At 39.9% G+C, this 60,948-nt stretch overlaps 1 protein-coding gene across 2 annotated transcripts; it reads left to right on the top strand.

Moving 5' to 3' along the window:
- The first annotated feature begins 10,106 nt into the window (after window positions 1-10,106).
- On the top strand, window positions 10,107-29,096 carry Zc4h2 (zinc finger C4H2-type containing). 2 transcript variants are annotated; one of them, XM_036175188.1, is made up of 5 exons: window positions 10,107-10,356; window positions 23,399-23,570; window positions 25,141-25,313; window positions 26,339-26,501; window positions 27,627-29,096. In XM_036175188.1, exons 1-5 carry the CDS (start codon window positions 10,304-10,306, stop codon window positions 27,738-27,740), a joined length of 675 nt encoding a protein of 224 aa, XP_036031081.1. In that variant the 5' UTR covers window positions 10,107-10,303; the 3' UTR covers window positions 27,741-29,096. The 2 variants fall into 2 exon arrangements, with proteins under 2 accessions (XP_036031081.1, XP_036031079.1); XM_036175186.1 differs by having other exon boundaries at window positions 10,134-10,356; window positions 23,390-23,570.
- The last annotated feature ends 31,852 nt before the right edge of the window (window positions 29,097-60,948 follow it).

The following is a 60,948-nucleotide window of genomic DNA, read 5'->3' as shown; positions in this document are numbered from 1 at the left end:
TTCTGGGCAACCAGGATATCGGAAAAGAAGTTTCCTCCATAGAGTTTTATAAAACAGGACATTATCCCCTCTGCAGAGGAATACTACTACACAAGATGGTGTGGCATCCTTGAAAAGGAAGATAGGCCATCAACTCTGATGATGGCTACCCTAAAAGACTCACACTGCCTTAAGCTCTCTGGGGGAAGCCCCCATATAAGCAACTGCAGATAGCATTGAAGTGACTTGAACTGCTCTCTCTCTCTCTCTCTCTCTCTCTCTCTCTCTCTCTCTCTCTCCCTGTCTGTCTCTGTCTCTGTCTCTGTCTCTGTCTCTGTCTTTTATTAAAAAAGCTATTTTCATACAGTATTTCTTATCACTTTTCCTACCCTAGCTTCTCTCAGCTTCTCCTCACTTTCCTACCCATCTAATTCATATGCTCTCTCTGATAAAAAAAACACTAAAACACATAAAAAATGAAAACCAAAACAAACAAAAAAGACAATAAAACAAAAAATGCCAAAACAAAATGAAATAGAACACAAAGCCAACAAAAACATGGAGTTCATTTTGTTTGGACATAAGACCTGCCCTGGGGTGTGGTTGATATACCTAGTAACACACCATTGGAGAAAACTGATTTTTCATTTGCCAGCGGGTATCAATTACACAGAGAAGTCAAGCTGGTGTCCAACTAGAAGTTTTGACTCTAGTGACTAGCTTTCATCATTGATGGAAGGTTCGCTTCACAGTACAGGAGGAGAAAGGTAATCATCAACATCACAGAGTTACAAACCCTAAGATCTGTCCACAAAATACACTGGTACAACGGTGTCAAAAATGTTATGGGAGTCACCAACTACTTTTTTATTAGGTTTAAGAATCACTCCATGAAATGGAATCCATACCTGATACGCTAAAGTGGTCAAGAACCTGAGATTAGCTAGGTCATGGGCTTAGAGGAAAATATTTCTATTATTCTGCTAAAGGCAATAAAATTACTTGTAATGGCATGTTGCTACACCCATAGATTAGTGCATCACTGAACTCTTGTCAAAAAAAGCGTCTTCTTGCAGTAGATGGGAATTAAGAAAGAGAGCTTCAACTGGACAATGTGTAGAGAATGAGAGACTTTGGAGCACTTAGTCCTAAATAGGACATACCTCTTCTCTCAAGCCTCAGGAATCTGTTGGGAGCACAGAGGTCCTTGTGATCACAGATAATCACTAAGAAACCAGGAATGTTAAACACACCGTGTTGTCCATAAAGGAAGAGGTTTATAACCTATTTTCTGCCCTGAACGTAGCAGGGGTGAATGGAGGTGGCCTCTGTGTTATCTGTATGACCAAGCCACACCTGGCTCCCCTAGGCTGTCATAGCAGTCCCAGAGACAGTAAACAGCCTAGGTGACGTCTGTGCTATCTTTAAGACCAAGACCACACAAGATCCTCCCCTAGGTCCCTAAGATAATTCAAATAACTTATTATAGAACCCATCTTCATGCCAGAAGTGATAGGAACCTAGAAAAGAGTTTCAATGTAATTAGTGCTTATTGTACACACAGGATTGTGTTACACCAGGCATCTTTTCCCAAATTATACTATACTTACCTCTGTAAATATGTGAGTATAATGAAAATATGCCTAAAATAAATGGCCAATTGTCAAGACTCTAGAAATCTGAACCAACACAGGATACTGAGTCATCTTAAACTGGACTTCCTTCTTGCTTCATGCAGATCATTACTTGTGGTGATATTTTATTTGTGTTAAAATGTGGTAATATTTTATTTGTATGTTAATAAATAAAGTTTTCCTGGAGATCAGAGGAAATAGTAAGCCATTTTAAGTAAACACAAAAGTCAGGCAGTGATAGCACATGTCCTTAATCTGATCAGTTGGCAGGCAGGGTCTCTGTGTGTTCAAGGCCATACTAGGGAACAGAGCCAAGCATGGTGACACATGCCTTTAATCCCAGTACCAACCATAGAGACCTGGAGGTCTGTACAGACAGGCAGTGACAAGGAAGTGAGGTACCTGGGCTAAGAGCCAATGGGGGGGGCAGAGTAGCAAGGCAATAAAGGCGTGGGTAGACAGGAAGTAGCTCACTTTGGAAGCTGTGGCGTGGTGAGGTAAGGTTAGCTGGTGGCTAGTCCTATCTCTAAGGTATATATAACATACCTCTATATTTGGCTCTGTGTTTTTTATTTAATAAGACCACTTAAAAATTTGTCTATAATTACTCTGATAGCCATGGCATTTGCAGACACTCCCCACAGGAATCTATGAATAAGAGGAGGCAGAAGAATTGTAAGAGCCTGAAGTGATGGATGGCTCCAAGTAAACAGCATCTTCCAGACACAATAGGACGGATACACATATGAATTCAGAGACCATGACAGTATACACAAGACCTGCACAAGTTCCAACCAGACAAAATCACAGCACTGAGAAGAGTGAGTGGACACATGTAGCCAAGGAACAATTTTCAATTGATACCTACTGATAAAGGGAAAAATAAGTTTGCTCTATTGGAGTGACACTGGCTGTGTCAACCACACTACAGGGCCAGGACCCATGCTCAAGAGTAACTGGGCAAAGAAAATGAACTCCATATTTGTTTGGTGTGTGTGTGCGTGCATGCCTCTGTGTGTGTGTGTATGTGTGTGTGTGTGTGTGTGTGTGTGTGTGTGTGTGTGTGTGTGTTGGTTTTTGTTTTGTTTTGGCATTTTTTGCCTTATTTGTTTTATTTATTTTGATTTTTGTTTTTTGGTGGTATTTTTGATCTAGAAATAGAGAACCTGAACATGATGTGAAATGGGCAGCAAGTAGGGGAGGATCTAGGAGGAGTTAAGGGAAGGTAAAGAATATGATCAAAATATAGAGTATGAAAGAAATATTAAAATAAATACAACAAAATAATTGAAGAAGATTTTTACCCAAAATACACATATACAAATATATGTGTATTCATATCTGGGATGATAATGCTTTCCCTAGAGCCATAGACTGACAAAACCCCAGTGTCAGGTGTGAGAAACCTCCCTTCAGTTGGTTGGTAAGGGGAAGTCTAAGGTATTCCCAAAACAATATAGGCTATTTCTGTTGTCCTTGGTGGCCTCCACAAACTTGAAGGTAAGTTCCTATTGCTGAAGTTACCACACACTTCTGACACAGGACATGAAAGAATCTAGGTGGAGCTGACCTGATAGTCTCCTCCTTGAGCACTAGCTCTAATATCATGGGAAGATGTTATGCAATCTGTCAATGAAGAAAAATGATTAATAATCCTACCCATATGTAAAGCCTATGGGCCACAATAATGATCAGCATAGCAAGATACACTCGAGTGTGCAATAGTGACACATGTTGGAGGTGACCAATGTGGGTGTATAATTGGACTTAGGAAGGAATTTATGATTGCCTCTGGATACTTAACCAACTTCTCATGGCTGATTAAGTCATTGACCCCAGAAAATAACCTGTTAATGCTACTTTCCTAAATCAGTATAATTCCTAACTGCATTCTAAACTCCTATCCTTATATCCACAGATAAGAGTTATTTTCACCCCTCGTCAAAGATGCTTCCTTTTTGGATTTAAAGACCATTTCATAAATCCACAACTGGCTGAAATGGAGAGAAAAACTGACTTTGAGGAGTACCCATTCCCAACTGATGCATCTAAAACTCATCTTCTCCACAAGGCTCAGGGAACACAATGGAAGAAGGCATGGAGAGATCGTAAGAGCCAGAGAACCAGGACATTTGCTGTAGGATGGTGTCTACTATATTAGATAGGGAACTGTTCTCATGAAATCTCAACAATATTGTTACTCAAACAATATGAACAGAATGACACTACCCGTCAAAATTCCATTGTGTGTGAGGGAAATCTCACAAGGCCTTCCCCCTAGATGAAGAGTTACAGGCAATTAATAGCTCCTTAGACAGGGAGGGAATCAATTATTTTCAGGGATGATCTCCCTGATATGTTATCCCATATCAAGTAGTCAGTCTGTAGTACATACCCATATGTACTTATGAGTCACATACATATGAGCAACACAACAACCAGGTTATATTTATATATTCACACATATGTAAAATATACATATGTAACATGTAACAATAACAATTAAAGAAGAAGAGGTTATTATTTAAGAGGGAGTGGGGGAACCATTGGAAGTATTGGAGGGTGGGGACTGTAGGGTAGAAATGATGTAAATCCAGTATGCACATCAAATTCTGGAAAAAAATGTAATACATGGGTGTAATTTTAGTAACAATGTATGTAATGATATATAATGTGAATAATGTACAATAATCAAGTATGATTTATAACATAAAGGTAAGGTTGGCTTATCATTATGAATGCCCATAGATATAATTTTGGATACTAAAAAACTGTAAAATAAAACCTTATAAATCTCTCAGGATTAATATTGTGAAAATGGCCATCCTACCAAAAGCAACCTACAGACTCAATGAAATGTCCATCAAAATTCATACACAATTCATCATAGAAATTGAAAAAAAAACCCTTGACTTTAATATGGAAACCCAAAAAACCAGGATAGCTAAAACAACCCTGAATAATAAAAGAATTGTTGGAGGTATCACCATCCTAGATTTCAACTACAGAGTTATAGTAATAAAAACAGCATGACATTGGCATAAAAACAGATATGTTGGTCAATAGAAAAGAACTGATGACCCAGAAATAATGCTACACACCTATGGACACCTGATATTTTAGCAAGAAGCCAAAAGATACATACTGGAGAAAAGACTGTATCTTCAACAAATGGTGCTCAACAAACTGGATGGACTTATGCAGAAAAATGAAAATAGATTTGAGTTTATAATCCTGAAAAGAACTAAGCTACAAATTGATCAAAAACTTCAACATAAGACTAGATACTCTAAATATGATAAAAGAGGAATTAGGTAATAGGCTTGGACTCATTGGCACCAGAAAGGACTTTCTGTACAACACACTGTAGCACAGTCATTAAGACCAGTAATTAATAAATGGGACCTCACAAAGATAAAAAGAGTTTATACAGCAAAGGACACCATAATTTGAGCAAAGTGGCAGCCTACAGAGTAGGAAAAATCTTTACCAATTATACACTTGACAGAGCATTAGTATTTAGAATATACAAAGAACTGAAATAACTGAACATCAAGAAAACACATACCCAGCTGGGCACTGGTGGTGCATGTCTTTAATCCCAGCACTTGGGAGGCAGAGCCAGGTGGATCTTTGTGAGTTCTAGGCCAGCCTGGTCTACAGAGTGAGATCCAGGAAAGGCGCAAAGCTACACAGAGAAACCCTGTCTCAAAAAACCAAAAACCAAAACAAAACAAAAACAAACAAAAAAAAAGAAAGAAAGAAAGAAAGAAAGAAAGAAAGAAAGAAAGAAAGAAAGAAAGAAAACACATACCCAAATTAAAAGATGGAGTATAGAACTAAACAGAATTCTCAAAAGATGATACACAGATGATTGAGCAATACTTCAAAATGCTCAATACTTAGACTATAGGAAAGTGCAAATTAAAAACAACCTCGATTTTTCACCTTGTTCCAGTTGGAATGACCAAGATTAATAAAATACATCACATGCTGACAAGGATGTGGGGAATGAGAAACAGTTATTCACTCTGGTCTGAGTGCAAACTGGTATATCCACTATGTAAATCAGTGTGGATACTCCTTGAAAATGTGAAAATCAATTTACCTCAAGACCCAGTTATACCAATCTTGGTCATATATTCAAAGGATTGTATATCTTTCAACAGATACTTACTCACCCATGTTTGCTGAAGCTCTATTTATAATTGTCAGCAACTGGTAAGAACCTAGATGTTCATCAACTGATGAATGGATAATGAAGATATGATACATTTATAGAATGGAATATTATTCAGCTGTTAAGAGAAATAAAATTGTGAGACTTGCAGGTAAATGGATGAACTTAGATAATATATTGAGTGAAGTAACCCACACCCAGAAAGAGAACATTATATTTTTTTCTTATATGTGGATGTTATTTTTTAAATTTAAATATGTGTGCTTTACTCTCAGAGTTTAGGTAGCTTGTAAGAGGCTGGACAAGGGGTGTGGCTGGGGAGTAGAAGAACCTTCCAAAGAATGAAAAATAGAATATAGAAAGGGAAATTAGGATAGGAGAATTAAATGGGAGTCGGGTGGGAGGGAAGGAAAAGAAGGAACTATGTGAAGGGACAACTACCACTAAAATTCTTTTGAAAAACCATATGGAAACATACAACTGTGGAAGCTTCCTGAAATATATGGATATATGAAAGGAATTTAAATGCTGTTACCATATAATGCAGAAGACAATGCCCCAACTGGAAATCTTATGCTACCAAGTAAAAACCCCAGTGTGAGGAATGGGTTGCATATTGAGGCATTGGCCAAAGTAGTTCCATAGAGCCACCCCACTAAAATTACAGGCTATTGCCAATATTATTGGTTACCTTCTAAACCTGATGATAAGCTCCTATTGCTGAAGACAGGAGTCTTATAACCTTTGTTTCTTCATAACATGGCTTATTCTTGAAATGTGCTTTTGTGTCCTTCCCAGGTGTAGTGAATAGGAGCGGTTTTGTTTCAGATTACCCATCATTTTACTTTTCTTATTCAAAAATGTTTTCAAGCATGGGTTGTCCTTGTCACTGTATACAGCCTTAACTTATGTGAACCTTGCTCAATACCTTGCTTAACCCTTATAATATCCTCAGAATATCAATTATCTGATGCCCTGAATGAAGTTGGTTAGTTGGTTACTGCATGAGACTTTAGTCTGCCTCATTTTTAGGCCCCAGTCTCCCAGGTTCACACCACCAACTAGAACAGTAACAATCAATATTTTTAAGGATGAATACATTTATTTTAAAACCTTAAAGATTATGTCTGCTATGTAGCTCATTGGTAGAACACTTGTTTATTGTGTAGAAACATAGATTTCCATTCCTACCACAGCAAAATTAATAAACAAATGAGCAAAACCAAAAAAAAGCCCTTCAAAGTCCGTTCCTGAACTGCTTCTACATATGTTCACAAACAACAACCACTTTTCTCCAAACAAAACTCTCTCATATTGAAAAGTACTTTATGTTTGTCTTAGTTAGGTTTCTATTGCTGTGAAGAGACACCATGACCTCAGCAACTCTTACAAAGGAAAACATTTAATTGGGGCTGGCTTATAGATTCAGAGGTTTAGTCCATTATCATTATGGAGGGAAACATGGTGGCATGCAGGCAGACATGGTACTGGAGAAGGAACTGAGAGTTGTACATCTGGATCTGCAGGCAACAGGAAGAGAATGAATGCCACAGTGGGCCTGGCTTTAGCATCTGAGCCCTCAAAGCCCACCCTCAGCGATATATATTTCCTCCAACAAAGCTATACCTACTGTAACAAGGCCACACTTACTAATAGTGCCACTCCTTATGGGCCTATGAGACCATTTTTATTCAAACCACCACAGTGTTCATCCAGGGACCTATTTGATTTTTAAACCTATTTTTATTTTAAACATTTTTTTTATCAAAAGTATTTTTCATACCTCATATTCTGATCATTTTTCACTCCCCCAATTCTTCCCACATCCTTCCCACCTCCCTATCCATGTACATTCACACCCTTTCTTTCTTTTTCTCACTGAAAGAGTCACCCTGGAGTCTAGTTGAATTCCATCACCAACACAGAACGAATTAGCACCTGTTCAAGGATCTTCTCCCTTGACAGCTATAAACTTGCAGTTTCCCCAGAATTCCATTTGTAGTTAGACAACACATACTGAACTCCCTGTGCAAATCACAATGGCTCTTATTACTTTATCAGGTTATAGTTCTATCCAGGGCATCTGAGAAGCCACTTCACTTATCTCAGTTATGGAAAACTGAGAAAACAAAAGATTTCTTAGCAGCCTTTTGTGATGTTATCTGAGAGCCACCCAAATGGTATTTATGGCTGATGCTAAAACAAATAATTGTGACTCTCTTAAGGAGCCCATGAGTATATTAGGGAATATCTCACTTTCTGTAACTTTCCTTTAGAGAATCCCATATCCATGTTTTCAGGTGTGCTCTAGGTCTCTTCTTGAGGACCTTTCCCCTTAATATCTGTCTTAGTCAGTGTTCTATTGCTGTGAAGAGACACCATGGCCACAACAACTCTTCTAAGACACCATGACAATAACAACTCTTATAAAGGAGATCATTTAGTTGGGGCTGGCTTACAGTTAAGAGGTTTAGTCCATTATCGTCATGGTGGGAAGCATGGTAGTGTACAGGCAGACATGGTGCTAGAGATTAACTGAGAGGTCTACATCTTGATCCACAAGCAGCAAACAGAGATAGCAACATTGGGCATGGCTTGAGCATCTGAAACCCCAAAGCCCAATCCTAGTATCACACTTCCTTCAACTACTCTACCAAGGCCATAACTCCTAATCCCCGAATGTTCAAACATTCAAATATTCATGCCTATGGAGGCCATGCCTATTAAAACCACCACAATATCTTTAGTTAAGTCTCCAATTCTGCTTCCTGAAATTCTCTAGGTGGAAGCCATGAATCCCAGTTTTGTATAAGTCTAGGTCCCTCAAAGATTAGGGTACCTCAACAGGCAGCTGAGAGTAACAGTGTGGAGGTGAGTCTGTTAGCTCATCTGTGACAGTCCTTTTTCTGAAGCCTGGTTTCCATGCCTAGCCATCTTCTTTGGATAACTAATGCCCTCTTTCTAGCTCTTATTTTCTTTAATTCTATATTTTACTTTCACTGTTACCTCCAATGTAATCACTCCAGTGCTTTTAAATTATTTTATTTTAGAAGTTATGGGTGTAACTTTGTTGTGGACTGCATACTAAGAATAAGTAAGGCCCTGGGTTAAATTCCCAGCACCAAAAATTCATATAAAATAATTACACATTTTTTTGGCATACAGTGAGCACATAATAAATGCATACTGAATAAATGTGTGCCTATAGGATTCATTCCAAATTCTAGTCTGACACTCCAAGGTATTTCAAAATGTAGCTGCTGGGGATGGAGCTTCAGTTTTCTTCAGAGATGCTGACCCTGGTTGGTTGCCCATTCTCCAGTGGATGGCCCTACACCCATACGTATAATGCTAGTACGAATTGATGGTTTAAGGAAGAATACATGAATTTAGGAGGGAGATGGTTCTGAGAGGGGTGGAAGGATAGCAACTGGGGAGTGTACTTGAATAAAATACATTGTATAACACATATAAAATAGCCAAAGAAAAAAATTAAAAAAAAATATTTTTAAAAAATATGTCTACAACCTACCTTTTCTAAACACATCTTCCACTTCTCTTTTTAATGGACCACTACAAGAACCCTATACTCCCTTTTTCATTTTCTAGGTAAGCTATTTCTTCCTAGAAATCTCACTCTTCTCTGGAAAACACTTAAGTTTTAAAAAATATTTACATCTCATGTGTTCAGGTTTCACCTATGTATCTCTGCATTGTGACATCTCTTGTACACTGTATAATACATTATATTGCAGTCTCTCTTTCTCAAAGGCAAGAACTTGCTTTTATTTTCGTTGACTCTTCTGTGCCTCCCTCGGTACAGCTTTCATTGACTGGTAAACTATAAACTCAGTAATAGTTCAGTGGATGGATGGGGAACCAGGAGGAAAGAAGTCCTCCTCACAAGCCCAGTTTCCTGTGTTTTGAAGTCTCCTTTCTCTTGTCCTCCTCTTTCCCCGCCCCCGTATTTTCAGCTCCACCCTATTTACATTTCAATGTCAATCCCTAAGCTGCTGGAGCACTTGACATTTTGGAAGCTAAATCACCCAGTTTCTCCCCACCCCAAGGCATTCCATAATAAAAGATGCTTTAACCTATTTGGGTGCTTGGCATGAGGCCCGAGGCCAGTGATAAAAGGTATGTTTTTCATCTTCCCAGTTGCTTTCGAGATTTCCCCTATTTTGTTGCACACTGGTAGGACAAGCATCTTCATTCCCTTGCACTCTTCATAATCTTGACATAATTATCTGTGACATATTGATTTAAAGTGCCGCTACAGGAAAGGGAACAGGAATGTTTCGCTTGGCCTTCTGGGAGTTGTAGTTCTAGTGGCACCCGAGCTGCCTGGTCGGCCCTGGAACTGCGGACTACAGCTCCCAGGCCTTCCTAAGCCTCTACCACACAGGCTCAAAGCCACAAACCAGTAGGAGGTGGCTGTATTGTATCTATTGTATCCCTTGGCTGGTGCATTTTTTACAATTCTCTGGACGTGAAATTGAGAGTGAAAAGCATGGCAGATGAACAAGAAATCATGTGCAAATTGGAAAGCATTAAAGAGATCAGGTAAGCCCTTCACTGCTTAATGCAGCATCCCCCTCTCCCCGATCCCCCCTCCCTTCCGGGCATCCCTGGGAGCAAAGAGAACTGTTTTTCTGTGGAAACTATCTATTGTTGGGCTACTTGCAAAACAGGAGCGGGAAAAGGGCCCATTCATCACAGACTTACAGATGAGGTGAAGAATGAGGGGGCAAGGGTAAGTTGAAAGCGAGTCTAGAGGAGGTAGTTGGTGGAAGTGTGTGTGTGTGTGTGTGTGTGTGTGTGTGTGTACCAGGAGGAGGGAAGGAGGGGAGATGTAGCTGAGATAGAATAGAGGGACACACCAGGAGCCAGTCACCCGACAACTGTATTCCTTTTGGTATGGAGACGAGTGCTGGCACTCACAGACACATTAAAAAAAAATAAAACAAACAAACAAACTTGTTTAGTACAAGTCGCTTCTGGCTTCTTGCTATATAAATATAAAAGTTGATGATTTTCCATTTAGCTTCATGACCTAAAGCTTGGGAAAGCCTTTTGAGAGCTAAGTTCATCTGGCCTGGTCATTCAGTTCCCAACTTTGCTGTGGCTATAGCTGGGGATGCAGATGAACCTCGGGAGGGGGCTGCTCTTGTTTTCCTGAAACTCCTTTACCAATTTTTTTCTATTCTGAAGTTGGGAATGTGAGTAAGAACTGGAGGTCTGGCAAACTGGGAATTGTCACTCCTCTAATAGGTTACTCTGCAAGCAAGTTTTGATATTACAATGAGATTCCTACTCATAAAACAGTAGGGCTGACTATGTCGGCCTCCCTGCTCTGCCTAAGTCCCTGCATCTCGAGTGTTTCGGATATAAGGAGAAAAAAAGAAAAAGAGACATAGAGGATATCTTTTGAAGAAATTAGGTCATGAGATTGAACCCTGACAAATTTAACAAGAGATTTGACCTCTAGGGTATCTGTGTGGGATCTCCACATTGTAGTGGTACTGAAGAATCTTGATTTCTTCTTCCTCTTGGAGGGATTGTGTCTTTCCTTTTGCAAAGCAAGGAAAATTGTCATTTATTGAGCTCTCCCCACACCCAACCATTTTTGCAAGTGCCCCGTGACCTTTGTCATAGTGGAAAAATGGAGGCTTGGAGAATCTGAGTGAGTTCTCATATTCACAGCGCTGGACAATGCCGCAGTTTGACAGGAATGGAGTCTGCCTACAAAGGCTCTGTTCTTCTGTTTCCCCTTGAAGGGTTGCTGCTGTCTTTTTCTACAAAAGCATCAGGAGATAGGAAATGAGACTCCCAGGTGCAGGAGACTGCCAAGGGTGCAGCTAATGAAAAGCTTTGGCCTTTGAGTAGAAAGCCTCTAACATCAGTCTTGTACTCTTTGTGAACTTTAAAATAGGCTTGTCTTAGCTGGGCAGTGGCTGCTGGCCGCGGTGGTGCACGCCTTTAATCCCAGAACCTGAGAGGCAGAGGCGAGAGGATTTCTGAATTTGAGGCCAGCCTGGTCTACAGAACGAGTTCCACGACAGCCAGGACTACACAGAGAAACCCTGACTCAACAAAAACAAGTGTGTGTGTGTGTGTGTGTGTGTGTGTGTGTGTGTGTGTGTACTTATCTGCAGAAATGGACTATTTGGGATCAAGGTCATTAATCCCCAGTGCAAAATAGATCCCTTTCAGTGGACATCAAGCCAGGAGCCATGACTTCTATTCCTCAACCATATTAAATAGTAGCAGGAGAGGTTTAGAGAGAAGAATGAAGTTCCACTCCAGTAACATAGGCCTACCACTTGGTTGTCAAGAAAGACCCAGTGTAAACCTGGATTTCTGTTGAGAGTATCAGGAAGCCTACTAAGACAAAAGATTAAAGTAAAATCCAGAATTTTCAACTTTTAGTGAAAAAATATCACCATACCAATAAATCTATTTGAATGAGAGAATGCACAGGTGCCAGTATTGATAAACCACAGGTTTAGAATCATCTAGCAAGAGTCTTAAAATATACATCATGAAAATGCTTCAGTAAGCAATACAACACACCAGGAGCTTATAAACATAAAAAAAAAAAAATCACAATGCAGAGAAATTCCAGACTTTTAAACAGTGTGGAAAATGTTAAAGACTACAGAGACTTTTGGAGGTGGAGTACATGCCAATTTGCATTAGGTTATTGTCGTGAATCTATGAGAGGCAGGAGTTACAATGCGTTGGTTTGAATGTTCCCCGTCAGTGGTGCTGTTTGGAGAGAGAGTTCAACTGTTTTGCTGGGAGTAGCAGGTCAGGTAGCAGGCATTCCCAATTTGCTCTCTTTGCTTCCTGTTTGAAGTTGAAGATGCTTCTTACCTTCTCCTTTTTGCTACCTGCTGCCATATCTCTCCTGCCATTATGAACCTCCCTTCTGGAACCATAAGCCCAAATAAACTCTTCCTTAAGTTAAAAAAATGCAAAAATCAAAGCAAATAGACAAGTATTGACTGCAAGAACTAAAAAAAAAAAAAAAAAAAAAAAAAAAAAAAAAAAAAAAAAAACACAAAGAAGATGCTCAGGGGATCTTTAAAACAACCTAAAAATTCAACAGATAGGTTCAACAATAAGATGGAGCAGACAAAAAAAAAAATGAGTCAGCTTAAACCCAAAGCAAGAGAAATCACTGTGAGATTATTACTAACCTTTAACACAGGAGTGACACAGGACAGAATGAAGAAATGGTTGGAGAAATAAGGACTGATACTGTCCCACACAGAGAAAGAACCACCTCCAGGTTCAAAAAGCTAATCAAATACTACTAATAGATTTAACAAAAAGAAATCTACTCCAAGGTATAGTATAATTAGTCTTCAGAAAAAGAAAAAAGATACATTTTGAAAGGAGGATAGGTGACCAGAACTAATCCCCTAATTATATCTATGAGGCGGAAAATTAGAATGGCAAATTCTTCAACAGAAAAATATCAAGGTCCTAGTGGAAAGAGGTACAACATTTTCTTTTTTATTATTACTAAAAAACTTTATTCATTTTACATACCAACCATAGATCCCCCTCTCATCCCTCCTCCCACTCTCTCCCCCACCTTCCCTGTCTCACCCCTCATTCCCTCCTCCAAAAGGGTAAGTTTTCCCATGGCAGTGGGGGGGGGCAGACGGCGGGATGGGGGACAGCAAAATCTGGTATATTCGTTTGAGGCAGGACCAAGCCCCTCCCTCAGGCATCAAGGGTGACCAATGTGTCCCACCATAAGTAATGGGATCCAAAAAGCCAACTCATGCACCAGAGATAGATCCTGATCATACTGCCAGGGGCCCCAAACAGACCAAGCTACACAACTGTCTCCCATATGCAGAGGGTCTAGTCTAGTCCTATGCAGGTTCCACAGCTGTCGGTTTAAAGTTTGTGAGTTCCTGTGAGCTTGGTTTAGTTGTCTCTATAGATTTCCCCATCATGATCTTGACCCCCTTGGTCATATAATCCCTCTTCCCTCTCTTTTATTGGACTTCTGGAGCTCGGCCTGGTGCTTGCCTGTGGATCTGCTTCCATCTGCTTCCATAGATTATTCACCAATCTGATTGCCAGGGTAGGCCAGTTCAGGCACCCTCTCCACTATTTCTAATAGTCTAATCTGAGGTCATCCTTGTGGAATCCTCCCCTCTATTGCTACTCCTCATCCCCAGTTTAGTCATTGGGATCTCCTCTGTTTCCCCTTCCCAAGGTGATCCATGCATCCCTCTTAGAGTCCTTGTTTCCTAGCTTCTCTGGAGCTGTGGGTTGTAGTCTGATTATCCTTTACAGCTAATATCCACTTATGAGTGAGTACATACCATGTTTTTCTTTATGAGTCTGGGTTACCTCACTCAGGATATTTTCTAATTCCATCCATTTGCCTGCAAATTTCATGATGTCTTTTTTTTTTTTTTTTTTTTTTTTTTTTTTAAGAGCTGAGTAGCTGAGTACATTGTATATATGTACCACATTTTCTTTATCTTCAGTTAAGGAGCATCTAGGTTGTTTCCAGGTTCTGGCTATTACAAATAATGCTGCTATGGACATAGTTGAGCGTGTGCCTTATGGTATGATTGAGCGTCCTTTGGGTATATGCCCAAGAGTGGTATCATTGGGTCTTGAGGTAGATTGACTCCTAATTTTTCTGAGAAGTCGCCAAACTGATTTCCAAAGTGGCTGTACAAGTTTGCAGGTTGAGGTACATTTTCAAGTGCTGAAGGAAAAGAGCTGCCAGTGTAGAATGCTATGTGCAGTAATAATACTATACTTCATAATTAAAGACATTGTCAAATGCTGGAACTATCAGCAGATGTACTGTGAAAGAATGACAAAAATTTTTAAAATAGAGAAAAAAACCTTTGTAACACCAGGAAGAATAAACTTAGCAAAAACATGGCAGAGTTGACTTTAATTTTTATTTTGAGTTTTCTTAATTATGTTGGGTGATTGAAGGAAATATATTTTATTTTATTTTTTATTATCATATATTAATTTATAAAAATTTACAATGACATTTCACATATGTATATAATATGCTTTGATCATATTGACCCTTATTACTCCCTCTTGTCCCCTACCTCCTGGTCCTCTTCCCTATTCCCTATCAGACTTCTTGGAGGAAATTTTCTAACATAATTATAACATAAACTCAGTGTATATACAGGAATATTTGTGATATTTTATGAATAGGAGAATTTAAAGAGAATAAAATAGATAATATATTTCACTAAAGCTGGTAGTGTGATGTTAGAAGATATTGATAAATTCTGTATATATAATGTATTTCTGAAAGCAAACACTAAAACTATGCAAAGAGATGGCTCAAAAATATTAAAAGTAAACAAAAATGAAATTCTAAAACATGTTTAGTTCATCCAAAGAAGGCTGGTTAATAAAGAAAAAAGAATCAAACACACTCCCAAAAGAAAGTAAACAGGATATACAAAGTTTAAAAGGCAGATGCAGTTTTTACATATAAATAATTCTACTGTAGATAATGTGGGGCTGGAGAGATGTCTTAGTGGTTAAGAATGCTAGGTACTCTTGTAGAGGACCTGGGTTCATTTGTGGCTCACAACCACCTATATCTCCAGTTCCAATGCTCTCTTCTGGCCTCAATTGGCATATGCATGCATGCAACACACTAAACTCACACAATACACACATATACGTAACTTAAAATATTTTATTTTATTATTTTGTGTATATGAATGTTTTGCCTACATCTGTGTGTGTGTGAACCACATGCATGCAATGTTCCTGGAAGACAGAAGAGGGCGTCAGATCCCCTGGAACTAGAATTAAAGATGATTATTAGCTGCAGTGTGGGTGCTGAGGATGGAACCCTGGTCCTCTGGAAGAGCATCCAGTGCTCTTAACTGTTGAACCATTGTTTCAGCCCTCACATTAAAAAAAGATAACTCAAAGACAACTGAAGAGAGATTTGTATAATGAATTTCTGAAAAACAATTCAGTTATATACCATCTATAACAAAGTGACTTAGAAATGATACAGGTAGATTGTGGGTTTAAAAAAAAAAGATAACCTGCAAACAATAAAAAGAGGGCTGTCTCAGTGGGACAAGGCACTTACTATGCAAGCCTGGCAACCTGAATTTAATCAATCCCTGAAGCCCACAGGAAGTGTATCCTCTATTCACATGATACATGCATGCATGCATTTGGTGTCATTATCAAGTGTCCTTATAAATGCTGATAATCCAGCTAATGTTCCATTATTTGCTGTTCTTCAACTGTTCTAAATTATGATTACCATTATTTTAATAGTCCTATTAAAAGAACAATCTATTTTGTTAAAACATTAATGTTCTTGGACTGTAGTAGCAACAATGATGGTATTTTCACCCAATGAAGCCAAACTAATATACACATGGACAGAGGACTAGAAGCATGCATATTTATATTGATTATTATACACATCAAAGGCATAATTTGCAATGGGAAAAGGTGCTAGGAATGAATTCTCTCATCACAGTGTATTTCATGATCATATGTCCAGCAGAAACTGTACTGCATTTCAATGCTATATTTCAATAATTAGCTTCCTAATCACATTGGTCTGTTTGTTGTGTTGGTTTCCTGGTCTTATAAGTCAAGGAGAAAAAGGAAGGACTAGAATGAAACAAAAACAAATGTAATAGAAAATAGGAAAAAGGAGGAGAGCTTTAATGAAACAGAAAGTGAATGTCGTAGCCAAACATGAATGAGAGCCTTTCACTACCTCATGTATATGCCAATATATCTGTAACATGTTCTTGTTGCCAATGCATATATATCATGTGTGTGTGGCTGATATATATATATGGAATATTAAATGGTCTTACTCATAATAACAAACCCGGAGCCAGATATTGGGGTTAAAGCTGGAAGATCAGAGAAGCAGAACAAGCCACAGCCACCTCACTTGGCCAACTTCTCAGCTGATCCTGTTTCCTTAGACTGGAAGCATCTGAGTCCTCATCCAAATGTATCTCAGCTGAACTGTTTCTCAAAAACCTGAAAGCTTAACCAGCATAGTTCCTGGTTTTCAAGCATTATATACTTTTCTGCTTTCCGCCCTCACTTCCTGGGATTAAAGGCTCACTTTCTGGGATTAAAGGCATGAGTCACCTTGCCTGGCTGTTTCCAGTGTGGCCTTGAACTCTCAGAGATCCAGACGGATTTCTGCCTCTGGAATGCTAGGATTAAAGGCGTGAGTGCCACCATTTTCTGGTCTCTATATGTAGTGGCTGTTCTGTTCTCTGACCCCAGATAAGTTTATGAGGGTGCACAATATTTTGGGGAACACAATATCACCACACACACACACACACACACACACACACACACACACACACACACACATACACACACATATACATTTATATATTTTTAGACATATAAATACAACTTTCTCAGTATGTATATTTTACTTGTTTGTGTATGATTTCAGGGCTGCTCTTTTGGTATTGGATAACCTGTTGTGGAGCTCTTTCCTGGGGAGGACTATTCCTCCACCTCTCAGCATTCTGTTACTGCCTGTAGTTCTTTGTTTAGGGTTGGGGCCTTGTGAGCTTTCCCCCATCCATGTTGCCATGTCTATTGGTGTCACTCTTGTTCAGGTCATGTTTCAGCGGCCACGTTTGTGAGACTTCATGGTTGTAGCTCCTCTGACATTTCTAGGAGACACAATTTGATAACAAGCTTCCTGTTCCTTTGGCTCTTACTAACCCCCACTCCCTCAGTCATCTGCAATGATCCATGAGCCTTAAGTGCAGGAGATAGGACTAGGCTCCATAGCTTGAATTTTGATCAGCTGTAGTTTTCTGTAAATGGTCTTTGTCTGTTGCAAAGAGAAATTTCCTTGATGAGTGGTGAGAACTATACTTACCTGTGTATATAAGGATAAATATTTAGAGTGCAGTTAGGGATTATGCTGGTCTAAATTAGTGGTTGTAGATTCTCCTCCAATAACCATGGCTTCACTAGCATGGAGTAGTTAGCTAGATTTCCAGTACCATGGGAAACCAGAGGCATGGTTTCTGTCTTGTTGAGTGGGTCTTAATCCAGTTACAGAACTTTTGGTTACCATGAAATTATACATGCCACCATTTGACCCTTAGGGTTATTGTATCATGCTTATTGTTGCTGTGGATCATAAATATCATAGCTGGGTAGGACTGTTGATTGTTCCCTCTTTTGGAACCTTGCATGGCACCTTCAGGGAGAAGGCTTTCAGATCATACGCAATAGCTTGGATCTACTGGGTCCTGTGCCCAGTGTGCATAGTGTCTTTAGCAATAGGGACCTACCTTCTACCTCTAGAGGGCAACCAAGGACAATAGAAATAGCCTATCATGTTTTGGAAGTCTCTTGGAAAACCTTGACTGGTTTCTCATTCTTGGTGTTGGGTTTTTGTTAGCCTATGGTTTTGGGGGGTAGCATTGTCAGCCCAGATGGGAAAATTTTATTTAAAATATATATGTAAATGCTTATACAGATTTATCCTGTATTATAGCTATTTATGTAGATAGTAATATGATTTTTATGACTGTTTTCAGAAATCTTTAATGTTGTTTACTCTCCTTTTTTCCCTCCCTCCCTAATTAAAGCTCCCTGCTAATTTTTCTGATTTCCCCTTTAGATCACTTGTACCCTGCTTTTATACTCTGTACTGATCCCCCCTCCCCTGCAGTATTTCCTCTCTACTTTCTTGATGTGGTGGTTTGAATGAGAGTGGTCCCCATAGGCTCTTTTATTTGAATGTCTAGTCCCTAGTTGGTGGATAGTTTAGTGAAGGATTAGGAAGTGAATCCTTTTTGGCGGAGGTGTGTCACTGGGGGTGGGCTTTGAGATTTCAAAAGCTTACACCAGACCCAGTCCCTCTGGCTCCCTTCCTCTCTCTTTCTCTGCTTGTAGATCAGGATGTGAAGATTCCAGTGCCATGCTTGTCTTCTTGCCATGATGATAAAGGTCTAACCCTCTGAAGCTATAAGCAAGCTTCCAATTAAATGCATTCATTTATAAAAGTTGTCTTGGTCAGTCTAAATGAAATTGTCAATTAACAGGGGAGACAGAGCCCCAAATGGACATCTCCTGCCAACAAATGAAGCATCCAGTACCAGGAATCAGGTACATCTAATTGAGTTGTTGGCCAAAGAAGGCCCAATGGGAACTCCCCCAAAACCCATGCTGTTGCCAAGGCTATATAGAATGATCTCCACAAACTAATAGCAAAAAGCCCTATTGCTGAAGACAACCCTTACACAACTCATTGAACATGGAGAAGTTGAGCTAGTTCCTACATAGAGCCTTCACACTTATGGGCTAATGTTCTTGGTACAGGAAAGTACTCTGCATGCTATTAAAGGAGAAACATAAATACCAGCCCAGCTACAAGCCTATCAATCTACAATGTTGTTCTGCCTGCAAGATACTTTAGTGCAATGGTGGCACAAAGCTTGTGGGAGTAACCAACCAATATCTTATATGTCTTCAGGCCTGCTCTCTGAGATCAAACCCATATTCAATGGTGCTTGGATGGCCAAGAACCAAAGACTAAATAGCCCAGGGACCTACGCTAAAACCAAATACTACTGTCCTACTAAGGGAATGTAATGATAAAATAACTCCTAATGACATCCTGATATACTCATACATCAGTGCTTTGCTCAGCTACCATCAGAAAAATTTTCCTCCTGCAACAAATAATGGGACCCCCAGACAGACATTATGAAAAGAGTGAGAACCCTTGGAACACTCAGCCCTAAATGAGAGTCTCCATCAAATTGCTCCCCTTAGAGCTCATGGAACCCTATGGAATAGGAGGCAGAAAGAGTGTAAAATCCAGAGGGGATGGAGGCCACTATGAAACAAGGCCTTCTAAACACAACAGGACTGATGTATATATGAACTTACAGAGACTGAGGCAGAATGCTGTATTTTTCCAGTGTATTTTTTAGCATCTTTGTTGAATGTTGAGTGACTATTGGTGAAACTATTAAGGCCACTCCACGTAGTTAAAAGGGAGGTTTATTTTGTGGGGTAACTTACAAATGAAGGGATAGGTTGTAGGGTCTGGCAAAGGTATGGTGCAGTCCGGCAGTGTTCTCTGGAGAACTCTACTCAGTCCACCTCCAGTGTCCAGAGTCCCAGAACCAAGAGAGACCTCTCCTCTCAATCCTGGGTCTTCCACTTCCTCTCTCAGCCCTGCCTTGTGGGCGTGACCATTACCGAAGCCTCAATGGGGGTTGGAACTTCCAGGCCAATGCTGGGATGGCTACCCACTACAAGTGACTGTAGTTATGTGTACTTATATTCCAGATCTTCATTTTTTCCCAATGGTATACATATCTGCTTTGTGACACTAGCATGTGGTTTTCATTGTTTTGCCTCTGATACTGATATATTGAGATCTGGAATGGTAACCCCTCCTGCATTGCTCATGATTGTTTTGGTTACCACTCTATTTGTAAAGTTTTCCCTTCAGTTTCCTAGTTGTGTTGTTCCATTTTTTAAATTCCATCTTCATTTTATATTGAGTGCTCTTCAGTCTTTTTATCTCTTTATTGAATTGCATTTTCAAATCCTGCATTATTTTATTCAGCCTTTATGTTTGTCTTTTCTTGAGTAACAGGCCTTTATTCTCTTAAGGTTCGCTGAGCTATTTGTTTCTGTTTTCTTTAAACTCTGAATTCTTTGATGAAGTTTATGATTTTTTTAAAGCTCTGTATCCTGGGATTAACCTACATAATTGTTCTTACATAAAATTTCTATAGGACAGATGGATTGGAGGATGAAGAGCAATGGGCATTGCTCATGCCTTTGAACTTTTATATTATTTTGTAATGAGACCTGGGCACATGGACTTCTTGTTTTGGTTGTGTGTTTGTTGTGGATACAGAAGGCTTGGCTGGTACACAGACTTTGCTACTCAGTACAAGCTGGCAGTTAAAAAAGAGTGAAGATGGGTCTTACCAGGCTGTGCCCAGTCCCTGGTTGTGGGATCTAGATTGGGTCTGGAAATTGAGATGAGTTCAGAAAGGGTAGGATCAGGCGTACTCCCCAGGATGGGCCATACCACAGGATGTGTGGGCCTGTCTGGCTGTGAAGTGTGGGTCAGGACCAAACATCCATAGAATTGGAAGGGTTGTGCCAGCAAGCCTAAGTATGTTATCTATGTTTCTACAGCACCCAGACAGGCTAGAGGGCCCCTGGCAGGGAATGGTTTGGGGAATGGTGAGTTCTAAAAGAAGCAAGAGGGCCAGGAGAAAGTCATGATCCTTGCCAAACAGCTGCAAGGCTACCTGAGTTGGGTGGATAAAGATTAGACTTGCCAGGGAATAAAGATTAAATTACGTGTGTCTTACCTCTATATGGGCTGGATAGAGTGTTCCTTGGAATGAGGATTTCAGTATCTTATGGGTCCAAGGGAGAAAGAAGGGTCAAGAGAAGGTCACAATCCCAGAAAAGCATCCACAATTCAACCAGGGTTGGGAAGGACTGTGCTTGGGTGCACAGGTAGGTTACCTGTATCTCTGCCCTAAGTGGGCTGGCTAGTGAGCCCCTGGCAGTAAGAATTCCACTGTTTCATGAGTCTCAAAGGGAAAAAGAGGATCTGGGAGAAGGTCTTGTTGCTATCTTTATTTAATTGATTATAGACTAGGAAGGCTTTTCTTGGCCGATATTCGTATTATACTTATAAGATAGCATGTGATAATGAAGCCATTCTAATCTGAGTAACCAGTATTATGCCTTATAGCATATATATAGTACTTCTTTAGTTCTTTGTAACAATGTCTGGACCACTGTGGTGAAGGAGATAATCATGGCTGAACTACTGGGCAGAATGGGGCAGTACACCATCATTTGTTGACTGCTCATCATGTGCCACATGCTTGGGAACTTTACATGTGTTAACTCATTTAATCCCTACCACATGCCATGTGAGGTAAGTGGTGTTATTTCCATGTTAGTAAGTCAAAGGGGAGAGAAGTAAGGTAACCAGGTAACACCACTTTCTCAATATTTAAAATTTTAAAATTCCCCTTTTTGGCTGAGGATGAAAGACTTAACTCATCCCAGCATCTCAGCTGTGTGTTGATCTTTTCCAAAATCCCTAGATTCATCTGGGCCCCTCTCCCTCTTTCAGATTCAGCCATGCTTATCTGTCTTTAGTTGTTCCTTTATTGTGTTGTGTCTTTCTGCTCTAGGGCCTTCGTTCATGCCATCCTCACTACCTGGATTGCTTTCCCTTGTTGCTCTGTACTCAATGACAGGAAATATTTGTTGGACATATTTGTGTGGGTATTTGCTACTTAGTGCATACTTATTAAATATAGTTAAATGTAAATTTAATTGTTATTATTATCCAAAGGCAAAAATCTAGTTAAGGACAGAACTACTATGTATAACTAGGTATGAGTTTAAAGTACATGTTCTTTCAAGATATGTCTCTGCCTGTAGAAATGGGTTCTTAACCCAACACTCACTCAACTGGCTACATGAATGAAGATAAAAATACCACTCTGATAATCAGTTTCCCATCTCCATTGTGATAGGAGGTAGAGTTCCAGATGTTCAGTATATAGTCTAGAAGAGGTTGAGAATAGAAGTCTTGACAGGAAGGGGTCTAAATAAGTAATTTTCCAATAAAACCAAATATTGTTCCTCTATAAGACAGGTCAATAGCTCCATCCAGAGTTTTTTTATACCCCTGGTAACTTGACTCAAAGGTATTATAGTAAGTATAGTGTGTAATATGTAGGTATTGGAGTACTTTTGCATCACTATGTCAATGTTCCTGACATGAACAAAACAAGGAGACATTTTATTTATTTGTTTGTTTGTTTTTGTTTTTTGTTTTTGTTTTTTTTTTTGAGACAGGGTTTCTTTGTGTAGCTTTGCGCCTTTCCTGGAACTTGCTTTGTAGACCAGGCTGGCCTCGAACTCACAGAGATCTGCCTGCCTCTGCCTCCTGAGTGCTGGGATTAAAGGTGTGCGCCACCATTGTCCAACAGGGACATTTTTATATCAGCCAGTCATGCTGTATGGTATGAGAGCCATCACCTACAAGTTTAACATTAAATTCAGTAAAATTAAGTATCATTTATAGCTCAGTCCTTTAGTTATAGTAGCCACATTTTATGTGCTCATCAGGCTATATGGGCTATTGCTTTGGAAATCATGCATACAAAACGTTTCAGTCACTGCAGGAAGTTTATTGTACATTGCCTCTCTAAAATTTCTCAGAAGGTCGCTGTTGCTAGTTATCTTTGATAGGAGTGCTTTGTGATGGCAGACTTTTATTTGTAATGAGAGGCTTTTTAGCATCTCTGGCCCATATCCACTAAAGCCCAGTAGTCCTCCTCCTTGACTCAATCCCACAGCTGGAACCTGCACCCTCCTTTGCAAAAGTCCTGAGGCAATAAAATTGACCCCACTTTGCTCTGATTGTCTCTGTCTGTGAGAGCAAGGGTTAGAAAGATGGCTTAGAAGGAGAGGCCTGACTCTGCTTCCCATTTCTGTCTTCCTCCATCCTCCTGCTGGTCTGTTTCCTACTCTTGAGAAATTTCAGGAACAAGACTCTGCAGATGGAAAAGATCAAGGCCCGTTTGAAGGCCGAGTTTGAGGCACTGGAGTCAGAAGAGAGGCACCTGAAAGAATACAAACAGGAGATGGATCTCCTGCTACAGGAGAAAATGGCCCATGTGGAGGAACTCCGGCTGATCCATGCTGACATCAATGTGGTATGTGACTTGTTGCCTGGAGCCTGTCTCTGGGCCTGTTAAGGATGAGGTAATAGAGAATAGTGTTACCTTTCATTTAGATGTGGCTGTGGCCATCTCAGACGAGAAGGCTGTGGAGTAGAAAATTCCAGGAGTTCTGAGGCCAGCTATGCTTATGTCACTGACCAACAGCAATGGACAAGTCCTTTATTTCTGAGCACCATATTTTCTCCCTGAATTATGAAAGAGGCAAACTAACCTTCAAGGTTTCATTCAGTTCTGACATGTTCACATTCTGGAAGCCTGCAGCTTAAGAAGCAGCTAAGGACTAGTGGACTAGATCCTCTTGAAGATAGCCTAAAATACTCAAAAGCTTCCAACAGGACCAAACAAATCCTCTCTATCTGCTTACCAAAGTGGGACTCTCTCGTTTAGACTGCCATTTGGAAACTCTTGGAACATTGGGAATAAATTGCTGTGTTGATGAACTTCCCTTGAATGGAGTTATTTGGGAATAGTCTAGGCATCTCTACTTGTTATTCCTTTATCAGGAAGTGGGAAGAGTTTACCTGTGAAGTTCTTTCTAATCCTTAGAATCTATGACAGTATCTTTTTTTTTAAATCATTTTTTGATGGAGCTAAATTTTTACTCTTGGAAAACTCATTTCTGTGGGATTACTCATTTCCAGAATATTGTCAGGCCTAGAATCCTTAAAAAATATATAAATGAGGCTTGTATAATGGACCCCTGGGGTTTTATGTGTTAGAGAGCACAAGATTATAGGCCTCCTAGAGGGAACTGTAGACTTTGCTACAAGCTGACTGATGGTATAGAATCAATAGAATGAATTATGTGTTCTTCATAGAGTAGTTGAGAATCCAGGTCAGTAGATCTCAGAGTAGAGCATGAGAGTCAACTGGAGAGCCCATTAGAACACAAATTGTTGGACTTTTCTTTGGAGTTCCTAGTTACATCTGGTAGGTAAGGGCTTGAGAATTTAAAAATGCTTTGTTCTTAAATGCTGCTGCAGCTGCTGGTGGGGGATGGGAATAGGTGTGGTGGGGTGGAAGTGTGGCAACCACAGCTTGAAAGCAATCGACCTAGGGAAAATGTAACTGGCCTGGAAGACACAAGTCTTCAATTTTTTGTGTAGGTTTTGTCCATAAGAAGTATTTCTGTGAATAAAACCTTTCTTTTCTAAACTTCAGCTCCCTAACCTCTAAAAGTGGAGATGATGACCTAGATGAGGTGAGCTAGATGACCTCTAAAGGCAGTTCCAGCTATGAAGTGTTGTTAATTTGAGTAATTTAGCCACCATTTTTATGAGCTTTTACTCTGTTAATTCCTATATTAAGTGCTTCACATGAATTTGATCATCGAATCTTTCTTAAGACTGCATGGGGTATCCACTGTTAAACTTTCACTATCATAGTAAAGAAGAAACTGAGGCTTTATCAGTCATATAGAAGATGTACAGAACTTGAACATAGATTGGTCTCCCTCTGGAGACTGTGCTATTATCTGCTCATTTAGAAAACTTCCTGGAGAACTTCGGGATCTTTTCTGTTTCTCCCCTGCTCTATTTTCCAGATGGAAAACACCATTAAACAGTCAGAAAACGACTTAAACAAGTTGCTGGAGTCCACCCGGAGGCTTCATGATGAATATAAGCCACTGAAAGAACACGTGGATGCCCTGCGTATGACATTGGGATTGCAAAGGCTTCCTGACTTGTGTGAAGAGGAAGAGAAGCTCTCCTTGGAGTAAGCTGCCTGCCCTCTGACCCCAAAATAACAAGATGTAGCAGAAGGGAGAGGGTTGGGGTGGGGCGGCGATACAGATGGACATGGATATATACATAGCCTGAAAGCCCGAGTACATAGTCCTGTTCCTAATTAGGCCTGTCAATAGCTAATTCCTTGCATGACCTTCTTCAAGTCTCTATACTGACGTATTACAAGAACAGTGATTAGATGACGTTTAATAGGTGACTTTTTAAAATCCTTTGTGCAACTTTTGACAATGTAAGAATGTTACCTATGGCCTGGTATGATGGCTCAGGGGGTAAAATGGCTTCCCACCAACGCTGGAGACCTGAGTTCCATTCCTGGAACCCATGTGGTGGAAGGAAAGAATGAATCCCTGCAGACTGTCCTGTGACTTCTGTCCTTATGACATGGTAGCATCATGTGCCTGCCTACACATGCACAAATAAATACATTTAATGTGACATTCAAAAATAACTTACCCATGAATTTTTAAAGGTCACTTTCCAAGTTAGGGTCTAGAAGAGTATACAGAAACCTTTGAAAACATGAGAAGATATGCTTCCATTTTCTCCAGGATATATAGCCTGTCTTTTAATCTCAAGACCCAGAGTTTAAAACTAGGCTAATTTTAAAGAGAGACTTCAGCCCAACAAGAGCAAGTATATCCTAAAGGTACAGCTGGTTGCCTGTAGAAGTAGTGAGCTTCCTGTTCCTAGGCCTGAGAATGCTTAATAAGAACATTGCAAGTGACCATCAAATAGAAAATAGGTCTAAATATCTTGCTAGCCCTAAGATTGCTTGATCATCTGCATCTATCAGAGTTAACAAGAAAAATGCCTACCACTGCTACTGATAATGTACCTAGTATGAAGGGCAAAGAGCTGTGTGCTATAGGGAGGGTAGTATTGTTCTAGAGAAGGTCCTAGTACAATTTTTCATTCCTTAGCATAGGGACTTTACGAGGGGCAGGGTTCTTCTTGCTGTCAGAATGATGTAGCCAATGTCTTTCACCCCTAAAGTTACTTTGAGAAGCAGAAAGCAGAATGGCAGACAGAACCTCAAGAACCTCCCATACCTGAGTCCCTTGCTGCTGCAGCTGCTGCTGCCCAACAACTCCAAGTGGCCAGGAAGCAGGACACACGGCAGACGGCCACCTTCAGACAGCAGCCTCCACCTATGAAGGTGAGTAAGCTAGATTGGACCGTGGAGGAAGCCAAGCATCCTGCAATAGGTGGCTGATGATATGGCGTTGGAGGCTGTGGCCTTATTTACTTTAGATCTTACTTAAACAATGTTTGATTGGGACACCAAGGATCGGATGCTATGTTGAATCTATGTTGCTTTTGTTGCTGCACATTCCCAGAGAGATTAGAATACAAGAAGCTTGGCAGGCCCTGCTAAAATATAATTTTCTAAAGGTTAGAAAGATGATCTTTATACAAATACGTAGTGAACTACCTCATTAGTGAGGGATCCAGCAGAATCCCAAGGCAGCTTCTAAGTACATTTGATGAACAGATGTTTACATGGTTAGAAACAGATGCTGAAGTAAGTTTGGAAATTTTTATACAGAAATTATTTATGTCTTCTAGAGACATAAATGTACTACCCTTGTGATTACCTTTTCTTCCCAATAGAATTAATTTGTGTTTCTACTAGGCAAAAACTGTTCGTGGCTTATCAGTGAAGCATCACAGAATCAGGTCAATAGTAAATAGTCCAACACACATTTTACTGGAGTAGTTGCCCAGTAGGCCATAACCTACAGGTAGAGTCTGACTTGTTATATGCTTTCATTGATTTTCAGACACACACACACACACACACACACACACACACACACACACACACACACATGCCAAATGATTTGTGTGTTGTATCTTTTTTAAGTTTGGTTTGAGACAAGGTTTCTCTGTGTTGCTCTGGCTGTCCTGGAACTCACTTTGTAGACCAGGCTGGCCTCAAACTCAGAGATCCCCCTGCCTCTGCCTCCCAAGTGTTGGGATCAAAGGCATGTGCCACCAAATCCAGCTAGTGTCTTGTATCTTAACATTAAATAGAGTTGAATAAATGTAACAGACCACTTAATGTGGAAAGTCTAATATACACATGGCTCAGGATGTAAAAGCACTTACCATGTAAATGTGATGATCTGAGTTTGATCCTTGAATCCCATAGTGGAAGTAAAGAACCAACTCCCAAAAGCAGTTATGATTGTTTTCTGGGCCCCTGAGTATCTGCAGTCTGAAGCATTGCTTAGAAGAGTCTGACTACACTAACTTTAATTATCCTGTCTACCCCCATCAGGCCTGCTTGTCATGTCACCAACAAATTCATCGAAATGCACCTATATGCCCTCTTTGCAAAGCCAAGAGTCGGTCACGGAACCCCAAAAAGCCAAAACGGAAGCAAGATGAATGAAGAGAAGGTGAAAGGCTAGACCTCTGTTGATCATAAACCTTCCCTTTGGCCAGAGTGATAGATGTCCTGATTTTCTAAAAATTACCCCTTCCTTCCCCTCCTGAGTCTTCTATTTAATTTGCCGGGAGAATAACCCCCTCTCTCTTTGCTCTTATTTCTTTCTGCTCTTGGGATATCAGTTTCAAGAACAGCTATGGTTTGGGTGCTAATGACTGGGTCTCATGACTCCTTCTCTCCAGCTCACCTCTCAACTACTGTCCTTGTTTGGAGCTGACTGCGGGGTAAAAGGCCCTTGATTAACCTTTTCTTTTGCCCTGGAGGACTGGAACCTAATGAGCTGCAGGGTGTAAGGACTGGAGGAGGTCCATTTCCTGCTTTAAGAAAAGGCCTCTATGATTTCCTTCTCTTTATTTTTGTCTTAGGTTCTGAAGGGACACAACTTTATTTTTGCTGGACTTCTCAATGGGCTGAATGCATATACCTCCCCAATATCCAGCTTATCACTAAAGCCCAGGAGTAATTTAGACAAGTGTTCTTTCTTATAGTAATTTGTAAGGCTCTGGTGTTATTCTATAATTCCATCCAAGTCTTCCAGTTATCTTCAAGTTCTTACATACCAGGCTGGGCATCTTGAGATCCCAAGATCTGGGGTTCTTTCCCTATACCTTTTTTTGTTCTTTGCAAATCAATAGACATTCCCCACAGTGAAATTAGGGAGTCAGACCTACAATTTCACCTAGTTCACTGCCTAAAATATAAGGTCTGATGGCTATGGTATAGGAATTGCCTTGGGCTGAGGAACCCTGAGCTGACTTTAGCATTGAATTTTGTTTAAAAACCACCACTCTTATATCTGCTCAACTGTATAGCATTGGGAGGAGAGTGGATATAGTGTTACATGAATGCCAATCATTTCATACCTGTAAGTGGGTATGACTTTGGTTTCCCATTCTTTCCTCCCTTTGGATCTGTCTTCCCTAAGATAGCCTCAGTTAAGGAAGTTATTGGTCACTCTTTTTCTGTGGGTTATGTAGGTGACCTTTCTTCCCCACAAAAGGCACTAAGCTCTTCAAGCCCTACAGCTCACTTCTTTATCAAAGCTAAGCTTCCTAGTCATGTTACTCTTACACCTACCGGATGAAATCAGGGCTGACCAATGAAAAAGATTAGGTGCAGGTTTCTACCCCTGGCTGGGGAGAAGAGGGACATATTTATCCTGTTTTTCTTTAACTTTTGGTTTTGAGTCATGATAATATGTGTTCCAAACATCAACCATTCCTCTGCCTTTTGAAAGTAAAAGTGTCATGATATGATTTCATAAATCCTTTTAAATAAATGTTCATTTGTTGGAATAAATGCTAATGGAGTGCATTCTGTGTACTGGACAACACCACCAATAACGATAGAGAGGGGGAAATGAAAAAGACTGAGTGGGCTACAGAGGTGTGACCAGGAGCTGGGAACACTGCGGTTGGAGACAGATGATGGCTAGAGCAATGCTACCTGCCATGGCTAGAGTGGAAATGCAGGACCCCAATGCTGAGACTCACTATTATTTTCTTAGAGTGACTAGTTAAGAATATGGGGAGGGTTGCATCCATGCCACTACCTGAGTGAATAAAAACATAGGAGCATGGTGAAAGCAGACCAAAGCAATTATATTAAGGCAGGAACTATGGCTCTTATATTCTTTCCACTGCCTCTTCCTCAATATTCCCTGAGCCCTAGATGCAGGAGCTGTGATGTAGGTGTTTCTGTTGAGGCTGGGTTCCCTACTAATCCCCTGATTAGTGCATTGCATTCAGTTGTTTTCTGTGATGCCTCCATTTGCTGTAGAGAGGCTTCATTGATGCGGAGTGGTAGCTACACTGATCTGTGGATATAAGGATTAGAATGTAGTAAGGAATTATGCTAGTCTCCTAAAGTAGTGGTGGCAATAGATTCTTTTCTCAAGTCTATGACCTCATTAGCCCCAGGAAGCTGGCTAGGTTTCTAGTGTCAGACATGATTTTCCTCCTGTTGAGTGGACCTGAAGTCCATCCAGTTAGACAGCTGTCAGTTGCCTCTTCTTACACCTTTATGCATATCTTGTCATGTAGCAATGCTTCCTTGTTGGACTATCTTTGGATCATTAGCCCCCAAATATCAACACGGTTATCCCACAGCATTGCCATGCTTTTGATTGTCATGGTTCATAGGTGTTGCAACTGGGTAGTACTTTCGAATTGCTTCCCTCTTGGAAGCTTGCAGAATATTTTCTGGAACCACTGAAACTAGGCAGCAGGGAAGAGGCTTTCAGGTTAGATCCAGTTTGAATCATGTGAGTCCTGTGTTCTATGTGTCTGGTGTCTTCAGTAATAGGGGCTCATTCTAAACTCCTGAGAGGCAAAAAGAACAACATCGATAATCTGTATTGTTTTGGGAGTCCCATGGACTACCTTACCAACCCTTCCAAGGGAGGAGTCTCATGTTGGGTACCAGGGTTTTTGTTATCCTATCCCATGGTTCTTGTAGAGAGCATTGTCACCTCAAGTAGCTTAACTTCCTTTTAATATGCATATACATACATACATACATACATACATACATACATACATACATATATATATACACATACATACATACATATGCTTATATGTGTAGTGTGTAATTTTAGGTAAATACAAAATAATGACTCCCTGAAGCTTTATCAAACAACCTTGGTGTTATTTGTCTCCTGCTCCTCCTTCTTTTTCTGTATTGACCTCCCTACCATCTATCTCCCCGTTTGGAGGTCCTCACTGTTATTCTGTTTCCCATCACTTCATCTCTTCTTCTTTGGCTCTTTTTTCTGTTGGTTTGCTTTGTCCTATTCTGCTTTGTCTGTTTTTATTTTTATTTTTAGATGCTTGTTTGTTTTCTTTTTTTTTCTTTTTCTTTTTTCTTTTTTTGAGCTGAGGATCAAACCCAGGGCCTTATGCTTGTCAGGCAAGCGTTCTACCACTGAGCTAAATCCCCAACCACCTGTTTGTTTTCTAATGAGAGAGAGATAGAAAGGATATAAGTTTGGGTGGGTGGTAATGTGGGAAGAGTTGGGGGAAGGGAAACTGGATCAGAATATAGTGTATGAAAAAAATTATTTTCAATTTAACAAAGAAGGGGAAAAAAGAATAGGAAAGACACAGGTATGCAGTTTCTCCATTCCTATTCAATAGTGTTTGAAGTCTTAGCTAGATCAATAAGACAAGAGAAGGAAGTAAAAGTGATATAAACAGGAAAAGAGGTTTAGGTATCCCCTGGTAGTGTGACCAGGACACATCTCTGGTGCATGAGCTGGCTTTTTGGAGCCCACTTCTATGGTGGGACACCTTGCACAGCATTGATGCAAGTGGAGGGACTTGGACCTGCCTCAACTGAATGTACCAGGCTCTGCTGACTCCCAATGGGAGGCCATACCTTGTTGGAGGAGGGTATAGGAGGTAGACTGGAGGAGGAAGGCTGGAGGGGTGGGAAGAGGGAAGAGAGGGGCATCTGTGGTTGGTATGCAAAATGAATTTTAAAAAACCCTTAATTAATTAATTAACTAATTAATTAAAAACATGTGAAAGTACTGCTTCTGTGGAACCATAGTTGCAGGATCTCCATGACAGGGCAATAGCAAGACACAAGAAGTTTCAGTGAGGCTCCAGTATTGACCAGAAGCCAGAGGCCTTGAACCAGACTAACAACTAATTGCAATGAACATTTGTAAGTAAAGCTGCTTGGCCAACAGGGTATACTGCATGAAATACCACAGCTCCCAAGGCCACTACAATAAATAGAAATGTGATGAAGAAGCAGAAAAGATGGAGAATCTAAGTGGGTTTTTTGTTGTTGTTGTTGTTGTAGTTTTTGTCTTTGTCTTTGTTTTTGTTTTTAAGTCTAAGTGTTCAAATCACTTCCCATTAAGTGTTGAAATACACATTTCCAGGTGGACTTTATGTGATTACTTCTGGATACTTCTTATGAATAAAGTATTTTCCACTTAAAAAAAAGTGATACAAACAGGAAAAGAAGTTCAGGTATTCCCATTTGCAAATTGTAAGAACCTACATATAAGAGACCAGAAAGCCTCTAGAGAAAAAGCTATTAGAGATGATATCTACTTTCAGCAAAGTGACAGGACACAAAATTAACACACAGAAATCACCAGTCTTAGGATATATCAATGAAAAACATACTGAAAAAGACACCAGGGTAACAATCCCATTCATAATAGCCACAACGAGATGCATAAAATTCTCTGGGCGGTGGTAGCACACTCCTTTAATCACAGCACTTGGGAGGCAGAGGCAGGCGGATCTCTATGAGTTCAAGGCCAGCCTGGTTTACAGAGTGAGTTCCGGGAGATCCAGGGCTACACAAATAAACCTTATCTCAAAACAAAACAAATAAATAAAAACAAAAAAAAGAAAAGAAAACAACTAAAATTCTTAGGAATAAACCTATCTGAGGAATAGCAGTCTGTTCTCCATTGAAGTCTATTGAAGTCTATGACTTTCCTGATCACATTTTTTTTTTTGTCTAAGTTCCTAGTATCAGATGTGAATTCCCCCCTATGAAGCATGCCTTAACTCCAGTCAGAAAGTTGGTTCTATTCATACCCACTTTCACCACTATTGTACTAGCTAGCACATCTTTCGAGGAAACTCCATTGTAAAACACGCAGAATTCACAGCTGAGTGCTACTTTTGGCCATAACTCTTCCCAGAAATCTTAGTAGCATCTTCTGGTACAACAGAGGCTAATTTGCAGGGAAGGGATACTTCTGTCCCAGTCCTGACTTTATTTCTCCAAGTCCTGCAACCATAGCATGCAAAGTCTTCAGCAATAGGGACTAACCAATCAGTACTAGAATGCAGCCAACAACCATGGCAATAGTCCTTCATTGTTTTAGGGGCATGAAGACCTCTGTGGCCTACAGTTCTTAGGAGACAGCCTATCCTAGCACTGACGTTCCCAGTTAACTACCCTACAGCTTCTAGGAGCATCTGTTTTTACCTTTTCTGTGTTCTTGATCATTTATAGGCACAACCTATTGCAAACTTTCCCCAATCCTTTGTGGGTGTAATTTGTGTTTTACACAACCATAAAGCTCCCAAGAATTCCACAGAAACATCATTGTGCACTTTGTGAACTAATTTCCTCCCTTGGGCAGACTCAGGTATCTCCTAAATGAATCCCAAACTCTGTAAAACACTCAGTGGTTAGGATTGTGTTATCTATTTACAACCAAAATCTGAATATGGATGATGTGACGAGCAATAGTGCCAAGACCTGGGCAATCATCTCCTAATGAATAGTTGGAATGTGTAGACAACCTTGATGAGTTTGAAAATCCTTTGTCACTTAGTCCTCACAAGTGTCAAGCGATGGCAGAAGTTCAAAACTAACAAGGTACTAATGCAAACCCTCAGCAAGGTCTATTCCAACTGGTCCTGTCAGTCATGTGGCTGCTTCATCCTGGGCTACTCTCATAGGGTCTTGGTCCATTTCTTCATCATACTGAACTCAGCAGATCTAGTTGAAGGTGTAAAACAAGGTGAAATGTGGGGTTGCGTGGCAGTAACACCCTGACTTCAAAGATAATGCCCACCAGCCAACTAAGGTTTTGCCTACCTACCAGTCAAAGTTGTACACAAGACTGAATGTCTCAGAAGTCCTAATTTGGTGCTGGAGTCCAGGATGATTCCTAGCTAGTTGCTTGTCTTTAGTCTGCAAAAGTTCTAATCTCAGTGAAGGAATGCCTCAGCAGCAAGCGAGATGAACTTGCCAGCTTTAATAAAGGTAGATAGGAAAAACTCAAAAGCTTTCTTCTTCCATGTCTTTTGTTTTGTTTTTTGTTTTTTGTTTTTCGAGAGAGGGTTTCTCTGTGTAGCTTTGCACCTTTCCTGGAACTCACTTGGTAGCCCAGGCTGGCCTCGAACTCACAGAGATCCACCTGGCTCTGCCTCCCGAGTGCTGGGATTAAAGGTGTGTGCCACCAACACCTGGCCTTCTTCCATGTCTTTTAATGTGAGCTACCACTAGAAGATGTGGCTCAGATTTAGGATGGATCTTCCCACTTCAAATGATCCAATCAAGAAAATTTCACATACACATGCCCAGTTGCTTGGGTTCTGGTTGATTCCAGATGTAGTCAAGTTGACAACCAAGATTAGCCAGCACAGTACTCAAGACCTGCACAACATTAAGAGAGTTAAAAATCCCAGCATGTTGCATGTGGAGGGGGAGATTCTGTTTGCTGTACTGTATGTTACTCTACACTGAATCATTCCTTCAAATTAATACATTTACTTCAAGAAAGAAGGGAATACTCAAAAGATAAACAAAGTAAAACCAAAGGTTAAAAGTCCAGGAGAACAAAAACTTGAAAGATCCTTGAGGTTCCTTACCAATAGGAAATAAAAGGTGAAACAGTTGCTAGGGATTGAGACTCTGGGCAGCCAAATTGTAGAAAGATATTAGGACTGTCCAGTTACCTGAAACATGTGTAGAGCTTCAGGTTTCAGAGTCTTAGGAGTCATCATCCATGTTGGGATGGACTTTCTGATGATACAGCTGCTTTTGAGTTATCCCTGCTCCTTGTAAGTAACCCCATCACCCAAATTCCTATTAGTAATTCCAATAAAACACTCATTGGTTCACCAAATTGGAGAGTGTTTATTTTGGTCTATTCTGGGCTCCCATTTTGGGGTAAATAGCTGTTTATATGTTGTGTCTCCCCAGGAAAAAGTCTGCGAAACAGCAGAGAATCCTGAGACCTCACACCTAGATGGGACCTATTGGAAATTTTTTAACTAAAAATTTTTTTAAAAATCTAAAAGGAAGAAATATGTCTAGTAAACACTCTAATAGCTATTGGACAGTTTTAACAATCAGAAAATATGTAATAAAACTGATTTAAGACTTTACCTGTCCCCTATAGATGAAAGTTTTCCTGTGTCCCACCTTGTCATGCAGCCTCTTGGTCTCAAGTAAACATACAGAGACTTATATTAATTACAAACTGTATGACGTATGGCCCAGGCTTCTTGTTGGCTAGCTCTTTCATCTTAAATTAATCCCTTTCTATTAATCTATGTGTTGCCATGTAGCCATGGCATTACCAGTCTACTGGCATCTTGTTGCTCCTTGGGTGGCAGGCTGGCGTATCTCTCAACTCCACCCTTCTTTGTCTCCATCTTCAGTTTGAAGGTCTCACCTAACCTTATTCTGCCTCACCATTGGCCAAACAGCCTTATTATCAACCAATGAGAGCTACACATATTCACAGTGTACAAAAAGACATCCCACAGCAGTCCCCACTTACAATGGCCATCATCAAGAAAGTAAATGACAGCAAATGGTGGCAAGAATGTGGGGAAAGGAGAACCATTATACAATGTTGGGGTGAGTATAAGCCCATGCATCCACTAGAAAAATAACTCCAGAGGTTTCTGAAAACAAAAAATATAACTACCAACAACTCAGCTATGCCTCACCAACAATGTCTATATCCTTGTGGTTGTTTGAATGTATTTGGCCCCATAAGCTCATAGGGAGTGGCACTATTAGGAGATGTGGCTTTGTTGGGGTGGGTGTGGTCTTATTAGAGAAAATGTGTCATTGTAGAGGTGAGTTTTGAGGTTTCCTACACTCAGGATACTGTCCAGTGAGTTAGTCGACTTCCTGTTGCCTCTGAGTCAAGATGTAGGACTCTCAGCTCCAGCCTGCATGCTGCCATGCTCCCCACCATGATGGTAGTGGACTGAACCTCTAAAACTATAAGCAAGTCCCTTCATTTATAAGAGTTTCCATGGTCATGGTGTCTCTTCACACCAATAGAAACCTAAGAGTACTTGCTCATCAATATTCATTGCTGTGTTGTTTACATTAGCTAAGAAATGGAATTATTCTAGATGTTTATCAACTGGTTGAAGGGATGATGTAGTATTTGCAAAATGGAATTTTATTCCACTGGAAAGGAAATTAATTTATAGAATTTGCTAAGAAGTTAGAACTGGATTATATTATAATGAATGTGATAACTCTGACTCAGAGGTACAAATTTCATATTTCCTCTTTTATATATGCATCAAAGCTACAATTTTTAGATTTTTGTTTAACATCAGATGGAAGCTAGAAAGAGAAAAGCCTATTCCCTTGGACACCAGATGTGTTTTTCTTAAATCCATTGAATTGAATGACTATCAGTTGACTGGGGAGTTGTATAATTTCCAATAGATGTCGAATGTCTTGTTTATGTTTTTTGGGTGGTGATTTGTTGATGATTACTAGTCCTCACTCTTTCTAGGTGGCAGCATGGGTATGTAAGACTATGAAAGCATACTCCAAAGCAATGTAGATACTAATCTTCATACCTTTTGGAGACTGAATCCTCTCATTAGTTATATTAATTTGGCATTTTGAGCTGAGGTAAAAGGTCATAATAGGGAAGCTTCAACTAATGCTCTCTGGCTGACCACTACATATCTTGCTTTACATGCTTCATTTAGAATATATCTTCCCCAGAAGGAAACTGTATCTCCTCTCGATTTTCCAGAGGCTAGTCACTGAAGTCAGCCCAGCTGGCACAAATGGAGAAGATAAGGTCAGTACACTACACAAGTGTATCAAAGTGAAAGAAGTTTCAGAGGCATAAGTGAGGCAGAATTTATTGTGTTATAAATGTTCATAGTTACTTGTGTGTTTTGTGGGTAGATTGCTTACTCTTTTTTTGTTTTGTTTTGTTTTTTGGTTTTTTGAGACAAGGTTTCTCTGTGTAGCTTTGCACCTTTCCTATATCTCACTCTGTAGCCCAGGCTGGCCTCGAACTCACAAAGATCTGCCTGCCTCTGCCTCCCAAGTGCTGGGATTAAAGGCGTGCGCCACCACCGCCCGGCTGCTTACTCTTTTATTAGTCTACTTTCAGTTAACCATCCATGTTCATCTATTTATAGCATGTCCTATACCTAATGAGTGTCCAAGAGCTTCTAATGATTTCTACAGTCAGCTTAGAAGCTTCTCAGACTAGCATTACCATGCATGTCCGCCACAGCTCTCAGACAAAAAGGCACCCTGATGCTATAGTATAGTTCTTTGAAATATGTGCTACAGGTTCAGTTCTGATCCCTAAGCATTAAATCAACACCACAAAGGCAAGGCCTTGTTTTTCTGTCACAAATTATAAGGAAGAAAATGGAGATTGAGCATGCCCAATTTGGGGGCTTCTGTGAAAGTCTGCTTACCTGATTAAGGGATTGCTCAAGTTGACCATCACAATTAAGGGCCCTTGATAACCCCATGCAGAGGTTTTGACATTAAACTAAACTTGGCAATACAGATTCAACAAATACAACCATCCCTGCAAAAGAACAAAGCTATCTCTTTGTCTTTGATGGAATGAGCAGAGTTAGGGCTCTAACTCAAGATGGGTATAATTGTGCCACAGAGTTAAAATATATTTCAAATTTTACACTTTCTTTTTTCTCCTTTTTTTATTTATTATATTTGTGTTTTAATTTTACACATCAGCCTCTCCCCTCCATTCCCATCTCCTCCAGGGCCAAGACTCCCCTGGGGATTCAATTCAACCTAGTGGATTCAGTACAGGCAGGTCCAGTCCCCTCCTTCCAGGCTGAGCAAAGTGTCCCTGTGTAAGCCCAAGGATCCAAACAGCCAGCTCATGCACTAAGGACAGGTCCTGGTCCCACTGCCTGGGTGCCTCCAAAACAGTTCAAGCTATTCAATTGTCTCACTTATCCAGGGGGCCTGATCCAGTTGGGGGCTCCACAGCTTTTGGTTCATAATTCATGTGTCCCAGCTGGATCAAGAACAGAAAGGGAGAACAAGGAATAACAGTCCATGATGAATGAAGACCACATGAGAACAGGAAGAAGCAAAGTGCTAGAGAGGTCCCCAAAAATCCACAATGATACATCCTCTGTAGACTGCTGGCAATGGTCGAGAGAAAGCCTGATCTGACCTAGTCTGGTGATCAGATGGCCAAACACCTTAACTATCATCCAATAACTGATGGAAGTGGATGCAGAGATCCTCGGCCAGGCCCCAAGTGGAGCTCCAGGAGTCCAATTGTCGAGAAAGAGGAGGGACTGTAAGAGTGTGAATTGTTGAGACCAAGATTGGAAAAGCACAGGGACAAATAGCCAAACTAATGGAAATTTTACACTTTCTTAATGTTCTTTGGGGTATGTTATGGAAGACTTGATAGCCTTAAGAGACTAGGAAGTTTAGGACCCTTATGGTTTTTTGGTCTGAATTTTCTCTTGTGGGAACACATACAAAATACAACCTATGTATCATAGAATGGCTTCTTCTGGCAAAACTGGTTTCTAAAAGTTTCTTATGGGATCTTAGCAAATGTTGAGGGCTGCCTTGAACTCTTAATGTAGTACTGTTCTGTTCCCATTTAAAAGTAAACAAGTATCAAGAATTGGAGTGCAAATTAATAAAAAGGCATTCTTTAAGTGTAATATTATATATCTTTTAATCAATTTAGGGACTTGAGATAGAAGAGAATAAGGATAACTTGCCAGAGAATGCACTGAGATTACAGCTCTGTTGACAAGCTTAAAGTCCTGCACCATGCAGTATTCTCCACTTGGTTGACTACTGGAAGGACTGAGCTATTACATAGGGAGTAGAAAGGAACTTGTACTCCATGATTTAGAAAAAAATTTCAGTGCTATGTTGGTAATTTCTAATTTTGCCTCTTCTTCCCCTGCCTTTTTTGAACCTATGTATCCTTAGCTGACCTGGAACTATGTAGACAAGGTGGCTTTCAAACTCCCACAGATCCATCTGTCCCTGCCTTCCAAGTGCTGTTAGTGAAGGCATGCACCACCAGATACCCTCCTTTTATTATAGTCTTTTCAATTCAGATAACTTACTCCCAGTTTTACATGGCATTTGATTGGGTAAGTAGTTTTTGTTTTTCTAGGAATTCCCCATATCCCAACCAGTTGAGTCCACTTTTTAAAAAATTCTTAGGGGTACTCCAGAGGCTAGGGTTATCACGACTCTATGGTCATTGTGGAATTGCAAGACTTCCTCTAGGAAACTAAATAAATCTCCACCTGACAGGAGAGATGCGCATTGATGAACAAGGAATGCATAGTTAAAAATCTAGTCTTTCAGTTGACAGAGTGCTTGTGGAGTAAAATGCTATCATTAGGGTGTTCCTTCTACCCCTACGATATATAAATCAGGATGAAGGAATTCCAAGAAAAGAGGTAAGGATTGAATAAAAGACCCAGTATCAACAAGCTAGTTAATTTTCTTACCTGCCACATATTGAGTAATCCAGGTTTCTTCAGCAGAGATCAAGCAGGAGCTGCCCCTAGCCTATTCCCCACGTGCACTCAGTCCTGTAAGGTTGTCATTACATTGGGGATTCATTCATACACTAAGAATTCAAGCAATACACCTTCAAATGCTAGGCTTTGAGGTGATACATGTTGGGCATGGCTACAGTGGGGGAGGGGGCAAGTCACCTGCCCAGCGGCCTGATATTTTGCACTTAACACAGGCCTGATCTTAGTCTTTTGATCTGTGAGATCTGGCCAATAGGTCTTCAAGGACTTCAAAATAATGATACACCTTGAGGACACTTAAAACTTAAACTAATACCCTACTATGTATTTAGCCTGTTTGTTTAACCTACCTCTAAGAGAATAATCATCTGCTTTGTTTGAGCATTTTTATCTTACTGGTCTTTTGCTTTTAAATAACAGTTTGTAATTTTGTATTTTTATGGGTTTTGTTTGTGTGTGTTTCTTATGGGTTTTTTTTGCTGTTTTGTTTTAAATTTTGGTTTCTTTGCTTTTCTTATTAACTTGTTTGTTTTCTAAAGAGAGAGAAAGGACATAGAGTTGTATGTGTAGGGATGTGGTGATGAAACAGGGGAGGGACAACTGTGATTAGAATATGTTAATATGAATTTTCAACTAAAAAGAGAGAGAATAATGTATGGAGCAGCAATGAACTTGGCTGAGCAAGTAATAAAAAATGAGAGAACAATGTAACAACCAAACTTGCTTGCCTTGAATTTCTAGTGTAAGTAATGTTTAAAACCTAAGGTAGTGCACTGCTTTTATTTTAGTATGTGTACTCAGGGGTTGGGGATTTAGCTCAGTGGTAGAGCGCTTGCCTAGCAAGCACAAGGCCCTGGGTTCAGACCTCAGCTATGGAAAAAGAAAGAAAGAAAGAAAGAAAGAAAGAAAGAAAGAAAGAAAGAAAGAAAGAAAGAAAGAAAGAAAAGAAACACTTGCATACCTAAAATGTGTACTCTGCTGTGACCTTGACCCGAAGAGCAATATATATGTCTCTGTTTGTCTGCTAGGATAATCATATACTGAAAACATTGACTTGGATAAAAACAAACATTCAGTATAAATGTTGATAGTAACACTGCTTGGAAGTGTTTATCTGTCATCTGGGTCAGTTGGGATCAGTTGGAGTCCCTGGCTTAATCCGTTGTTAAACTGTGTTAAAAATTTCCATAAAGTATCCCTCATTTCTTCCTCATCTGGTGCTTTCTGTGCAAATAATGAGCAAAAGTCTTTTGTGAGGGATGGACACAGGGACAGGGACAGACACAGACAGCATTCTGGTAGACATAGGGACACAGATTGAGACCCATACAAGAGACAGGAAACATATGGAAAACACATGGAGAAAAGTAGAGAATTCAAACTATGGCTCACTCTTGGTTAAAGTACCCCAAGGGTAAGTGCTTTGATTCCTTTCTTTAATGTGATACTGATGCGTACTGGTGACTGATTTTCATTAATGTGTTTAGCAGAAGGAAACAGCTGCTATATTTGTGTTAGAGTCCTATCTGGGTCTCCTGTTTCTATGTTCTAAGAGGTGTCCAGGAAAGTGAAAGGAAGAAAGAGTTGGGAGAAGAGGATTGAGATGTTCCAATTAGTGGGTCATTTACATATTACCTACCCCTCCCAAGTTTATATTATGTAGAATTGTTAGAGACTTTTGTTTGTAGCATTTTTCCTTGGTTGAATAAGCCCAGGTGGGTTTAAGGTCCCAGTTTTGTTCTGGCAATGCCTTTCATTTGTTAATCACTGGCATTTCCTCCACCACACTAATTGCTATTCTCCTGCCTCTGAGTAATATCATACCATAAGTCAATCAGAAATAGATTTACTGATTTCCATGGGCAAGATGTTCATTCATCAGATGTGCATAACAAGCTGGTTTGTGGTGGTTCTGTTAGAAAAGGACAGGCTAAAAAAAAGAAACAGGAATGCATTATTTGTTAGAGACAGGTACAAATAACTGTACAAACAAAGCCAGTGTGCAATACAATAAAAGACTATAAAGTTTAAGATACAAAACGCCTCAATTGCAATTTACATAATAGGAAAAGATTTTCACCAATCCCACATTTGGCAGAGGGCTAATATACAAAATATATAAAGAACTCAAGAAACTGCAAATAAACAAGTCAGGTAATCCAATTGAAAATGGGGGTACAGATCTAAACAGAATTCTGAACAGGAATATTAAATGACTGAGAACCACTTAACAAAATAGTCAACATCGTTAGCCATCAGGGAAATGCAAATCAAAATTACTCTGAGATTCCATCTCACACCCTTCAGAATGGCTAAAATTAATAACACAAGTGGCAGCTTATGCTGGTGAGGATGTAGAGCAAGGGAAACACTCCTCCATTGTTGGTGGGAGTGCAAACTTGTACAGGCACTTTGGAAGTCAGTGTGGTGGTTTCTCAGAAAACGGGGAACCAATCTAACACAAGACCCAACTATACCACTCCTGGGCATTATACACAAAGGATGCTCAATCATAACACAAGGACACATGCTCAACTATGTTCATAGAAGCTTTATTTGTAATAGCCAGAACCTGGAAACAAACTAGATGTCCCTCAAGTGAAAATGGATAAAGAAAATGTGGTATGTTTACACAATGGTGTATTACTCAGCTGTTAAAAAAATATCACATCGATCTGGACCAGAGGTGAGTGCCTGGGTTATAGTCAGAGAGGCAACTGTGCCTGGGTTCCATCGCTGGACACACGCCACCCCAGGAGGACCTGACCAACTTGGCCCCAGTTTCCTGCCAATTGGTGGGCCCTGCGGGAAGGCTCCCCTTTTCCAAGACTGCAGGCAGACACTGCAGTCTCCACACCCTGCCCCCACACCCATTTGCCCCAGCCCCCAGCCACTTCCTGAGACTCAGAGACCAGCCCCCAGCTTCCATCCTGCCCTGGAACTCCCATCTGGACCAGAGACCAGAGGAACTCCCATCTGGACAAGAGGAGCTCCCATCTGGACAAAATAAGGAGATCCCAGGGACTTCCCGAGACTCAGAGTCCAGCCCCCCAGCTCCTATCCGGCCAGCACTCTCATGTGGACCAGAGCTCCCATCTGGCCCAGAGCTTCCATCTGGACCAGAGAGAGGCTCCCTAAATCTGTCAACTCTCTCTGGACCAAGTACACTGATAAGACCAAGAACGAACACAAGAGGAGATGGGCAGACATCAAGGCAGAAGTACATACAACAAAATAAAGACCAATACAGCATCACCAGAACCTAGGCCTTCTCCAACATCTAGACCTGAACATCACAGAATGGAAGAAGAAGAAGAAGAAGAAGAAGAAGAAGAAGAAGAAGAAGAAGAAGAAGAAGAAGAAAACAACCTTATAAGTAACATCATGAAGAGGTTAGAGCCTTATATAGAAGAAATAAAAAATAAAGTAGAGGAATAGACAAACAAAAATGGGAAGAATGCTATTAAAAAAAACTAGAGGAAAGGACAATTAAAGCAGAAGAAAAAAATAAGTCCCTGAAGGAAAATCATGAAAAAGCAAGGGAGACACAATCCAAGACCTGAAGAGGGAAATAGAAAAAATGAAGACGACACTAGCAGAAGGAATGTTGGAAATAGAAAATCTGAGTAAACAAACAGGAACTTCAGAGGCAAGTATAACCAACAGAATGCAAGAGATGGAAGAGAGGATCTCTGGTGTTGAAGATACGGTAGAAGAAATGCATTCATCAGTCAAAGAAAACACTAAAACCAAAAAAGTCATGACCCAAAATGTCCAAGATTTGGGACACCATGAAAAGACCAAACCTACAAATAATAGGGATAGAGGAAGGAGAAGAATACCAACTCAAAGGCACAGAAAATATATTTAACAAGATCATAGAAGAAAACTTTCCCAACTTAAAGAAGGAAATGCCTATGAAGATACAAGAAGCCTATAGAACACCAAACAGACTAGACCCCAAAAAAAGTCCCCTTGCCACATAATAATTAAACAACTAAACATATAGAATAAAGAAAGAGATATTGGTGAAATTATTAAGGCCACTCCATGTAGTTAAAAGGGAGGTTTATTTTGTGGGGTAACTTACAAATGAAGGGGTAGGTTGCAGGGTCTGGCAAAGGTATAGGGCAGTCCGGCGGTGTTCTCTGGAGAACTCTGCTCGGTCTCTTCCTGCGTCCCGCGTCCCTGAACCAAGAGAGCCACCTCCTCCTGCTCCTCGGGCTTCCGCTCCCTCCTCTGCCCCGCCTTGTGGGCGTGATCATTACTGAAGCCTCAATGGAGGTTGGAACTTCCAGGCCAATGCTGGGATGGCTATCCACTACAAAGAATATTAAGAGCAGCAAAGGAAAAAGGCCAAGTGACTTATAAAGGCAAACCCATCAGAATAACACCCGATTTCTCAATGGAGACTTTGAAAGCCAGAAGGACCTGGACAGATATAATGCAGACACAAAGAGACCATGGATGCCAGCCTAGACTAATATACCCATCAAAACTTTCAATCATCATAGATGGAGTGAACAAGACCTTCCAAGACAAAACCAGATTTAAACAATACTTATCCACAAACCCAGCCCTACAGAAAGCACTAGAAGGAAAATTCCAACCTAAGGAAGGCAAATACACCCATGAAAACACAGGCAATAGATAATACCACAGCAGTAAACCCCAAAGAAGAGAAGTACACACACACTACCACCAAAAAATAAAAATAATAACAGGAACAAACAATCGCTGGTCACTAATATCCCTTAATATCAATGGACTTAATTCACCTATAAAAAGACACGGACTAACAGAATGGATACGAAAACAGGACCCATCTTTCTGCTGCATACAAGAAACACACCTCAAATTCAAAGACAGACATCTCCTAAGAATAAAAGGCTGGGAGAAGACTTTCCAATAAAATGGTCATAAGGAGCAAACTGGTGTAGCCATCTTAATATCCAGCAAAATAGACTTCAAACTAAAATCAATCAAAAGAGATGATGAAGGACATTACATACTCATCGCAGGAAAGATCCACCAAGATGAAGTCTCAATTCTGAACATTTATGCCCCAAACATAAGGGCAACCACATATGTAAAAGAAACATTACTAAAGCTTAAATCACATATAAAACCCCACACATTAATAGTGGGAGACTTCAACACCCCACTTTCACCTCTGGACAGATTGGCCAAATTGAAACTTAAAAGAGACATAATGGTCTTATCTGATGTTATGGCTCAAAGGGACTTAATCGAGATCTACAGAACATTCCACCCAAACAAAAAAGAATATACCTTCTTCTCAGCACCCCATGGAACCTTCTCTAAAATCGACCACATACTTGGCCACAAAGCAAATCTCAACAGATACAAAACAATTGGAATAACCTCCTGTGTTCTATCAGACCACCATGTTTTAAAGTTAGATTTCAACAACATAAAAAACTACAGAAATCCTACAATCTCATGGAAACTGAATAATGCTCAACTGAATCACCAATGGGTTAAGGAAGAAATAAAGAAATTAAAGACTTCCTAGAGATCTATGAAAATGAATACACCACATACCCAAACTTATGGGACACTATGAAAGCAGTGCTAAGAGGGAAATTCATAGCACTGAATGCCCACATAAAGAAGCTGGAGAAATCTCACGCTAGTGACTTGACAGCACACCTGAAAGCCCTTGAACAGGAAGAAGCAAAGTCTCCCAGGAGGAACAGATGCCAGGAAATTATCAAATTGAGAGCTGAAATCAATAAAATAGAAATAAAGAAAACAATACAAAGGATTAATGAAACAAAGAGTTGGTTCTTTGAGAAGATCAACAAGATAGACAAGCCCTTATCCAAACTAAACAAAAGACAGAGAGAGAGCATCCAAATTAACAAAATCAGAAATGAAAAGGGGGACATAACAACAGACAATGAGGAAATCCAGAGACTCATCAGGTCATACTTCAAAAACCTCTACTCCACAAAACTGGAAAATCTAAAAGAAATGGATAATTTTCTGGATAGTTACCACATACCTAAGTTAAATCAAGACCAGATAAACCATTTAAATAGTCCAATAACCCCTAAGGAAATAGAATCAGTCATTAAAAATCTCCCAACCAAAAAAAGCCCTGGACCTGATGGTTTCACTGCAGAATTCTACCAGATCTTCATCGAAGACTTAATACCAAGACTCTTTAAATTGTTCCACACAATAGAAGCAGAAGGTATATTACCAAACTCCTTCTATGAGGGTACAATTACCAGCACAATTTTTCACAGATCTGGAAAGAATAATACTCACCTTCATATGGAAAAAACAAAAAACCCAGGATAGCCAAAAGAACCCTGTACAGTAAAACAACCTCTGGAGGCATCACAAGCCCCGACCTCAAGCTCTACTATAGAGCTCCTGTAATAAAAACAGCTTGGTACTGGCATAAAAACCGACATGTGGACCAATGGAATCGAATTGAAGACCCTGACATTAACCCGCACACCTATGAACATATAATTTTTGACAAAGAAGCCAAAAATGTACAATGGAAAAAAGAAAGCATCTTCAACAAATGGTGCTGGCATAACTGGATGTCAACGTGTAGAAGGCTGCAAATAGATCCATATCTGTCACTGTGCACAAAACTTAAATCCAAGTGGATCAAAGACCTCAACAAAAATCCAGCTACTCTGAATCTGATAGTAGAGAAAGTAGAAAGTACTCTTGAACACATTGGCACTAGAGATCACTTTCTAAATATAACACCAGTAACACAGACACTGAGAGAAACAATCAATCAATGGGGCCTGTTGAAACTGAGAAGCTTTTGTAGAGCAAAGGACACAGTCAACAAGACAAAGCGACAGCCTACAGAATGGGAAAAGGTCTTCACCAACCCCACATCTGACAGAGGGCTGATATCCAGAATATATAAATAACTCAAGAAATTAGACATCAAAATGCCCAACAGTCCAATTAAGAAATTGGCTATAGAACTAAACAGAGAATTCTTCACAGAGGAAGTTCAAATGGCTGAAAGACTTTTAAGGAATTGCTCAACATCCTTAAGTATCTGGGAAATGCAAATTAAAACAACTCTGAGATACCACCTTACACCTGTCAGAATGGCTAAGTTCAAAAACACAGAAGACAGCTTATGCTGCAGAGGATGTAGAGTAAGGGGAACTCTCCTCCACTGCTGGTGGGAATGCAAGCTTGTACAGCCACTTTGGAAATCAATATGGCACTTCCTTAGAAAATTGGGAATCCATCTCCCCCAAGACCCAGCTATAGCAATCTTGGGCTTATACCCAAGGGATGCTCAATCATACCACAAGGGCATTTGCTCAGCTATGTTCGTATCAGCTTTGTTTGTAATAGCCAGAACCTGGAAACAACCTAGATGCCCTTCAACTGAAGAATGGATAAAGAAAATATGGTACATATACACAATGGAGTACTACTCAGCAGAGAAAAACAATGACACCATGAGGTTTGCAGTCAAATGGATGGATCTAGAAAATATCATCCTGGATCTAGAAAATATCATCCTGAGTGAGGTAACCCAGACTCAGAAGGACAAACACGGTATGTACTCACTCATAGGAGGATACTAGATGTAAAACAATGATGACTAGACTGCTACACAACTCCAGGTAGACTACCTAGAAAACGGGACCCTAGGAAAGACCCAAGGATCACCCAGTGACAGAGAAATGGATGAGATCTACATGAACAACCTGGACGAGAGTGGGAGTAATGAAGGACAAGATTTGAGGGAAAGAAAGCTTAGGGGAGCAGGAGATCCCAGCTGGATCAAGAACAGAAAGGGAGAATGAGGAATAACAGACCATGATAAATGAAGACCACATGAGAATAGGAATAGGCAGAGTGCTGGAGAGGTCTCCAGAAATCCACAATGTCTGTGGGGGCATTTACTTAGTTAATGATTGATGTGGGAGGTTTCAGCACACTGGGTAGCACCACAAATGAGTGGTCCGGGGTTGCCTAAGAAAGCAATGTGGGCAAGCATGAAAATCAGCATTCTTCCATGATCTCCATTTCAGTTCCTACATCCATGTCACGACTTCAGCTGCTTCCATGACTTCCCTCAGTGATTGATTGTGATGTGGAAGTGTAGGTCAAATAAACCTTTTCCTTCCACAAGTTGTTTTGGCCTGTGTTTTTATCACAACAATGGAAATTGGTATCAGAAAGTGACATATTGCCATGATGGACCTGACCATATTTCTTTGGGGACAATTGTATAAATGTTTGGAACTTTGGGATGGAAAAGCCATTGGGTGTTCAGAGCTAAGTATGCTGCTCTGTAGGGATATATAGAAGATACTGTGGAGAAACATAGATGATGAAGGCCTGGCTTCTGAAACTCCAGGAAATTTAAGCATGTTTCTAAAACTATCAGGTCTGTTCATTTGATATTTTGTGTTAAGAATCGGCAGAAGTAAAACCTGTGCTTTACTGTGACAATATATACTGATTTCCCAGGAATTAAAAAAAAATCAGCTATGACTAATAAGAGATCAGCATCATTGAGGTGAAACCTTCTGAGAATTAGTTCTTTAGGGTCAGCACAAAGAAGCTATCTTCCAGGAAAGCTCCTTCTCAAGTTGGCAGATGAATTTACTAATATATAACAATCTCCTATGTGGTTTTGGTGACATGAAAGCTTGAAGAATTGAGCGGTCCTGGAGTGAGGCTGAATCCTGAAACCATGTGGTAAGGTTGGAGTCCTTACAGAGAGGCCAGAAGGCCATTGGTGAAGGTCCGGCTTCAGTTGAAGTGGAAACCCCAGGATTGAAATGGTCATGGAGAGAAGGTGAGGTTTGGAGCCATGTAGTAGGGCCAAAATTTCTGAAGAGAGACCAGCAGGGCACTGGTGAAGGTAGAGGCTCCAGGTTGGTCAAGGATACATAATAAGACCATTTCTAATTTAAAGAAAAGAAGAATCCGTTTCTAATTCAGCCTTACAAGCCCTCCTCCTCATAGCAGGAAGACAAATTTATGGTTCTCTCCAGTACCTGGATCCTTGTCAGTTAGGATAAGCCAGATTAAATCAGGTGATTCGGAAGTTCCAGCCATACCCCAAAATGTATAAAAATCAGAAAATTCCTTTCTTCAATGAATTCTAAAGGCTTTTGCTTCTAGGATCCCTATCATACCGTACATGGCTGCTATCTCTCCTAATACTCTATTTTAAGTGAACTCTTCTAATAAAACCATTCTTCAGATTCCTAAGAGAAAGATTTTTTTCCCTTTAAGGCCTCCACATGCTGCCTCTGTTATAATAGTTTATCTCTACTAATGCTCTCACAATTCTCTTCAACCTCAAGGCCAGATTGTGCCCCACGATGATTGCAAGGCTTTATCTCTTAATAAAGCTTACTCTAAAGGGTAATTTCATATCAGCTCCTTTACCAACCCTCTTCACCCCACCACAAACCATGGAAAAAGTGTAACTTGAACTTCAAAAAAATTGAGTGATCTCCATGGGCTACAAAAGAATATAAACTATTCACAAATCCAATGGCCAAAGAATTATTGTTAACTGTCTCTAGAAATCATATTAGTAAGGAAATAGTGAGAAGGCATTGAACTTTTAGGACAGATCATGTGATATGAAATATTCTATCCAGAAAGGATGGGGCAAACTTAGATAAATGCAGATTTTGACATAATCCTCGAAACATGGCTCTGTGACAAAGAGAAATATTAAAGAGTCTGGATATTTAGAACTTGTGAGGAAGGTTTGACTGTTAGTCAAATTTGAGGGATAATCTATGGAAAAATCCCTCCTTGAGGTACTTGAATTTGAAGCTAAATATGGTTTTGCCATTCTTTAATTTTTTTCTTCAGGATTGAATATCCTGAATTGCCCCCACCAATTAATGCAGGCTCTGTTACAGTTGCCAGCTGGCTGTTTTGGCTGAAAATCCTCTTCCTCTGCATAGTCCCGAATTCAATACTTCTCTGAATATGATAGTCATAAAATATCCCAAATTTATTACTTAAACTAGCTGATTAATGTATTAGTCTATTATATTTTTCTATATTAATATCTTATAATTTTGTATTCTTTTCTGCAAAATAATTAATTTATATACAGAACCATACAAAGCTTCTTGAACATGTAGATTTCCAATAACGTTTCCTCACAAGTTCTGATTTAGTAGATGATTCTAGTAGTCTATACTCCATACTTGAAAAAAAAAAAAACTTTTTTTTCCTTTCTGGGATATTTCTTCATAAAAGAAGCAACCTGAATTCCTTGTATAGCCTGTCCCAATGAGCACCTTTGACTTTATTCTTTTTATTGTTACTACACTATTTAAAACAAAACTACTCTCTATTTTCTTTTTTCTTTTCGAGACAGGGTTACTCCGTGTAGCTTTGCACCTTTCCTAGAATGCACTTGGTAGCCCAGGCTGGCCTTGAACTCACAGAGATCCCCCGGCCCCTGCCTCCTGAGTGCTGGGATTAAAGGCAGGCGCCACCACCGCCCACCCAAAACTACTTTCTTTTTTTTTCTCCTTTTTTAAAATTTATTATATTTGTGTTTTAATTTTATACATCAGCCATGGCTTCCCCTGTCCTCCCCCCTCCCGCCCCTACCCCCACTTTCCCCCCATCCCCTCCCCTCCATTCCCATCTCCTCCAGGGCCAAGACTCCCCTGGGGATTCATTTAAACCTGGTGGATTCAGTACAGGCAGGTCCAGTACCCTCCTTCCAGGCTGAGCAAAGTGTCCCTGTTTAAGCCCAAGGTTCCAAACAGCCAGCTCATGCACTAAGGACAGGTCTCGGTCCCAGGTGGAACTTCAGGAATCCAATTGCTGAGAGAGAGGAGGGACTGTAAGAGCGTGAATTGTTGAGACCAAGATTGGAAAAGCACAGGGACAAAGAGCCAAACTAATGGAAACACATGAATTATGAACCAAAGGCTATGGAGCCCCCAGCTGGATCAGGCCCTCTGGATAAGTGAGACAATTGAATAGCTTGAACTGTTTGGGAGGCATCCAGGCAAAACTACTTTCTTAACAACAAACTTTTAAATATATACTGCAGTTTATAAACATAAGTACAACATTATACAGCAGTGCTCTAAAATGTATTCTTCATCTTACATAGCTGTAACAAGACAGAGTTGTTTAGGTAGTGAAGAAGTGTTGATCTGGGGAAAATTGAGAAGTGGGAGTGAATATGGTGAAAATATATTGTACAAAACACTCAAAACCACACTTGAAAGAAAGAAGGGATGGAGGTGGATGGTGGAGTGGTGGGGAGAGGATTAGGGAAGGGGAACTGTGATCAGAATATATTGTATGAAAAATTTCTTTTTCACTTAAGGAAAAATAGAATACTGATCATAACTTAAAAAGAACTAATTTTAAGCTGAGAAAGAAAACATAGTTTGTCTTCTTAAGATGAACAATGGATTGTATTAAGTTGTTTCCTTGGTGCAACATTTTTAGAGCTTCAACTGGAAATTGTGTATCTTGTGTAGCCAAGTACTGATTGTGCCACAACAAGCCAAATGTCATCAACATGAAAATAAGATTATTGGCTGCAATAACTGTGGCAGATATCTCTATTCATGGTCCAAAGATCCATTATCACATGTCTATTTTTATTTATATCCTAACAATTTAGTATGAATAATTGAGGAACAGAGGTAGGAGAACCATTACTTTGAGTCCAGCCTAGACAACATAAAAATAAGTAAAAAATAACATAAAGACAAACACATCCAAGTGTAATAGCATGTGCTTGTAATTCCAACACTCCAGAAGCAAAAGCAAGAGGATTTCTATCACTTCAAGACAAATCTGTGATGCTTAGTGAGTTCTAGGCCAGCCTGGGCTGCAGAATGAGTTCCTAGCCAATTAAGGCAATAGAAAAGGTTCCTGTCTAAAAAAACTAAACAAACAAACAAAATCCTCACAACTACTGTGCTATTTGTTGCGAAATTTACATTAAGATGCTGAAATAGAGAGGCATTATAAAAATAAGCAGAATGCAATAGAGGTTTTCTTTCTGTTTACCCAATTACTACATATACATTGAGCTATAGTGGTATACACTTTCAATCCCCTTATTTGGAAACTAGAAGCATGTAGATCTCTGTGAGTACAAGGTCAACCTGGTTTACATAATGAGCTTCAAGCCAGCCAGGCTATATATACAGTGCTACCTATATAAAGATTTCTACAAGAAATGAGAAATAAAAGCTGATCAGTGGCAGTGATAAAAGAAACCATAAAAACTGATATCACTATTAGCATACATAATGATGATAATTTATGAATAAAGCCAGAGCTTTCAAGATGGCAAATTTTATTCAAATCATTCAACATGAGATACATGTATATGACAGAAATAACTACTAACCCAAATCTAATCAGCCCATCTCCCATAATGATAGATATACAAGCAGATTTATAGGCCCAGGATCACTAGATTTCTCATCTACAGATAGACATGTGATGAAATCTTCTCTAATGGATTGAGGGTGGAAATTATATGTCACTTTCAAGCCAGACCCATGGAAACTTCCACATGATCAGCTACACTCTTTCCATGTTTCCCATGGTAGAAATGGCAATGACCAGAACAATTGTGAAATCTACAGTTTGAAAGTAATGGAGTCCATCTGAAAGAGGCTTTGAGTAACTAAGTAAAGGAGAGAGATACCCTCCCTACACAACACACCCAAATGAAACACTAACATTCAAAAGATAAACACACTTCACGGTGTTCATACAAGTTGTTTAGGACTATTTGTTATAGCTATTTAGCCTTCTCTAATTAATACAACCCATAGCAGAAGTGTCAGCTTCAATCAGAAATCTATGAGGGTTATTCTCGTTAGGCCCTATCAGAGGACAAGGTGAGGAAGATGCTCAGGAGACAAGACTTGTAAGTACAAAGGGTGCAGAGCAGGAAATTGAAGACTCAAAGTGTCTCTAGCCCTTCTGGGCTTGGGAGAAATAGAGAAAAGCAGAGGATTGTCACTCTACAACTTCTGTATTAATTACTTCTCTATTGCTGAGATAAAATACCGTGACTAAGGCAACTTAAAGAAAGAAGGGTTTATTTGGGCTATGGTTCCATCTTCATAAGAGTTCATCATCGTCATCACAGTGGGAGAAGAATGGCAGCAGTCAGGCAGTGTGGCTGGAAGTGAATCAGAGAGCTCACACCTCAAAGCCCAACAATGAAGCAGAGAGTGAACTGGAAATGGTGTGAGGCTTTGAAATGTTAGATCCGACCACCAGTGACATACCTTCTCCAGGGAAACCACACCTACTAAATCTACCCTAACTGTGTCATCCTGGAGACTGAGTACTCAAGGGCCACTATGGGGGGGGGGGCGGGTTAGCTCATTCAAACTACAGCTTCAAACTACAAACTTTCTTTAGTCAATTGCCTATTATGAACTTGATACTTGTTTAACAAACTAACAAACAAAGAACCAAAGAGTAACATCCCTTAAAAAATCAGTAAATCAATTCAGAATGAAAGAGCAGGGCACTGAAAAGATAGAAAATTGGTGGAGAATATCTTGAACAAGATGTTTTAAAGGTATATGGAAAGATAGAATGGCATTTTAGGAAAGGCCGGGGAAATTTTGTTAGAAATATTTAAGATACTGTAAAGAAAAAAAGATATTGTAAAGAATTGATTAATCCAGTGTAGCAGGAATCTTAAAATGTCTTATTAATAAAGTCAAACCTAAGGCCAGTTATTGGGGTAAATGCTGGAAGATCAGAGAAGCAGAAGCCACAGCTACCTTACCTTGCCAGTTCCTCAGGTGATCCTCAGACTGGATGTCTCTGAGTCCTCATCCAGAATGGGTCTCAGCTGAACTGTGCTGCTCAAAGCCTAAAAGCTTAACCAGCCAAATGCTTCTAGTTTCTGGTCTTCACGCCTTATATATCTTTCCCTTTCTGCCGTCACTCCCTGGGATTAAAGTTTTGCTTTCTGGAATTAAAGACGTGTATCCTTGAACACACAGAGATCCGCTTAGCTCTGCCTCCCAAGTGCTGGGATTAAAGGCGTGCACCACCACCACCCAGCTTCTGCTATGGCTTGCTCTGACCCATTTTCTATTTTTGGCTCTGTATCTAGTGACTGTTCTCTGACCCCAGATAAATTTATTAGGTGCACAATATTTTGGGGAACACAATACCACCACAATCCAGTTGTAAAAGATACAATTATTCTATGGCTCTAACTTTTACCATATATAGCAATTAGGAGATGCACAACCAGTATCTGTTAAGAGAACTGAAGGGTCTAAAGGCTCCCCTATCAGCCCTCCTTTATTGGGAGGCTCTTTTTGGCAGAAAAGGCTAGGCAGAAGCTGGGCAATTCTCTTCTGAAAGTCACAGAGACAAGGACAGCCTGAAGATGAAAGCACTAAGATTTAGAGGTTTCAAATCCAAAGTGATACTAAGAAGACTGACACATGCTACTTCTTTATGATAAGTTGCAGAGGAAGAAAACAGAAAGGAGAAGGTTTGGACATCCTCCCACTTTCAGGGTCCAACTGCTTTAATTAAGGCTCAGGTAAGGTGAGGTCACTCTCAGAGATCAGAACTCCTTTATCTTCCCCCCAAAGCCTGAACTTGGGTAGATCTGGAAAGCATCTATATAGAATAGGGTTAAGACACTCTCCCCTGATTCCAAAGTCTTTACCCAGGAAGGAAAGGGTAAAAGACAATCCACTTCCCATCAAAGACATATCCAGTTAAACTAAACATGATAGGATGATTGTGTCTGGCCATGTGGTCACATATTGTGCATGTTCACTCCTGGGACTTCTAGGCTGAGTGCACATGCATAGGAAAAAGACAAACTCTGAAAATCTATCAGGGCCCTGAAATGAGCTGTGAAATTTTGCCTCTCATGCCATGAGTTAGGAGGGCCTTCTGTTCCGGACATACTGCACAAATCTTTTAATCTAGTATCAACTCTGATCATCTTGGGCCCCAAAGACAAAAATGTTCCTTTTTCTTTCTCCTTCCCTCTTTAGTACCAAAGCTCCATGTGTCCCTGGAAGGATGTATCTATGGATGAGAAAAGGTCCTGATGCTGTGGACAGATAGTTTCTAGTAGCCCCAAGTCTTACTGGGTTTCTCTATTAATTATTTATAAGTAGTGCCAAGGAAGGAATTCTCCAAAAGGGCAAGGGACCCTTCCACACCATCTCACAAAGTAAAAAGGGACCCTCACACCAGGTCTACACCTCCAGCCTGTAGTGCTTGGCTCATGGTATTCCAGCTTCCATAGCATACTGCTGCTCTAGCATAAGACATTTAGCATAGAAGGGGGTCATCACGCACTATCATGGCCCAGCATGGGAGCTCCACTAGTCAGTACACTCCATGTGGAAGGTGACAAGGCCTCTCCATTTAGCCCTTCCTGCAGCCTGCAGTTCACAGTGTCCATGAATTCACCCAGAATGCCTGAAAACTCATTCTAACACATCAGAATTGGCACAGAGTATGCACAGCTGCATGCGCCAAAAGAACATCTGGACATCTGGAGTCCAGCAAGTAGAGCAGTATATAAGAGAGGCGCCACCAATCAGGTCCCAGTCAGTACCTCCACTAAGGACACTTTTAGGAACAAGGATTTAGGTACAGAATGTCTGATTCAGAACATCTAGGATGAAGAAGAGTTAGAAGAAAGCATGGAAGGAAGGTACTGCTATGCATCTGTGAATTGAAATTTCTGTCAGCAAAGGAATAATGTGGTAAAGAGTTATTTGCAATGCAAAATGTAAAAACTGTCGAAATGAAAAATTGGTGCTTTTTATTTTGTTGGAACTAAATTCTTTAGATTGTGCTGATGCTTTTATCTGGCACAATGCAGCTGAGCATGATGGGGGTAAGGAATAAAATAGATGACTTCTTGGCATTATCTGTAGTGTAGCTTTGGACATTAACTGAAATAATGTGCTGATGCATTTAAGTGGTCTCTGAGGACAATTTTGGAGACATTCCTTGGAGGCTATCAAGAACTGAGCTAACCAGCTAACCACATAATTGGTTTCTGGCCCAGAGCCAATTGCTGATGAGGAAGTAACTTTTCTGATATTCTGGTGTCTCTCACCATGAGGACAAAAATATTTAGAGCCTCGTTAACAACAGGCTCTGATGACATACCATTTTGCTTAGAGAGAGAATGAACTGTAGAGGCCTGGCTGCTACACATGCTAGCATACAGGGAGTGGTCAAAAAATTTCCATCACCACAGTCCACACTGTAGAGGAGTAAGCTAGGAATTGGGGTGTGTGTGTGTGCTTACAATAGGACATTGCTTCTAGTCAATGTGCCTTTCCATAGTTCTCATCTTGTTCTTTCTTTTCACTGTCATATAAACAATGTGCTGAGCTCATTGGGAATATTTTGCCAGATGTGGGATTTCCAGAAGTCTTGACAGTATTTAGAGCACTGCCTTGATGTGTTTGCTTAGTACCTAGGATAGAAAATTTCTTTGGCTAGAATCCCAGGAATCCTGGCATTTGGCACTGGCTGGGTTTCCTAATGTTCCAAGCTTTGGTATCAGAGTATGTGCTGATTTCAGCACTGATTCATCATTTAACTTTAGTAATTTACCGTATAATTTCTTCTTTGCACACCCTCATGATTCACCCCAATTCTGCCTTTGTAAATGTCCAATGCTTTAAGAAGAGCAGGAAAGAGAAGAATAAAAATAAAAAGGAGAAGTGTTATAAATTGTCTGGGAATCTGAACATTTTCAACTAGTGATAAATAGAATTTGGAAGACTCAGTATTCATGGTTTCACAGTTCAGATTGACTTAGGTCCTCATATTTTCTATCCTAGCAAAAGTCACGCAAGTGACTGATGAGTTTCCATGCATCACTACAAATGTCACAGGATCCAGGCCTTATAAAATGTCTAATGTTACCCTAGATCTTATTTGTCACAGCAAATCTAGCCTCTCTCTGTTCTCCTTCTCACAAAGTGGACACTTACTGTCTTGCTTCCTCTCGTTGTCATAGACTTGCTGCCTTATATACTAAATTTCTATGAGGCTCACCCTCTCAAGACCCAGGAAGAAGAGAATAAAGAGAATAGGACCTAATTCCACATTACTGTCTCTGTACTTCTTCTCCTAGTTTCTCTCATGTAGAAAGATGTATCTGATTAAAAAAAGAAGAAGAACATTCTACCTGAGCCTTGTTGAGCAGTACACAATTACCATTCCACACTGAGGGGAAAAATGGTTTCTGAACTTTACTATGAAATCTTGTCTCTAGTTTTCAGGGGTTAAAAACCATCTGCAAAGGGAGACCCTAACACACATGTTTGTACCCACATTATGTTTGTTTGTTTTAAATCTTGAGTGTAAAAGTTAAGTAGTAATCACAAGTGTATCCTTTAAAAAATAATTTCTACAATGGCCATAAGTGCTGATCCATAGATAATAGCTCAAGATGTTTATGGGGAAAAATCTTTTCTCCTAAATGAGAAGTTGATTTTTTTTTAAATGAGAGTCCATGGAAGAAGTTTGTAAATTACATCATTCACTTATCTCTAGGGTTTTCATGTAATAGGCTCAGCCCTCATTCCTTTTGATTATGGAAGAACAAGTTGCCGACTAGGGTAGGGTGTAAATACACATGAATGTGATTTTTTTTTATTATTTTATTTTATGTGCACTGGTGTTTTGCCTGCACGCATATCTGTGTGAGGGTGTCATATTCCCTGGAACTGGAGTTACGGATAGTTGTGAGCTGCTATGTGCATGCTGGGAATTGAACCTGGGTACTCTCTCCAAGGGTAACCAGTGCTGAGCCGTCTCTCTAGTCACCATAAATAGGATTTTAATCTTTTATTTTTCCTCAAGCTCTCTGAGCGAATCTGGGAATTTTCTGTTGGAGCTTCTCTACAGCAAACACCACAACTGCTTGGGCTCCAAATGCCCCTGAAGTTAGCCACTCACCACTGGCCAGCTCTGCCTTCAGGCAACTGGGTGCTTTCACTCCTGCCGCTATCAAGTGCTGCTTTCACATGTTCCCCCATGCTGATGGCTGCCTCTTTGGCTCCCTTTCCCCCATGGATTGTGGACTTTCCCTGGACCCCCTCCCCAGGTTGCTGACACAAGACCAGCTGCAGCTGTCCTCAGCAAGGCTGTGCACAGCCTGTGTTCTCCACTCAGATGTGTTAGGCTTCACATTTCACCATCAGCATTATCAGATTTGAAGAAACAATTGGGATTTTTTTTGGGGGGGTGGTTCCAGACAGGGTTTCTCTGTTGTAGCCCTGGCTGCCCTGGAATTCACTCTGTAGACCAGACTGGCATTGGACTCCACCTGCCTCTGCCTCCCAAGTGCTGGGATTAAAGACATTTACCACCACTGCCCAGTCAATTGGGAAGTCTTAAAGGGGGGAATTATATGAAAAAAACAAAAACAAAAACAAGGAGTTTTTTCCCATGTTAAAAAAATGGGAAACAATGTCATGGTGGAGGGAGTTAGGTGTCTGTATGATTACACATGGTGTGGTTTTAAAATGGAACAATTAAATGAGGGAATAATTAACTTAGTTGTGATTTATATAATGTTAATTATAATCATTACCTGTTTGATAATTCTTGTTTTATTGATAATATACAAGCCTTAGTAATAATTACTAAAGAGAATAATACAAATTTGACTGATAAGATAAAAGCTTTAGAAATATTTACTGATGAAGAGAGCAAAAAGTGACTGATAACATGCAAACTTTAGAAGAACTAACTATTCAATAGTCACAAGTCTTAGAAAAACTTATTAAAACAGATAATAGAGATATTCAGACACAGACAGAGGAATTTAAAGGAGAACCAACATCACCATTACATTATGAAATTAAGAGAGGAACAGCTTAAAGTTATCAAGAAATAACCGTAATTTATCCAGTCCCCATACAGAACCAACTTCCAAATGACAAGTATTCCCAAGGCTATGGAACAGCTCACTGGATTACTATTGATCTGTTAGATTTGAGGAGGTTTAAGGAAGCAATAGTCTCATATGGTATGCATTCACCTTTTGTGAAGCAGATGTTAAATTCATGGTCAACCGGTAACAGAATTGTCCCACAAGACTGGAAAGACTTGGTTATAGCTGTACTGGAACCTCAATTACAGTGGTGGACCTGGTGGAAAGATGAGGCTAGGACCGTTGAACAACTAAGTAGGTCTAGAGGTATTAAAATCTCCCAAGACCAACTTCTTGCACATGACGATTATGATGATATACAAAGACAGTCTATATGATGGGCACACCCTGACTCTATGCTGGGCAGCAGCTTTGAATGCTTGGGACAGAACTGAAGAAGTCAGAGAGAGAACTGAGTCATTTACTAAAGTTATATAGGGCCCCAAAGAAACCCTCACTGATTTTTTTTTTTTTTTACAAAGATTGACTTTAGCTGTAAATACAATGGTACCAAATTCAGAAGCTAGACAAATATTAATTGAATCTTTGGCTTTTGAAAATGCTAACTCATAATGCAAAATGCAAAAAGGCAAGATCAGCACCCATAGATGAATGGATTAGAAAACTAACTTTTAAGGCTCACAAATGCTTTTCATTTGATCAGATATAACTTGCCAAAAGGGAAACTCCCCAAAGTTAGAGTTGTGGCAGGGTTTTTTGTTTGTTTGTTTGTTTGTTTGTTTTTGTTTTGTTTTTTGTTTTTTGTTTTTTTTCTTTCCAGGAGAATGAAAGCATCCAGCTAAGGAATCTGAAGACCACTGGACAAATGAGACATCTGAAGAAAAAGCATGACTCATCCACAGAAAATGTCTCCCCAAAAAGAGTAATTGGCTTATTGGTATAACACATTTCCAACAGGATAAAATTTTGTAATTCTTCCCAAGTATTTGTTTCTGCTGTTCTCTACAGACACATAATGCAAATGGTCTAATTAAAAATTAGAGCTGGGGCTGGAGAGATGATGGATCAGAGGTTAAGAGCACTGACTGCTCTTCCAAAAGTCCTGAGTTCAATTCCCAGCAACCACATGGTGGCTCACAACCATCTGTAATGAGATCTGGTGCCCTCTTCTGGCCTGCAGGGATGCATGCAGGCAGAACACTGCATAAGTAATAAATAAATAAATCTTTGCTGGGCGGTGGTGGCATACGCCTTTAATCCCAGCACTCGGAGGCAGAGCCAGGCAGATCTCTGTGAGTTCGAGGCCAGCCTGGGCTACCAAGAAAGTTCCAGGAAAGGCGCAAAGCTACACAGAGAAACCTTGTCTCGGAAAACAAAAACAAAAACAAAAACAAAAACAAAAACAAAATTAGACCTGGTTTTGGAGTTGGAGTGTGGCTCTCTCATTCTCTAAACCCAAGCATATTTGTTAAAGGAAAATCCAAAATCTCTGTCTCATGTAGGAAGAACGCCTGGGATGGGACAGAAGAAAACAAAAATTAAGGAACTATTCCATTGTCAGCAATCTCATAGTCCTTTGTTTCTATTTTGACTCTTTAACACTTTTCTTAAGTTATAAATATTATATGAAAATTTATGAGATTAATTAATATATATATTAAATGTTTCATGATATTAATGGCCATATAGAGTACAGACTAATTCTAGAAAAAGGCTTCATCTAGCTTCCTGTACATGACCTTGGGTTTGAGTCTTTATCAGGTAATTAGGAATTAATTTTTTGCACTCTTAACAGGTTGAAGACTGTGTTTTGAAGGTAGTTCCATTGATCTTCACCTCTTCCAGGCAGCTGTGGCTAGTGTCTGCTTCTTCCAGACTGTGTGTTCATCTGGTTTCAACAGTCTATATCCATGCATACATAAAGTGGACTTTCTACATAGAGTAGACAATGTCTAGTAACTTAAACTTTAGGAATTCAAGAATATATATTTTCCTGTAGCCCAGAATATCAACTACAAGCTATTGAAAGTATTCAGAACAATCATATGAAGTCTAATGAACTTGGGCAAGTACCAGGTTTTCAGAAGAAAAGCCACCCTCCATATTCACAACATAATGGAAAGTACCATTTAGGGCATACACACCTTAAAATCATGTTGCATAAGACAAAGAAGGGATTTACTTAATGTTTGGGTTCTTGGAAACGGTTTTTAAATGTATTTTTCTTTTTTTACTCCTGAACTGTAACTGCTATGTGATTTCTGAGGTTGAATTTCCTCAGTGTTGGACCAGCAGATATAAGGATAGGAGCAATTCTGAATGACAGCTAAAGTTAGATTGCATTTAGTGTAGCATTGCCCAAGTTCTTGAGTTTTTCTTTGTGATGACCAATGCTGGATCACTAGCAAAGGATATTGACTGTCAGATGAGCTCTGAGTATTGGTTGTGGGTGACATAAGTTTCAAACAGGTCAGTACTAACTGAGCAAAGTACATTCACATCTCAACAGAATTCAGATCCTAGTTATGAAGTTCATGGCCCAGTTGTAATCCTTATTTTCTATATATCTAACTAAGAAGAGAAATAGACAGAAAAATTACTGGCCTAACTCTCTGGGTAACTGTGAAGCAAACTGTCACCTGACTGTTTCTCATTAAAAATTTTTGCATCCAAAGACCAAGATGAACACCATGACCTGATTATTTCAGCTTACTGTGGATTAGTAGACCTCACTTCAAACATTTAGAAAAGGAGAAGATGAATAGTAGGACTAGAAAGCCCATTTGATTAACTATAGTTATGTCCAAGGATAGGAACTTAAAAAATGATGCGTGACATTGGTACAAGAGACCACTTCTTAAATATAACACCAGTAACACAGACACTGAGAGCAACAATTAATAAATGGGACTTCCTGAAACTGAGAAGCTTTTGTGAGGCAAAGGACATG

This window comes from Onychomys torridus, chromosome X, assembly GCF_903995425.1.
Source record: "Onychomys torridus chromosome X, mOncTor1.1, whole genome shotgun sequence".
In the NCBI taxonomy this organism is placed as follows: domain Eukaryota; kingdom Metazoa; phylum Chordata; class Mammalia; order Rodentia; family Cricetidae; genus Onychomys; species Onychomys torridus.
This window is presented reverse-complemented; position numbering and strand designations above follow the sequence as displayed.

What these genes read in the sequence shown, in the direction of transcription:
- Zc4h2 (XM_036175186.1), top strand. Translation starts at nt 10,304, where the DNA reads ATGGCAGATGAACAAGAAATCATGTGCAAATTGGAAAGCATTAAAGAG. An exon ending in GAAAGCATTAAAGAGATCAG is followed by an intron (nt 10,357 to 23,389) that starts GTAAGCCCTTCA and finishes CCTACTCTTGAG; the next exon opens with AAATTTCAGGAACAAGACTC. An exon ending in GAAGAGAAGCTCTCCTTGGA is followed by an intron (nt 25,314 to 26,338) that starts GTAAGCTGCCTG and finishes TCACCCCTAAAG; the next exon opens with TTACTTTGAGAAGCAGAAAG.